Source organism: Canis lupus, chromosome 33 (genome assembly GCF_048164855.1).
Source record: "Canis lupus baileyi chromosome 33, mCanLup2.hap1, whole genome shotgun sequence".
NCBI classification, from domain to species: Eukaryota; Metazoa; Chordata; class Mammalia; order Carnivora; family Canidae; genus Canis; species Canis lupus.
In genome coordinates, this window is record NC_132870.1 from 30,859,340 (window position 1) to 30,931,428 (window position 72,089).

A 72,089-nucleotide genomic window follows, 5' to 3' on the forward strand; every position below is an offset into this window, starting at 1 on the left:
GAGAGGGGAGCTTTCCTGCTCTTCTCTCAGGGCTTAAGCTTTTGCTTCATATGAGAGAAGGGTCTGGGTGCAGGCAGGCTTTCACCCTTAAAGTTTCACCAAGGAGGGCTCTCTCAGCGATCCTGTTCACCCCAATCTTTCTTGTGAGTCAAGGCTCATGGAAAAGTGCTAGAGAATGAACCTGTACTCTCCTTGGGTCTGGAGCACCCAAGAATGCTAAATTGTTGATTTAGTACACTGGCCTTTATTGTTGATTTATAATTGGCCTTTAAGAATTTGTAAAAATTTTAGTTTTCTTCTTGTCCATTTTTATGATGGCAGATTCTTTCTTCCTCTTGTACTCTGCCAAACAAAGATGAAACAGTCCATGCATTCCATTTATCTTCAGAGGGGCTTATCATTCTTTCAAATTTAGTTTATCTGATTGTCTTTTGACTTTGTGACTTTAGCTCTCTGCTGGGTCCAGGAAGAGTTACGATTTTGTGGGTTATCTCTTTTATTTTCTTGTTAGAGAAGGAGTGATCTCTTTGGCTTTTTCAATCCTAAGGGAAATAGAACTTCATGCCCCATGATTTTTAGTAGTTGAGCATAGACTAGGGGTTAGCTTTTCTTAGCAAACATAAAGTACTAGTCTAAAAAATAGATTCTTAAAACTGCTCTTTTAGTATTGGTTTGTACTGACAGCTTGGAATTAAGGCCTAATTCTATGAGCGATGGAATGTAAAGCATATCCTTACAGGAATAAAAACAGTTCTGTTGTAATATTTTTCTTTAAATCAAAGACCCTATCTAGAACCCATGGTCACTTTTTTTTCAAGTCAAAGAAAATGAAACCTATTAATGTTAGGAAGGGTTTGATATATTGTCGCTGACATTTATTTAACACTTCCAGTTCATTTTAGTGGGATACAAAATTCTGGCAACTGGAGTAGCACTTACTGCTGAAGTGATATTTAGTGATGAACTGTGATGCTTATATGAGAGCAGGGACTTCTCCCAAATGTTTACATTTGGTTCCCTACTTCCCTCTGTGTAAGAGAACACTGTTCATTGTGGTAAGCTGAGAAATGACTGCCAAAAGATCCTCATGTCTGAAGCCCTAGAACCTGTAAATACTACTTTTTTTTGAAAATCATTTTTTGCAAATGTGATTAGTTAAGGATTTTTAGATGAGGAGATTATCTGGAATTTTCTAAGTGGGCCCTAAAAATGTCCTTCTGAGAGAGTTGGAGGGAGATTAGAGTAGTCTGAGCGAAGGTGACATGAAGGCTGCAGTTGATGTGGCATTGCAAAGGGATGCTGGCACTTCCAAAAGCCAGAAGCAAAGAGCAGATTGTCCCCGGGAACCTCCAGAGGAAGTGTGGCCCTGATGACACACCTTGAATTTGGCCCTGTGAAAGTGATGTCAGACTTTGGTTTCCAGAACAGTAAGAGAATAAATTTCTGTTGTTTTAAGTCACCAGGTTTGTAGTGATTTCTTGCAGCTACCATAAGAAACGAATACATTTATCTTGTTTTGAAAGATTTTAACGTGTTTCCTTCTATTTTTATTTGAAGAGTCATTTGATAAAAGTTAGTTGCAGGGAGGATGTACCTATTATGAGTTCATTCAAAGTTGTCACTGTTTTTGTAGCTTTAACTTAGCTTATTTGTTTAGTAATAAAGCAAAAAAGGAAAATTATACTCAGCCTGGGGTGGCATAACACACATTGCAAATTACTCATATGAAAGATTGATTGACAGATTTTTGGCTGTATCTCATTAATCCTAATTTGGATTCATACTAGTTGCGATATACCTGTATATTTGAGTCCCCAAACAAAAATGGCTTAAAGGGCTCCACCTACCCATTGTTGGTTTTCAAACAACCATACCTAATAGATATACCCAATAGATATTGGTATGAATGAAGAAATGACTATATAGAACCTAAAGAGGTCATTGCTAGTTTCATCCTAGATAGGTGTTAGTTGTGATAAATGCTTAGCTGTTTTTAGAATTTTAGAGAGAATGGAAAGATACTTGCTTTTATTATCTGTTTTAGAGTTAAAAAATTTTGCGTGCTCTCAAGCAAAATTTTTCCTGATAAACTAAAACACTTAAAAAACTCAGTTACCTATAGGATCCCTGTGGCCTGACCCTTGGCTACCTCTCCGCTACCCCTTCCAACTACTCTTGTCACACGTCACTGGGCTCCAGCCATCCCAGCCTTCTTTCTGATCTTTTTTCTTATTTTAGGGTGTTTGCTCTTATTTATCCCTTTGCCTTGATTCCAGATGTTATTTCTCCAGGTTTCTCATGGCTTGCCCTATCACATCCATTTGGCCTCAGGTCAGGTATCACTTTTTCAGAGAAGACTTCCATGATCCTTTAAGCCTGTGCTTCTCAACTGGAGGTGATCTTGTCCCTCATGGGACACTGGGCAATGTCTGGATACAATTTTGTCTCAATTGGGGAGGAGGGGTTATGCTACTATCATCTGATGGGTAGCGGCTAAGAATGCTGCTAAGTATCCCACAATGTGCATGATAGCCATCCATACAACAAAGACTTATCTGGCCTAAGAGGTCAAGAGTGCCAAGATTGGAAAACCTCCAAAAGAACCCCCCTCTCTAACACTTGTCACCTTCTTGCCAGCAATGTTTTACTTCCTCATCACACTTGTTGAGAGTCAAAGTGACTTTAAAATTTATCTATTTACTTATTTTACTATCTTTCCAGAAAATCAAGGCCTTTGTCTATCTTATTCACATAATATCCTCAATGCCTGTAACTGGCACCTGGTAGACTTCCAATTATTTATTGCCTAGATGAAAAATAATCACAAACCAACCACTCTCCCACCATATCCTCCTACATTATTGGTGTAGCTCAGCTAGTCATCTTTTTGTTTTGACTAAAGTTTTGGGATGATTTTACTTTTTAGCATGAACCCCCTTTCCCTATAATTTTACTATTTTCATTAATATCTGTATGTCATATTGTAAATAATTAAAAATCACAGAATATAAACTTAGAATATTTAGATTCCTGTGTGCCTTTCTCACTTATTGTTCTATGAGAACCTACTTGAAGAAGTTACTTTATTAACTCTCAGAGAAGTCACTTTATTTATGTGGTTTTGGGTTTCCAATCCTTCAAGGGAGGACAATAACAGGACCTCCTCAAAGAGTTACTTTGGAGACTAAATGGATAATGCTTAGGAAGCAGCTGACACAGGAAGCACACATATCCTTGCTGTTTCTTGTTATTACTGTTATTACTTTATTGTGGTCAAAGCATAAAATTATCATTCCAACCATTTTAAGTGTACAGTTTGATACTATTAAGTACAATCACACTGTTGTACAGATATTATAACTATTTTAAGTCTCTGGTCCTGCATTTTATTTCTTCCAACTTCTCTTGTCTGTGGCTCCTACTCTAGTCATTGTATTCAAAGAGAGATCCCACTGGTGTTGGATATTATTAGATGCCTATGATTCTTAGGTGGTATGCACAATACACTTTATGGATCAGGGCATCTGCAAGCTTAATGGTGCACATGTGTCTACTGTGTTCATCAAGCTTTATGCTGTGGATTCAACTCTCTGTAAGTGCTTTCCGAGTAACAATACAGGAACCTTAACATACATTTTATTCCTGACTGTGTGCCTAACAAGTATATCCACTGTTAAGTATGTGCGAAATTCTCGCCATCTTCAACTTGATGGTAACAAGTCACAGAAGATGAATATCTGGTTTTATAATCCTAAATAGAGGCTTAATAGCAAGTCATGAAAGTAAAGATTTGATTATAGAGATTAGAAGAATAGAAATTGGGTTTTATAGCAATTGAGTAACTATTAAGAATACTTCAAACACCTTGAAAGAATCCTTAAAATACCAGGGTTTAAAACAAGATCTAGATATGGGCTGCGGATTTTTCAAGGGAAAAAAAGAATCCTACTCACTTAATTAAGCAACTTTTAAAAATTGTCAGTACAATTGTTTAAATAGAGTCTCCCAGGGTTCTAAAAGAACAGATTACATGGGAAAATTAGTGCTGAGGGCTAAGAAGAAATGAAGGTGTTTCTGAACAGTCATGTTTGGATTAAATTCAAAATGCCAAATATAATCACTCCACAATTTTAGAAAGGTTGATGATCTATTAGTGACCTTTCTTGAAAGCTTTTCAAGAGGTTAGATTTATTGGGAAACATTAAGTGAAATTTTGCAATGCAAATTTTTCACAATCTTTATTCATGGAAATTTCTCCTGAGATAATTGAAGTAATTGAAAGGTTAGACATGTAGTTACCTGAACTACAGTTTAAAAAATGAGTGTGTGCAGTCCATTGTTACACATGCAGGTGTGTTAAAACCTCAGAACATGGGTGTGGCACATGGCAAAAAAAAAAAAGCACCTCACTAGGTAGAAACATGTCACTTCCAATAGTGAAGTATATAGTCTAGTAGGAAAGTATAGAAATCCAGTGGATACTTTGCCCAGTGATCCACAGAACACTAGTGGCCAATCAATCATGCCTGGAACCTAGGTCATCTGAGTCCAAGCCAGTGACATTTACCTCAGAATTCTCATTAAATACCAGGACCCTGGGAGCCCAGGCTTTAGGAAGTTGCTGTCTGTTCTCTACCAGGAGAATCAGCTGGCTGGCTTTAGCCTACAAAGGCTTCAGGGCAACTCCCAACCTTGTGATGGGGCACATACAGGAGAAAGTACTTTCATCTACCTGCTTGAGCTTTCTTGGGAGCATTTCCTTGATTCAGCTGCCTTGACCTTGAGAGAATTCCATGAGCTGAAAGCCTGTTAGTGTTTCCGTTTACTGAGTTGCTATTCGATTGTTGTGTAATCTAACCATTCCAAATCACCATCAACTGAAATTTGGCAAATGTGTTGACAACCCCAGATGAAATTTTTAAATTGAAAGCTGTTGGTGATTTTTGATTTAAGTGTAAAAACAACAATGCATGATTCTCATGATTCAGATCTTTGGCATGATTCTCAGATGATACTGTCAGTTATGGCCACATGGTGTAGCACTGCTTTCTAAAGGCCAATAAATGTCATGGGTTGAAGGTGGATTAGAGTCTGGGAGAAATCTTCCTAAATGCAGTGTGGTTTATATTTCAGTTCAACATTTCATAGGCAGAGCTGAGACTCCAGGGGTATAGTATTATGTGATGAGAAAATGATGATGAGTTTATTGTCAAACTAGGGGAAAATGAAATGATTTAAGAATGTGAAGTAGAGGGGCACCTGGGCGGCTCAGTCAGTTGAATGTCCTGCTTAAAATTCTCTTTCTTCCTCTGCCCCTCCCCCAGCACATACATGCTGTCTCTCTCTCTCTCAATAATGAAGTCTTTTAAAAAAAATTCTGAAGAATCAGTTAAAAATTAGTTATCACTCATGTAAAAGTGTCCATTTAAGAAAAGTCATTCATTTGGATTATAAAATTTCTTTTACTGATTCAATTAATTGATAGCTAGATGTCCACTGACCGTGTTGTTTTAAAACAAATACTTTTAAAATGTCAGTCAGATACATCTTTATATTTTAGACTCAATCTAGCCTCTCTTTAGTAAATAAAGCATAGTTAAGATTCCATCAAGGTGGTAAATGGAGAAGTTTATCTGTAGTCCATCTTATGTACCTATGTCTGCCAGTCTATTTCCTGGTTCCTGTTGCATCATGCCTTTGAGAGACCATATCTTTAGATTTCATTTCATGTCTGCCTTAGTGAGTGAGTGTTTTTTGGGACTATATATTCTTGAGTTGCCACTTTGTAATGAGGCTTTCTTTGGTCACTAAATTGTTTTCTAAAGCTGTTAAAGTCTGCAGATCTTAACTATAAAGCTGGCTGATGCAACTTAATTAAACTACAGCAAGTTAAATTTAGGTGCTAAAGCTGTGTTTTAAATTTATGGGTGTGCTTGTCTTTGTGTTTTTTGTTTTTTTAAAGGTGGTGGGTTACACCCCCCCCCCCCAATGACTGTCTGGCCATTTTTGATGAGTCAAAATTATTCCACACTGGTCCCTCTAGAGTAGTCTGATTTCTCTGCACACAATGAAAAGCGAATGTAATACTTAATTTGAGATATCTTCTTTCAATCAGCCCAAGACATTTCTGGTCTGTGTTTCTGCACAATAAAACTTACTTTAATACTATGTAAGTAAAAGACAATTATGCTTATTTCACAAAATTTGTATAGTCACATGTGTGGGACATTTGAAGTATCTGTTATTACACTCCTCCATTGATAGTAATAATGGATGATTGATTCTATAGGGAGTTTAAATCAACTTACTTTTCACTTACTTAACATAAAGAACATAAAGGAGATTCTCTGTTAATTCTATCTAGGGGAATTTATCATCACAAACTAGAGAAATTATGCGAGTTTTTGGTGTTTTTTACATACACCATGGTATGATGCAGGCACAAATGCAAACTCTGTAAGCTCCAAGTTATGGGGTGTGCAAGCCCGAGGCCCAGCAGATCTGAGTTTTAGCTTCCCTTTGCAGCAGATAAAAGTATTTGGAGTGGTGGTGTCTAGTCCTACACCCAAGTAGGACATGCAGGTGGTTATGGTACTCTTGCCAGATACAATCTTTGAGATGTAAACCCGGAACTAGATTTGGATATTGGCTGCTCCTGGACCACTGAAGGAATGATTCCAGTAGTAGTTGAGATTCTTCTCAATGGTAGCCAGAAATAATTTTCAGCACTGGGTGCAGGTTTATTTTGACTAGATGGCAAAATCAGATGGTCAACGGTGATGCTTACAGTGGTTCATCAAAGGTAACCTGAAGAGGAAGAACGTCCTGATTTAAAAAAAAAACTTTTTTAAGGTTTTATTTATTTATTCATGAGAAACAGAGAGGCAGAGACACAGGCAGAGGGAGAAGCAGGCTCCATGCAGGGAGCCCAGCGTGGGACTCGATCCCGGGACTCCAGGATCATGCCCTGGGCCAAAGGCAGACACCCAACCGCTGAGCCACCCAGGCGTCCCTGTCCTGATTTTTTAATGCTTTTCCTTTTCATAATTGCAAGATTGACCTTGTAGCAATGGCCACTTAAATGTTTGGAGCATGAGGACTGCTCTAGGGTCAGGTAGGCATGCTATCTGACCTTTTCTCCTAAACCTGAGCAAACTCCAATGTGGACCTACTTAAGAGGATATGTGACATTGTTAAGATATCTTTAGATACTTACCAAGGAATTGTTTCTTTCCCGGATACCAAGAGAAATGATCCAGATTTGCTTAAAGTCTCTAAAAACCCCCGCCTTTTTGACATATTTGGAAGATGAATTAATTTCTTTATGCCTCTTGAATGTTCTTTCATTTGTAATTGAGACAATCCTCGGGACCTCTCTGTCTTTCAGGTAGCATTAGATCTTGATTCTTTATTCTCTTGTGCTATAGAGCAGAAATGCATCCACATAAAGGAGTATTTTAGGTAGGGAAAGAAGCTAGTTCTTTCAGTCAATGGTGTATCTTTCTTGATGTTATCTTCTCTCATCTAATAACCAGATTTGGATTTAAGTGCAGGTTTCTCTTGGTACTTCTAAGTCTTTTCCATATGGACTACAATAACAACTCCAAGGCTCTAGAGCTTGTCAGATTTCCATCAGGGCTACAGAAGCAGTTTATAATTTTTATTTTTAATTATTACTATTATTTTTAATATAAACATTTTTTGAAGATTTATTTATTTAAGAGCTAGAGAGAGAGGGGGAGAGAATCTTCAAGCAGACCCCCTGCTGAGCGTGGAGCCTGACCAGGGGCTTGATCAGATGACCCATGAGATCATGACCTTAGCTGAAAACAAGAGTCTGGCACTTAACTGATTGAGCCACGCAGGAGCCTCAGTTTATAATTTTTAAAAATAAACTTTATTTTAGGATAGTTTTAAATTTATACAAAAATTGCAAAGATAGTAAAGAAAATTCTCATATAACTCATACCCTATTTGTCTATTAACATCTTACATTAATATGGCATATTCGTTCTAATTATTGAATCAGTATTAATACAAGTTGGAGCTAAACTCCATACTTTATTCAGATTTTCTGAATTCCTCCTAATTGTCCTTTTTCCAGGATCTCATCCAGGATACCACATTACATTTAGTCATCATGTCTTTTTAGATTCTTCTTGGCTGTGACAATTTTTCAGACTTTTCTTGTTTTTGATGACCATGGCAACTTTGGAGAATACTTAAGTACTACTGAGATATTTTGTAGAATGTTCCTCAACTGGGTTTTGTCTGATGCTTTCTTACAATTTGAATGGGACTGTGGGTTTTGGAATGGTGACTACAGAGGAAAAGTGTTATTTTCAATGCATGATATCAAGGGTATATATGACCAACATGACTTGCCACTGTTAATATTAACCTTGATCACCTGATTTAGTAGTGTTTGTCATGTTTCTTCACTGTATAGTACTCTTTGGGAGGAAGTCATTATACATACAGTCCATCTAGAAGAATTTATCACCACGAACTAAGAGAAATTACAAGGGTTTAGGGGCGAGTTGTATAGCTGAATCTGTATCACAATATGATGCAAGAATGGGGAGTTGTGCTCTACCTCTTTAAGGATATAGTATCTACATGTTATTTGGAATTGTTCTGTATTGGCACTTTGTTCATTCTCCCTATTTATTTACCTTTTGAATCAATCACTTATGTCAGTATAGACTCATGGATTTTTATTTTCAACTTTGGGTTATAATCCGGTACTACCTTATTTTGTGGCTTAAATTGTCCTAGTTTGGCCATTGGGAGTTCTTTCATCTGGCTCCTTTGTCCCTTTGATGTGTCCCTATCTCTGTGTTTTAACTTTTTTCTTGCACTATAAGATGCCTCAGGATCATATTGTATATTTTCTGCTCCAGTCCTAGAATTAACCATTTCTCCATGGAGCCTTGGTCAGAACAGTTTTTAAAGAACTGTGTTTTGCACTCTCTTTAAGTCTTCCCATGTGCTTGGTGTATGCATCTAGGTTAATGCTTTTTGCTTAGTTGATATTGAAATAGTTTTTTTTTTAAATATGGAGAAGTTCAAACATATATAAATAGGGTAATGAACCCTCATTTAGCCAATATCTAACTTCAACAATGTCACCTTGTGACCCGTCTTATTTTATCTATACCTTGATTCACTGCTTACATCGTATCATCTGATATGTAAATATTTCAGCAATATCTCTAGATAATAATAATATTAAAAATCTGGCATAGAGAAAAGAAAATAATAATTTTCTTGGTGGTAGGTTAAAAGTGATAACAATCATTTGACCCTCTTTGATCAAGTGGTGGCATCTATGACCCCTTTCTTTGTCTTGGCCAGTCACCATGGCCTCAATATGGCAGAATTGATACTGTCCATACCAGCCTCAGGGCCTTGGTCTTAAGAGCTTTCACTTTCTGTTTCTTGAAACACTTTCTCTGAGAGCCTTGAATTTCACATAAGAAATTCAACTACCTTGAGACAGCTGTGATGGAAAGGCATGTGTAAGTACTCCAGTCAACAGACCCAGCTGAGCCCAGCCTTCTAGCCCTCTCTGCCAAAGCACTAGATATGTGAGTAAAGCCATCTTGGACTATCCAGAGCAGCCCATCTGTCACCTCAGTTGACAACATGTAGAACAGACAAATCATCCAGTCCAGCCCTGCTGGATTTCCTAACTCAAAAAATTATGAGATATATTTAAATGGTAATTGCTTAATTCATGAAGTTTTGTGGTAGCAAAAGGTAACTATATATATAATTATATATTCATTATATTATATATAGCTATATAATAATATTATATATAATATATATAATATATTGTAATATAATTATTATATATAATATATAATAATATTGTATATATAATTTATATGATAACTTTCTTTAAAAATATTATCTATGTATATTTGATGTACAATGTTACATTAGTTTCAGGTGTGTAACATAGTGATTCCAGGATTCTATGCGTTATGCAATGCTTACCATGAGAAGTGTAGTTACCACCTGTTAGCATATAACATTATTACAATGTTATTGACTATATTTCTTGTGCTGTACTTTTCATCTCTGTGACTTAATTATTTTATAAGTGGAAGCTTGCACCTCTTTTTTTTCAAGGATAACAGATATGTTTGGTATCATATCTGATTATTCTTGTCCTTTACTTTTTTTAAAAATATTTTATTTATTTATTTATGAGAGACACACAGAGAGAGAAAGAGAGAGAGAGGCAAAGACACAGGCAGAGGGAGAACAGGCTCCACGTGGGACTCATCCCAGGTTTCCAGGATCAGGCCCTGGGCTGAAGGCAGCACTAAACCGCTGAGCCACCAGGGCTGCCCAAATTTGCACCTCTTAATCCTCTTCACCTATTTTGCACATTCACCTCTCTCCCTCTCTCTGGCAAGCATCAGTTTGTTCTCTGTATTTTGAGTCTATGAAACAGTAGGGTTTTCAAATTTGCATTCTTAATGTTTATGAGCATAATATTTCTTAAGAGTAGGACTTTTCCATCTTAAGGTCTTTCTGAAATTGTGTTGACCCATTTACAGTTTTGAGTATTTCTTATCTTTATTATTAAATAATTAATTTCTTTATATATTACATAATTTAAATTTTAATAATGACTGTCATAAAATTCCTGAGAATTTAGCAGTTGGCTTTCTCACATTGGCATGAACTGGCTCTAGCACATCACTGATTGACATTCACTTCTTGATCAGTTTTGCTGATTTTATCTGAACTTTCAGCCCTGGTGGAACAATTAAGTTATCTGGCTTTGGAGTCAGGATTGAGTTAAAATTTTGGCTTTGTGGCTTAGTGGTATAACTTAGTAGGTAAGTTAGTTAATGTCTAATCCTGTTGCCTCATATGCCAAATGGGGATAATGGTACCCACCCTAAAAAGTTGTTGTGGGGGATCAAATTATGGAAACATAATCATAGCCTTGTACATCAGTTGTAATATTACTAATATTACATCAGTTCTATTATTATTCTAATATTGGTTTTCTTCTGAAATAATGGGCTCATGTTGTCAATAGTGTCAAATTTACAATAATAAAAAGAAAGCCAGCTTTTCTTGGCAGGTGAGATTAAGACTGAGATTTTTCTCAGTCTCTGGCCCTTGGTTTGACCATATCAAGGTGGCAGGGGGCTGGGGGTGGGGGCTTAGTTTTAGTCCCTACACAGCAATATTGTGGTGGGTATGCAGGGAAATGATAGGAAGGTTTGTGCATACCTGGAAAAAGTTGTTATCAGAAAGAAGCACCAATGTTCCTAACATGAGAATTCTTGACATGCCCATTCTGTGAGGTGTTTGGGAATTACATGGTCTGCCTTTTGTAGACTAGCAAGCTGAAGATAAAAGAGGTTACAACTTGCCCCAGGATTATAGTGGCAAGGCAGGAAAAAGAAGGGCAGAAATACTCGGCACAGCTTTTTGTTAATGGATTCACTCCCATGCCCAGGCCATGTGGGTTCTTTAATTTTCCCAAAACCATACCCTTAAATGAGGCCTTTTTCAGGCAGACACTAATCCAGCCCTTAGGTGGAATAATTCCTCCTCAGCACCCTTCTTTGATGTGTAGCTGATATGGAACCGAGTGCCAACATATGTTTGTACAAATATATTGGCAATGTAAGCAGCCTACTGCTAATTACTACACTTTGAACCTCATGTGAAGCTTGAATGATGCCTCAAGGAATTTGAATCTAAGAAAATTATATATATATATGCCTATATATAAGCCCATATATATGTGTGTGTGTATATATATATATATGTGTGTTTTTTTCTAAATGTTTGCAAAAATGGGTTCACTTCTTTGTGGTTGAAACTGGAAGATATTCAAGAATTATCTTGTCTTCTCAAATCTTTGGGTGATAATGTTTTTACTTAAGGAATTCAGGTCAAATAGTTGCTGAAAGAGATTGAAGTTTTATAGACACTTTGAAAATGAAAAAGGATAGTTTAAATTAAAAAAAAACTAAGATTGCTTAATATATTAAAAAAGGAAATAAGAACTATATAATTTAAACAGGCTCTGTACAAAAAATAGAGAGTTATATAGACCAGAGGTCACCGGTTATAAATCATTTATAGTCAGAAAGTAAAGTTACTGGGTTAAAAACATCAAGAGTAAGGTCTACTGTGGGAACTTAGGAGTGGCCTGTCCTGCCTTAAGGTATCCAAATCCAAATCATTTTTGAGTACTGGCTTACTTAGCAGAGTTGAGAAGGCCAGATTAGGCCTTGGTACTCAATGTGGGGACTCTTTGATTTAATGTTAGTTAAAAAGATGGTGCAAAGGTAAAATGAGAGAGGGAAAGACAAATCAAGAAACAGACTCTTAACTGTTACTCTTAACTCTGCTGGTTACCAGAGGTGAGGGATGAGGGGTGGGTGAAATAGGTGATGGGGGTTAAGAAGTGCACTTATCATAATGAGCACTGGGTGTTGTATGGAAGTGTTGGCTCACTATATTGTACATCTGAAACTAATATTACACTGTATGTTAACTAATGAATTAATATTTTAAAAAAACTTGGTGCTTTTATCATTTTATTACATATTTCAAACTGAAGCATTCTTTTAAAATTTGAATTGTATGAATACATTTCTTAGATTATTTTTACTCATTTTGAGGGTTGATTTAATTAGCCATCAAATAGTATTTTAACTTTTAACAGTGGATATATAGACTTACTCTATTGATCAGCTTCTAAATGTCTCAAATTCCAAATGTAGAAATATTATAAGAATATTTTCTTTTTAAGATTATGAAATGTTTGCATTCCATGGAGATATGGAAAAAACGGTCAGAAACCGCACTGGATAGCAAAAGGCAGAAAGGCTAACTGTAGAGGTGGCTTAGTGTCTATTTCTGTGATGAACTGATTTTGTTGGTCAGTTGGTAAAATGGCGGAAAATTAAAATGTTTGATCATTGTGCCTAAGTGGAAGGAACTTGTAATGATTGTATTTTATTATTCTTAAAGCTAGAACTTTGGATTAAAATTTTAAAATTTCATTTAGCTTCAAGAAATATATCTAAATAGAAAATATAGAGGGAACCTCTGGATGGCTCAGTCAGTGGAGCATGGGATCATGATCTCAGGGTTGTGGGGTTAAACCCTACATTGGGTGTAGAGATTACTTAAATAGAAAATAGAGAAAAATAAAAGCAAAAAACCCCTCAAAAAGCAAAACACACAACAACAACAACAACAACAAAAGAAAAACAAAAGCTCTAATGAATCAGCTAAGCAACCCACTTAATAATTTGATAAAAATTGTGGTTTAGTTTCTTAGGAGACCTATATCAGTGAAAAAAAAGGATGAATTTGTGATTCGTATTTAGGTGTATTTATAGAGTTGTTTCTGAATTTCCCCTAGGGTACTTGAATGTAGATTTTTCCTCTTAAATGTCTTAAATAATTTCCTGAACCTTAGGTCGCTTTGTTAAATTTCCCTATTGTGGCAGGCAAGGATAGTTAAATAAATACAATTATGTATGTGAAATGTACTTGGTAAATCGAACACGTGTAAAATATTGTGAATGTTACCACCACCATCTATGAAATCTTTAAATATCCCATTCACCAACTCCCATCTCATTTTTCCAGCTCAATTGCTATGGTACACCCACTGCCACAATTCTTCAATGTCATTGAGACCTTCAGTCCATCGACCCTAAGTGCCCTATCCATCAGTCCCCCCGTCTTCATTTCCTTTCTTGTCCAGCATAATGTCATGGTCCATCATTATGATCACTCCCTTGCTAATGCCGTAAACTCCCTTGGCCCTCTTCTCCTCCTTCACATTTAACTGGCAAAAGCTCAATCCTGATTGAACCCAACCATCCCCTTCCTTGAAACTATTTGGGGAAAAATTTTCTCACAGTGAATCTGACTTGTATGTTTTTAAATTCTTGATCTCAAACTCCAAATGGGCTCAAACACAATCTAAGTTTTTAATTTTTTTTTTATTTTTTTACTTTTCTGTCTGTTGGTGGATCAAAATTTTAAACACTTTTGCTCTCATTGGAAAAAATAAAGTGGCTTATAATTTTTGGTAACAGATGTGATCTCCCGCCTCATACGTCTCACTTACTTAGTAATAGAAGCAAAAGTTGGGGAGATGACATTGTAGGGAAGGGGAAACTTAGTTATAAAATTTAATTAATGGAGTCTCAATTTCAGAAATTATTGCTTTGGACAGCATTTGGGTGCTTTGTCTTCCAAATTTCTGCTCTCTCAAATTTCTCTTCATGATGATTTTTGAACATATGGAATGACTTTCTTGATTTTATGATAAAGAGCAAGAAGACCCAGACTCACTTAATAAACTCTAGACATCTTTGTCTTTGCTGGGTAGGAGAAGTGTCTTATCTGCATTGACCTTTGGCCCTTTGCATTGGAGTCCATGGAAGCATGTCTGGTCTGCTGTGGCCTTTTGGAGGTCTTGTGCCTGCCTCTGTTTATGAAATCTGCAGTCTAAGCCAACAATCTGGTTGCACAGATATCATTCCTTTTGGTCTCCTTTTCACAGTGCCAGGTCTCCTCTGTTCAGCCAGCTATCTCAGCACCTTTCCATCCACACATATCCCATATAGCCTTCAAAAAACCAGTAGCAATATGTGTGCTGTTGCTTCCATGGCCATTGGTCATGGTGCTGAAACAAATAAGAGACTTCTGCTAGTCATTTGTGTCTCCTCCAGGCTCTGCCTGGAGAAGCAGGCTGTTAGTGCTCATGTTCTTGAGTGCTTCTCTATCTATCAGAGTGTTCCTACAGCCCACTATGGGGATCCAATCCTGACAATGGCAGGAAAGAGAAAGACCTTCCCCTACCTTTTCCTCTTCTGTCCACATTTCTCTTCAGGTTGGGTTGAGTGGGCTCTTCTTCCTTCCATTTGGCAGGGACTTTTCCTGTGCCCTCTCTTGGGTTTTCTCTACAGGTAATAAACTTGATGGTCAAATCTGCCAGACTGGCTTTTGATACATTATTGAGAGTCTAAGGAATTAGAAAATGCATTTCTCTTGACAAAACCTTCAAAGTGTTTCAAAACCTCAAAGTTTTTCAGATTGAGGTGTTGTTAGGGATTCAATGGAACACTGGTCGTTTTCTTCCTATTCCTGTTATCATCATCCTCTTCTCCACTCCCCCCACCCCCCGTGCCCCTTGGCACCTGCTCTTTAACTTCCCTATAAGTAGATGTCTCTGAGAAGAGGGAAGGTCATGTCCATGAAAATGCAAAAGAGAAAACCATGTTAATATGTATCAAAATCTGTTGTCCAAGTTACAGTAATAACTTGACATTTCTACTCCGTAAGATGACTATTTGATCTGTTGACTTGCTCCTCAGAGTTCTCATTACCCTTCCCCCTCTTTCCTACCCAGTTCCTAGCAGAACACCCTATCTCATATATCACTGAGAAAAATTATACTTATCAGAGAACTCTCTACTAAATGTAGAAATAGCTTGTATCTCTATCTTTCTTAGAGAAAAGGTGGAAGGGGAGTCAATTCTTCCACCAAAGGCCAGTCCGTCTAATTTTGCTTGGAATCCCATTCCCACTTGTCTTTTTAAATACTTCAGTCTCTCCTGTGTCTTTTATATTGTGAATACCTCTCTTTCCACTAGATTATTCTCATCATTATAAAAAAATGCTATCATATCCCTCTTCTTAAAGAAACAAACACGCCCCAACCCAGTAAACTCTCATCTCCCCTGACCTTTAGTCCGTTGCTTCATTTCTCTACGCCCTTCCTGGCCACATTATTTGAAGCGGGAGTCTACATATGCTGTTACCCTGTTTCACCTTATACTCAGTTTTCAAACCACTGAAATCTGGCTTGCATCTCTACCACTTCACTGAAATTGTTCATGTCCAATTTAGTGTTTATGTTTTATTTTCATTTTACTCCATTTCTCAGGTGCATTCAGCACAATTTAGTCCTTCTTTCTTTAGTGCTTCTTTCTTTTGCAAACATTTCTCTTTCTTAGCTTCCATGATATCACACATTGCTGACTTTCTTCCTGCCTCATTAGCAGCCCAGTCTCATTCTCCTTTACTTGCTCTTCCTCTTGACTCAACCTCTAAATGTTGGAGATCTACAGGGCTGATCCAGTCTTCATTCCTTTTTATGTTTTTCCCCAAGGTGATCTCCCCCAACTTCATGACTTTAAATACCATATATGCAGGAATTTTTCACATTTATATCTTCTCCTCAGACTTCTCATTTGAATTATATACTCAAATATTCAAACTATCTCCTCGAGATCTATTTCTGGAGGAATTACAGACATCTTCAACTTAACATGGCTAACACAGTTCTTGATTTCAGTCCCTTCTTTTCCTAATAATCATCTTTGGTCTTCCACATCTTAGTAGCAGTACCATCACCCTCTAGATCCTTAATCTAGGAATCTGGTAGTCTTTAGGGATTCCTCCAGCTTCTCAGTCTCTTGCAGATTTCCCTTTTATTGGTATATTTTTTAAACAGTGGTATTTTGCCTTTGCACCAATTCTTTTTATTTGCATGTTTCCTGCTAATCAGTTGGATCTGCTCCTATAGCTTCATTGTCATATACTGATGAATTTCTATATTGCATCTCTAATTTAGGATTTGTTTTTGAAATCAAGGCCCTTATATTTAAATACTTAGCCAATATACATCATTATGATGTTCCACAGTAAATTGCAAATTAATCTACCCAGAATGGAATTTGCTACAGTTCTGTCATCTATAATTCCTTCTAGATCCCCTTCTCAGTGAATGATACTAACACCCAATAAAGTCACAAGCTAGTGTCTTAGATACCATTCTTAAGTTGTCTCTTTATCATTCACATTTAATCCATCAGAAGGTTCTGTCTCCTTAGCTTCTAAAATATATTACAAACTTGTCCACTCATTTTCCCCTCTTTAGGGGACCACCTTGGAACAAATCTTGCCTGGACTATTGAACCAATCTCCTCATTTTCATTTTTTAAAAGATTTTATTTATTTATTTATTTATTTATTTATTTATTTATTTGAGAGAGAGAGAGAGAGAGAGAGAGAGAAGGTCCAAGTATGTTTGAGCAGGGGGAGGGACAGAGGAGGAGGGAGAGGGATAAGCAGTCTCCACACTGAGCTCAGCCCCATGTGAGGTTCAGGCTGGATCCCCGGACCCTGAGATTGGTGAACTGAGCTGAAACTAAGAGTCAGATGCTGAACTGACTGAGCCACCCAGGCGCCCCTCCTCATTTTCATTTTTGCTCATTTCCATTCCTTTAAGAAACCAGAGTGATTTCTAAGAGAGAATATAGTATCACACCGTTCTCCTGTTTTTAACTATTTATTTTTATACTATACTTCACAAATCCTTATTTCATTTATTCATTAGTTTATCTGCGTATGATTATAATCTTCCACTGTAATTTATGCTCCATGTGAGCAAGACCAAATCTACTTCTTTTTGTTTCTCAAGCACCTTGAACAGTGATTGATAATAGTAGACATGATGAAAAACAACAAAGGGACCTATTTATCAACATAGATGTCTGAACATCAGGAATTCCAAAGTAAAGAGGTTCAAGGTTTTCACTAAAATGACACTTTAGCTAATTTAGATTAAGAAGTCTTAGTAAATAAGCCTCTGTATGGAACTCCTCTTTTCAGCTGCATTTTCAAGGAATAGCGAATCTAGGTATGTGAATGAGTGTCTATTCCCTATTGCTCTAAACGTAGCCTATGCCTTGCTCAAGTAAGCTCAGGATCACAGCCATGTCATTTGGGAAAACAGCATGTTTATAAAATTCCAACCAGATCAGACATAAGTTGTAGAAATTTATGAAGTGAGTTTTGTCTTTCTGACATACTTGCCTGGGACATGATACTACAGTATTTGTAAAACAAAAGAGGAGACATCTATTTCACAAAATAGGGTATGACCAAGTCTCTTGGTAAGAAAACCATTAAATTTACTTATTCATTCACTTGTTTACTTATTTTCAGACTACTAGTTATTAGTGAAATAAGCCAACTTCCTCCTCCTCCATAAAACACCCCAAACCAAAAATTCATATATTGCAGTATTATTTAAATGCTGATAGGAAAAGTGACACTGTTTTTTGAAGTAATATTTCCTGATATCTCTTACCCATGGTTTGACTCTCAGTATTATCTTCTCTGGAGAAAAAGCTGCCTCTGTCTTTTTTACACATCATCAATTTGAATATGTTTCAAAATAATTGCTGATGCAAAGGATTGACAGGGTGGGGGGACAGGTTAAGAATAAGACAATCATAGTATAAAGAGATTTGAAATAAATCTATAGAGCAGCTTCAAAAATATATTCTACCTGTAGCAAGGGTGGGAGCAAAGTGAGAGGAAGGGGTTGAGAAGTCTCAGGACATAAAGGTTGAGCCCATCTTCATTCAAATTTCTCCTGTAACCACCCAAGTGCTTTCTTGGGAATACCACAATAACCTGGCAAGAATGCACACACTCACGGTTAGTGGAGGTAGTACTTAACTGGAAAAATGTGAGAATTATGTGTATGTAGGCAATTATAAACACTAGGGAAAACAGTGTTAGTCATTTAGCCTCAGAATCTTACATTTGGTGTACACAGATGAAGTGAACTTGAAGTGACTTACCAAATCTAAGCATTTCATTTTTGGTTTTCATTATGGTTGTGTCATGAATTTAGTGGTTAACTGTGTAGTTAATTCATATGGGCTACAGAGGGATCCCACTCTCTAGATGAAATCCCCTATAAAATGAGTCTTACTAACCTATAAAAGGAAGAGTTGCATATAACATTAATTTTTTATGAATCGAGTCACATCCTAGATGTAACAATAGAACACTTTATTGAATTGAGTCACATCCTAGATATAACAATAGAACACTTTATTGAAATATATCTGAAAGAAAAAGAGAGAAGGAAGAAAGAAAATATTGGATACCTGAAGAATCCTCTTAATGTAATACCAATATCTGCTTCATCAACTTACTCTCTGCATTTGTGTTAGGAAGTAGGTAGTTGTGGTACAAAAGAATGCAAGACTTAGTTAGCCCCAAGAGATCTGGGTTCCAATTCTTGTCCCAATTGTCACTAGTTGTATGACTTTAAGCAAACATAACATTGCAGGATAGCTTTCCCATAGTTGAGGGAGTCATACTAGACAATGTCCAAAAATTTCTCCAGCTCTTGAATATTATGTTTTATTTTTCAAATTTGGATATCCATTGATTGCATGATGTTTTTACAGTTGCATGCCTATGATATATAAGTAAGGCAACTGAATGCAAAATAAATGCTAATCCCCAGGAGCAATTTAAAGCTACTTGAAAATTGTGGTGCATTGATTACCATCTTATTAACGTGAATGAGATAATAAAAATTCCAGAATCTCCTGACTAACCATTCTGCTTTTGGAGAATCTGGTCCTAGTTATGGTATCGATTTCATGGCCATAGCTTTAGTTTTAATGATGAGATAAGAAATGGTTTCAAAAGACAGGGAACCCTTCTGATGCGGTTGAAGGGATACTAAATGTGTAAAGATGCATCTCAATTTTTGGGCCTATATTTTAATAGCTGTATGACACTGCTTGGGTTACTTAATTTCTCTGATGTTTAGCTTTTTTTTTTTTTTTTTTTTGGTCTTTAAGATGGAAATAATATCTCTTTTGCATGCATTGTAAAATAACTGTGGGCAAAGATAATTATGTATATAAGAATTGCTTTTGTGAACTGCAAAATACAAAACATTTTAGACTGTGGTTTAATTTTTCTTCTGTGGCAGGGATTAATTATTTCACACTGTTAGTATCGGGAGGTAGGCAATAATATTTTATAAATGTCTGAGATAGAGACTCTGCTGTACTCGTAGGAACTCACATAATAGCCTCATCATTTTGACCTCAGAGCAAAGAGTGGTACCACCCTGCTTACTGCAGTATTTGGCTGCAGGGGAGGGATATGTCTGAGGAATACTGCAGGGCACTCTACTCTCTTCACAGAAGTGATCTAATTGCTCAGATGAGGACTACGGCAGATATAGTACCATGGACCATCTGACCTGGGGCTTTCATTTCTTTGGGTCTAATCTTTTTTTACCTTGGCTCTGTCTCTTACTGGCCATGTGACCTTGTATGTGTCACCTTGCCTGAGTCTCGGCGTTCCTACGCATCACTTTGCTCTCCTTCAAGAATGGTAGTTGTTATATTTGCTACTCTTAACTCTATTATTCTCTAGAGGCAGATATTTGCAGGTATATAAATCTTCTGATACAGAGTGTATTGAAAGCTCCATGGTTGATATCATGTGTATTAAAAGTTCCTTGGTTGACTCTTTGCCCCTTTCTCTAATGCCATTGGATGTTGTTATTTAGTAGATTTTACTGAGAATTGCAGACCCAAAATGTTGTGTCCTAAATAAAACTGAAAATTCTTTCTTGGATAGGAAAAGGTTTATAGATCAGTAGTTTAATACTGATGTGGTGAGTCTGTTCCACAAAGTGCTCAGGGACCCAGCTGATTCTATCTTGTTGCTCCTTTGCATGCATGTAGGTCTATTATCAAGCATATTTTGTGGCTCAAGATAGCCACTCCAGGGTGCCTGGGTGTCTCAGTTGGTTAGCCATCTGCTTTTGGCTCAGGTCATGGTCCCAGGATCCCGGGATCAAGTCCGGTGTTGGGCTTTCTGCTCAGTAGGGAGTCTGCTTCTCCCTCTGCCTCTGTCCCATTTGTGATTTCTCTTTCTCTCTCTCTCTCTCTCTGTCTCTTAAATAAATACTAAATACATGAAAAAAATTTTTTTTTAAAAATAGCCACTCCACCTCCAGTCATCTTGTGCACATTCTAGTTACCAGGAAGGAGGAAGGGGCAACAAAGTTATAGAGTCTGTATTATGTGCCATTTAAAGAAGGTCTTCAAAATGGTGTATGGCATTTGTCCATTGGATGAAAATGTAGCTGCCAAATATAACTAGAAACAAGGGAGGCTATGAAAATTAGTCTTGCCATGTCCACGAAGAAGAGTACAGACTTCGGGGATAATCTAGCTCCTCTGGGACAAGGACAAGTATACAGGCATTTTAAAACATGTCCCAGAATATAGAGACAAGCAGCAAAAAGGAAAGGGGGGCGTATGTGGTAATAACATTAGGCTGAGTTTGATGAATGTTACGAAGATTTGTTTTTGTCCTCATTGCATGTAATTACCAACTACAAGTCATACCTACGCTGAAGACTAACTTGCATGCCTGAGGCTTTTAGTTGGTTAGTTGGTTGGTTTGGTTTGGTTTTGGGGGTTTGTTCTAACACCAAGAAAAGTTTAGGAATCCCAATATCATGTCAGCTAATCCAAGTTATTAGTTTATTTCTGTTAGTTTTTGGATGTCTTATTCACCAACTTATATAAAACCTGAGTTTATACAAAACCTGAGCTTTTGTTCTTAAGCTATTTTTGAGAAGGAAACAATCTTCCAGAGAAAGTATCAATGTCTTCAGTAGCAAGGTTATTCTGCTTTCTGTAAAGCATATAAATTATCTTTAAAAAATACATTACTTGTATGCTGTAAAAGCTATCTTTTTTTCCACAGGAAAGCCTTGTGTTTAAAAAGGATCTAATAACTTGGTTTAGGGTGTCAATCAATAAAGCACATGAATAACCAGTGAAAAGTGGTCACTATGCTACCCAAGGGGAAGTCATCCAAGAATGAAATCAGTACAACAGCTGAATTGCATCCTTCATCAAACACATGTAAAACAGATCAGAAAGCCATCAATTCCCACTGCTGGCATGGGTGGTCTTTCTACTGCATGTGTAATTTCCAATTTAACAAAGGTTAATACACTTTTTAAATTTGCAATGTCAAAATAGTAAATCCTACGTGGATAAACTAGGTGGCAGTTTTACAGTTTATAATGAATATTTGGTTAAAATAGTGAAGTCATTTTAATTACATTTACAGAGTTTTTCTTTTTCTTTTTTCTTTTTTTTTTAAGCCAGTGATACATATTTTGGCTAATAGTTTTTATAAGCCAGGAATAAAGTACCTAATATCAGACATGATGGTCCTTGGGGTCAGTATGGCCTGGTATGGTAGGGAGAAGGCAACGAAATACTGTTCAGTAAGCTTTCTAATTAGTGCATGCTTACTTTTGCTACCTACATTTTAATCATTTGCAATTTCTGTCCCATTGTTTATTCCTTGGGATAACTTATTTTTAGATACCAGTTTGAATATTTAATCTGTTCTTGGTTTTTATTTTGAATGTCCCCTTAAATTTTTAGTACACAATATTATTAATATGAAATTTACTTATTCCTGAGATGAAATGTGTTTGTAACTTTGGCTTTCTGTAATTGACTCTCTCCTACCCACCCTTTTCTTTAATTAAAAAATTCTTGGGGGATCCCTGGGTGGCACAGTGGTTTGGCACCTGCCTTTGGCCCAGGGCGCGATCCTGGGGACCCGGGATCGAGTCCCACGTTGGGCTCCCGGTGCATGGAGCCTGCTTCTCCCTCTGCTTGTGTCTCTGCCTCTCTCTCTCTGTGACTATCATAAATAAATAAAAATTAAAAAAAAATTCTCTATAGGAGCAAGTCATGAAAGGCTGAAGAAGTTAAATTTGTTTCTTTTTTTATCTGCAGTAAATTCATTTTAGCAATTGTGTTCATCAATACTGAAAGTTGTCGCTATTGTCTTTTTTTGTTTCTTGTTTTTGTTTTTGTTTTTGAGAGAGAGAGAGAGAGAAAGAGAGAGAGAGAGAGAGAGAAGCAGAGACACAGAGAGAGGGAGAAGCAGGTTCCATGCAGGGAGCCTGATGTGAGACTCCATCCTGGGACCCCAGGATCATGCCCTGGCCCGAAGGCAGGCGCTAAACTGCTGAGCCACCCAGGGATCCCCCAAGTTGTCTCCATTGTTAAAAAAATAGAAAGCCACATGAGCCAAATGAGTCCCCTCAGTTTATTCCGTTTATTTCAGTAATCACACATTGAAAGGCTACTTGGTTCCAGGTGCTTCTTCAAGATTGGAAAATACAAAGGCAAGTGAAGCACAGTTCCTTATCCTGAGAATTTTAGAATCTAGACTGGAATTTGAACCTTCTAATTTCAACTACTTTAAGAAAACTAAAATAAAATATCAATCATCCTGAGAAATCTAAATTAGGGGTTTAAGATAAGAAATGGATGATTTAACCTTAATGGAAACAGTACAGAGGTATGCTTTTATATACCTATATCCTTGTCCTGACTTTACATGTGGGTTTTTAATCTCTCTCTATACTACTAATGTTCTAGTGATGCTTTGAAAATAAGAAGACCCCTCTATCCCAAATGCATTACAAAGACCATTTGTGTAGAACTTGGAGCTTATGAAAATCTAGTTTTGTTTTCTTTACCCAAAGAGCCTTTCTATTTTATAGCATTTTGACTATAAGAAGAGTGTTAAAGTCAGAAGAGTTATTCAGATCTCTTGATTTGAGCAGTGGTGCATTTTCTTCCAAAGTTGAGTTACAAAGAAAATGGCCAATGATCAAGGATAGATATTGATCTCATATACCGCAACCTCTATGAATCTATTATCTTTCAAATATCAGCTTAGTGTTTAATCTCAAAGCCTTATTTCCTTAGGCGTCTACAGCATATAAAACACAGAGCCTCTGAGAAAGAGAAACTTCCAACCTCAATCATATCAGTAAAGTAATTTATCACAAAGTAATAAAGTTGCTTTGGCATAACCTTTAGTAGACTTACTATGTAAGTAGGAGATGCTTAATGTTACCTCAATGCAAAATAAAAAAGGAACAAATGAAGTTTTGTATCAAAACAAAGAGCCTGAGAGGCATGAGGCACAGGAGTGTAAAATCCTCCACAGCCTGCCTAATGATTTTTCTTTTTTAATGTTTCTTTTCTTCTTTTCTAGTCAGCAGTCAGTGTCATCTTCCTTCCTTCCTTCCTTCCTTCCTTCCTTCCTTCCTTCCTTCCTTCCTTCCTTCCTTCTTTTCTTTTCTTTCTTTCTTTTTTTCTTCTTTCCCTCACCCCTTCTTCTCCTTTGCTTGCCTCTCAGTTTCTTGCCCCCTTTCCCTCACTTTTTGAAAATGGCAAGTTGTACCCCACCTTTTCCTGGTGGGACTTCTCTGATCTCTGATGGTTCTGTTAGGAAAGAGACCAGTGATTCCATGGGGGACAGCACATAAATGGGCTCTTTTCTTTCTTTTTAAAAATATTGTTAATTTATTTATTCATGAGAGACACACAGAGAGGCAGAGACATAGGCAGAGAGAGAAGCAGGCTCCCTGAGGGGAGCCAGATGTGAAACTGGATCAGGGCCCCGGGATCACAACCTGAGCCAAAGGCAGATGCTCAACCACTGAACAACCCAGGTGCCCCTTAGCTCTGGCACCCTTGATCCTGATCATCCTTGTATTATTTGGTAATGCTGCTCTCTGTTTCATTTAGAATTGGCCCTGCCAATCTCCCGGTCACATATATTAGCTAATATACCAATGTTCACTCCTCATTTGCTCTCCATCTTTCAAAAATGTGTGGATTTCCTCATCTACTGCTTCCCCCCCCGCTTCTTACATTCTCATTCCTGTACCTTTTTATAAAAAATATTTTTAGTCTTTACTATTTTATGTCTTTGGGCAGGCCTGTAGAAGGAGACTGTGGCTGGAGAGGGCATGTCCTCCTGGCCCTGGGGTTGGTAACTGAGCTCCATGTGACAGGAGTTCTGGGGCTGTTGGACTAGGACTTTGGATTGGACTGAAACTTTATCCCATAGGCTTCCATCTACTTGCTTTCCTTATGTTATTTAGCATTCTTTAGATAATTTACTCTTTGTACTAGTTTCCTATTGTTGCTGTAAAACAAAAACAAAAACAAAAACATTCCACAGATGTACTGGCATAAAACACTACAAATTTATTATTTTACAGTTCTAGAGGTTAGAAGTCTAAAATGGGTTAGCAAAGCTGTGTTTCTTCTGGGTACTCTAGGAGAGAATTCATTTCCTTGCCTTTTCTAGCTTCTAGAGACTGGCAGCTTCCCTTGGCTCATGGCCCCATACCACTGGCACCTCTAATTCTATCTCCTTCTCTGACTCTGACCTTCTATCTCTTTCTTCCATCTTTAAGGACTCTTGTGATTATACTGGACCCACCTGCCTAGTCCAGGATAATTTCCCTGTCTCAAGGCCCTTAATCACATCTACAAAGTTCTTTTCCAGGTTTTAGGGATTATAATATAGACTTCTTTGGGGGTTGTTATTCTCCACATAACTACAAATATGTATCTTTTAAAACGTCTTCCTCTCCTTCTTCTTCTCCTCCTCCTCCTCCTTTTTTTTTTTTTTTTAGGTTAACATAAGAAATGTTTATTTGTTGTTGTTGTTGTTGTTTATTTGTTTCATATGTGGAATGGCTCCCAGATTCATTACCAGCCTCATTGCCACCCTCTATATTTATTCCTTATTGGCAATGTCTTTTTTAAATGTCCAGAACTGAATTATAAATATGATCAGACTCAGGAAGATTCAGTGACGATGACATTTTCCTGCTTCTGGGCACTCTACTTCTATTAATGCAGCTCAAGATTTCATTATTTTCTTGGGGAACGTTGTTGACTAATATTGATCTTTTTGCCAACTAAAATCCCTTAATCTTTTTCATGTAAACTACTTGTAAGTGAGGTTTTTCCCATTCTGTATTTCTACAGGATTCTCAAATTGCAAAATAAAAACAAAAATAACAAAGATGTATTCAGGTCCTCTTAGGTGCCAGAAACTGGATACTGTTATACTTAGGTAAGCCAAGGGGCAGCTGCTTAGATGTCATCAGAGTCCTCCAGCTTGCTTTCAGATTTAAATAAAATTGCCATGGACCCTATGTCAAGAATGGAGGGAATTACATCAGCCCTCAAATACGTTCAAGATTTTTTGGGGAAGTTTATGTTGTGATTGGTTACCTCTGCTAATCATCTAAAATTTCAGAACACTCAACTCCCAACCTATATCCTTCCTTAGATGCTGCTGCCACTTTTCTGTACTCTCTCATCCTTTTCTGGATACCTCAATTCCTGAACTTCCCCAAAGTTCCACAGACCCAAGTTTGTGCATGTAGACTTTTACTGAAGACCTGGGGTTATGAAGGGAGATAATATGCAACCTAGAAAATAATCAACAATAAATATTAGATCTCAAAGTCCTTTTATAATTCCTGCCTCTGAGAGCTCCTCACAGGTCTGGTTCTTGGCATAGAGCCTGGCTTTATATCACACTGCTTGTCTTCTCACTTTTTCCCTCCTTTCAGCCTGTCAGGCCTGATCCCTCTTCCCTCTTCTCTTGTATTTCTTGCTTCAGAGCCCTCATTTGAGACTATCTATCTATCTATCTATCTATCTATCTATCTATCTATCTATGTATCTATCATCTCTCATCTATCATCTATCATTATTTATTTATTGAAAAAAGAACCTATCAAGGTATTTGACAGAACAAAAAATAACTTCTCTACCTAATGAAGAATATCTTACAAGAATTTTAGCATTGGGTAAATATTCATCTTCGTTATGTGTAATCTCTGAAAAATTCAACCCCAATCCCATAAAACTATTTATATTATGAAAATAAAATACTTGTATATTGAGAAACCATTTCATTTTAAGACAGTTGTAACTATAAATTATCACTTGCAAAATGATGATTACTACTCATTATTTTGAATTTCAAGCCCCACAAGTAATCTAGGAACCCTGTGAAGTTTTACTTCTGGTAGTGAACATCCTGCAGATACACACATGCGAGTCTGGCTGCCTGAGAACTGTGAGATTCAAACCTGAATACCATGAATCTAAAGGTGTCTCTCACAAAAAGTGTTTCTTCCCCCTTTTTCTAAGAAAAGGAAAGACTATATTTTATTTAGCCCGTTTTATGGGTTTATGTCCTCAAAAAATAGATGAAGTCCTAATCCCCAGTACCCCAGGATGTCACCTAATTTGGAAATAGGCCTTTTCACAATGAGCTTATTATGGTAGGTCCTAATTCAATATAACTGGTGTCCTTATAGAAGGGGGCAATTTGGATACAGTCATAATACCGGGAGAGTGCCATGTGAGGCAAAGGTCTGGTGACATGTCTATAAGCCAAACAACACCAAGGGTGCCAGCAAACCACTGTAAGCCAAGAGAAAGCCTTGGAGCAGATTCTCCTTTACAACCCTCAGAAAGAATAGCCCCACTAATGCCTTGATTTCAGAAAGCTAGCCTCCAGAACTGTGAGGCAATAGATTTCTAAAGCTGCCTCATTTGTAGTACCATGTTATGGCAGCCCTAGCAAACTAGTAAAGTGCATTTGACGAGAACAAAGACTTTGTTAACCATTTCTGAACTCCTTGGTTTTATTTCTAACCTAAAACATTGCGGGAAGATGCTTCATTTTGGTGAGAAAAATTTCTTACTATAGGTAAACTGTTTCAACGTGAATTAACATGAACTGAAATTCCTTATAATTCATCAAATAATCTATCTGAAAATGATGCTTCTAAGTGGGGAGATTAAGTAGGTGTTTACTTTTGGGTCTTGTATTTCTTCTTGGAAGGACTGTCTGCTTGTGGTTCAACCAAATGCTTGCAAGTACTGGCCAGATCCAGAAAGTGGACATGAGTGCATTGGGAAGATCAGAGCAGCACCAATACTGCCACTCCATTTAACTAATTCATCCTTAAACACAAACAAAAGTGAACAAAAGCTCTCTTGAATCTGCATTTTCCCTCTCAGCTACACTGTATAAACAAACTTTTAAAAAGAACTATCTAGGAGCATCAGTGTGGCTCAGTCATTTGAGAGTCAGACTCTTGTTTCAGCTTGGGTCGTGATCTCAGGGTCAAAAGATTCAGCCCCATGTCGGGCTCTGAGCTCACTGGGGAGTCCGCTGGAGATTCTCTCTCTCCCTCTGCCCCTCCCCACTAAAATATATATATATTTTAATTTAAACTATCTATCCACTCTGTGTCCACTTTCTCATCTTCTTTTTATTCTTTGACTTTTTGAACCTGGCTTTACACGTTGTCATCTTGGAACTGCTCTTGCCGAGGGCCCAGTGTCAGCAACATTTCTCCTCATCTTAGTTGCCCTGTAAGTCAGCACTGTTGACCATTTCCTCCTTGTTGATACCCATGTCTGTCTTCTACCATACCCTGCTCTCCTGGTTTTCACCATACTTCCCTGGTGGTGCCTTCCGTCTTTGCTGGCTCTTCCTCCTTTTTCTGCTCAGTATACATTGCTTTGACCTAGAACTTATTTTCTTACTAGTTTGTACACTCTCTACAGGTTATTTCATTCAGTCTCATAGTTTGAAGTATTCTATATATGAATGAATCCCAAACTGATGTCTTCAACTCTGACCTGCCTTCTGAATTCCAGACATTTATATCTAACTATATGCCTCCTTGACATCTCCATTTGTACATCTCCTTGTATCTTCAACTAACATACTCCACACTGAATTGTTGATTCTTATGCAGCCAAGTCTATGATTCTTCCAACTCTTCATTATCTCAATAAAATCTACCCAAAGTCTGGGTAGTCTCTTTTACCTTACTCACATCCACTTCCTCTATCATTAAACTGCTACTCTAGCCCAGGTCATGATCATCGACTGTTAAGTGAATTTAATAGCCTCTGACCAATCTCTCTTCTGCCCATTCTGCCTTCCCCATCCAACATTAATTCTTCACACAGCATCTAGAAATATCTTGATATATGAAAGTCAGATCATTCCATTCCCCTGCTTAAAACTCTTCTGTGACTTTCTGTTGTACTTGGAATACAATCCAAACAATCACATGCCCTTCAGAATCTACATGCCCTTTCCCTGCCTCCCACCCCGTGGAACACTATCCCTCACTCACTGCCTTCCATCACACTGTCCTCTTGAATTTCTCGAACAGACCAGATTTTGTCTGTGTCAGGATATATTCCATCTCCCTTCTGCTTGAAATGCTAAGCTAATAGAATGATGTGAAGAAAGAAAAATAGTTAAGGCATATTTTGGTGTTAAGTCACTTAATATAAGCTGTTTGTGGCAGGGAAACTGAGGTGCCCCTCTAGTCCAGGCACCCAGGGTTCCAGAAGGCTGAGCCTTCCAAGTGGAGGGTTTCTTACCTATATCTGTGTGTGGACCAGAACTGTGGCAGGTGGGTGGTCTTTTGCATTTCAAAGTCCTCACAAGGGCAGTTTCAGGCAGGAGATTGTTCTTTGGGAAGAGAATATGGTCAGAATGATTTCTTCTACAATCATTAATTCCTTTAAGTTTTGTATCATTTTGAGGGGAATTGATTTGGTAACATACAGGTAAAAAGATGTGCAAGAGCTGCTTTCTTTGCGTGCAAAATAATAAGTGAAAATTAACTGATAAATTGATGTTCCTGGGATCATCCTTTCCTTTTTTAAAAATACCTGTGAAAACTATAAACCTATATTTTCCAATATCATTGCTTTTATTTTAGAAACATATACTCATTTCCCAAATTTTAATTATTCACATTCCAGTTTCAAGATTTTTGTAATCTCTCTATATCATTTGTGTTAATGTGTGTGTGTGTGTGCATTTTTAACTCTTTCTTAAGAATAATCTCTGAGAAATCAAAACTTTACGTTCTAGTTGGCATACTTCAATTTTTTTTGCATACTTCTATTTGTAACAAAACAAGTGAATAATTAGTAAAATTAAAAGTGTTCATATATCTACCATATAAAATAATTGTGAATCATCAATATGTAAGTGCACTTTTAGGAAAAGCTATTATCTATTATCACTAAAGTCATCTTTATCTATCCAACATAGTTTGACACCATATTTGCCTCATTTTGTTGTGTTTTATTTAGGCTAAGAATGAAAAGAATTTGTATTTCCTGAGCATGAACCAGTTGATGACATCAAGTTTGTTATGGGACACATGTAATTAGGCTGTAATTGAAATTTTGCTTCATATAATAGAAAAGATGTAAAAATCCACCTATGAATAATGCAGGAATGTAGTTACCGAGGTACATCTGTCTCTATACATTTATGCTTTAAAAAAATATTTTTGAAAAAAATATTTATGTTTTGAGCCTTTCTCTTATTGATGTCCATTTGTGAAAAGGACTGGTCAATCCCACTTAGCATTAACCCTTTGCACATGGAGACTACTGTTGGAGAGAGTCCAGCTTCAGGTTTACAAATAATGAACTAGTGGAGTAGAGCACATACCCACAGATCAACCCAGTTCCACATATAATGGAATATACTCATTCATTGTATGACATACATAAATGTCCATATAAAATAGGAAATTTGCTTTTCAATAGAGTGCTGGGTGGCTTGTTCTCTGTTATTCTTGGTTCTCTTTTTCATGAACCATACCTATACTACCCAGGCAATATATTTAGGTTGGGACCTTGGGAATAAGACAGATCAGAGTTAACTGGACTACATGGGAATCAAATTGAAGACCAACTTTGACCTCATTAGCACAATGATACAGTCAGCTAAGATTATCAGATTCAACACTCATGGAGACAAAGGACAAAATCATTTGAAAGGGAAGTTGGATGTGTGGTTAATACATGATTCAGCTTTATAAAGCAAGAAGATTAAAAAGGGAGTTGTAAAAACCCCAGAGAGCCCATCATAAAGTTGGATTTTTTGCTCTGCATATTTGTCTCTGTTTCCCAACTCACAGTCAGTGGTAGGAAAATGCTTAGGAAAGAGGACTAATTCATCAGGATGTCAGTAGATACAGTCAGGCAGAAGGACACAGTAAGCCATTAGAATGTAATCACTCTGCAAGTATCACTGAAACTGTGCTGATTGTACTAGTACCACTCACATATTGACAATGGACATTCAGGGGTCCAGTGTAACTGTTGGAACCAACAGGCTGACATTTTCTGGGTTTCGTAACTGGATATCATAGCTACTATTTCCGATGGATGTTTAACTTAAGCAACATGTCTGTGTTCAATGAGAATGTTAGGGTTAGGATTTCCAAAGCAACAGACTCCAAGGGCAGTGAAGGCAGTCTTTATTAAGGAACAGGATACAGTGTGTAGAAGAAGTCTGTGAAGTGTATCTGTCTGGCCACTTTTGTAGACTCAGGAAATAGCATTAGTGCAGGATCATCAAAGGACAATTCTCCATATATCTGACCACATCTGAAAACCTGTTTATCCTCTCTAAAGACAGGGAACTTAAGTAAAGTTTTTTTTTCCCCCTTCTTCTCTGTTGTTTCCCACCCTTTTTCCCCTTAAAGACATTTTCTTCCTCTTGTTTTCCACACATAATTTTATTGTGGAACGCTCTCTAATTTATCTTGACCTTGATCTTCCTTGTTTGGTAACTAGGAGTTTGTATTAATGATATGCTGTGGGTACCAGGCATTCACATTCCCAGTCTAGGCTAGGCTTCTGAGTGGGCGATCCATCTGGCGTGATTTCAGGAGCATCAGGCAGCCCCTTCAGCCCTCAAATACCCTTGGGTGTGCGCCTAAAATTAGATGATTAGAGACGCATTAGTTTATTTCTCTATTTAGTTATTATTCACTGAGCAGCTACTGCATGCTAAGCACCATGTGAGATACTGAAATGACGCGAAAGCAGACAAAGCATGGTGTCTGTTTCAGGCACTTGCAGTTTACTGCAGGACCCTTATAATACTTGTAACACTTATCTTTTGGACTTTGAAGCCCCTATTCAAAAGCAAAATCTCTGGGACTAAATACCCAGACTTGAGCTACTAATTCTTTAGGGGGATTTAACTTCAAGCTGAGAGGAAGACTGTAGAAACAGCTTTTGGCTTAGTCACTTGGGAGGCAGGACCCAACATGAGAGAGGAAATGCCATTTTGCTTACAGCATTGATTTGAAGAGGTGCAAAGGTGGTGAGGGTGTCCTGGGGGTACACTGATCCTTGTACCAAGAGATGAGGGAGCTAAAGCCTCCATTTCTTTGCCCCATTGTTACTGTTTTCTGGAGAGTGCAGAAAATAGATATCTAAGTTTCTGAAAATTCGCCTTAGTGGCCCTGTTTTATGTTGCTAACATTGAGTTCATCTTTCAGATAATTTGCTATTGCTTTTCATTTTCTAAAGTATGTTTTTCTAAACCAACTGTCTTCTTTGACTGTTTACATATTATTAATGCATATTTTCAAAAGCTGTATGATATTATTTTCCCAAAGGTGTAAGATTGTTATACTAAAAGGATTTGAGTTAGGGTTTGGAAAATTTTATTTATTTTTAATTTTTTTTTAATTTTAAAGATTTTATTTATTTATTCATTCATGACACACACACACACACACACGAGAGAGAGAGAGGCAGAGACACAGGCAGAGGGAGAAGCAGGCTCCATGCAGGGAGCCCGGCACGGGACTTGATCTCGGGTCTCCAGGATCACGCCCTGGGCCGAAGGCGGTGCTAAACTGCTGAGCCACCCGGGCTTCCCAGGGTTTGGAAAAATTTAACTTTTCACTATTTTGATCCTAGGAAATGTTGTGTCTCTCCTTGAATATTTACTTCTTTTTATACCAGTATCTAAATAATTGAAAAAATAGGGAACCATATGTTGTATGCTGAAGTAAGTGACTTTATTTTGGTATAAGAGCAATAGATTCTTTGATCACTTTTGTAAAAGCATAACTGTTTGAAATTATATGTTTTTCTGATTAAGATTAAATCATCTTAATGAGATATTATCTTATTATATCATTTTGGAGCTGAGTACAATTTTTACTGTGTGCTAGTAGTTGAAATAGTTATTTCTCCTGATCTAAGGGCAAGTAATCTTAATAAGGTCACCCTGATATTATGGTCACAGTAAAGCTCAACAGCAAGCCTCTACAATATTCAAAAGCAAGGCCTTCATCTCCATTCAACTCATTCCACAAAACCTCTCATCCGGTGTTCTCTGGCTTGACTGGGATTCGCCCTCTCTCTTTTCTCCCACATCTAATCAATTACTAGGTTTTGTCAGTTGTACCATAAAATTGTTTCTCATGCTCACCAGTGCATTTCCATCATCTCTGACACTGTCTTAATTTAGTTCCTTATTTCTTCTCAACCAGAAAATCGCAAACCCTCCTACTACTTCCTCAGCCCTCAATGCACCTCTCTGAGACTGACCTGTCTAGGGTTCAGCATTCATTGGGACTTTTCCTGTCTTTTCCTGCTTTCAAGAACTCTCTCTATTGCCAAAGGAATCAGGTCCAAGATCCTAGGCTTGCATTTATGGCCTTCTGCAATCCAGCCGTGACTTATCTTTCCAATGTTAGCTTCCTCTACAAGCTTCTATTCCCACATTCCTGTACATCATTCCCCCCTCATGCCCTTTATCTTGCCCTCTGGGAATTTATTCACATGATTCCTTCTACCTGACTGTCCTCTCTTATACTCTGACCTTCAAAAAGTCCTGACCCATTCCTCATGAATGCCACCTTCCAAGAACTTTTCCCAGCCTCCAATCTCCCCTTTCTCTCTGCTATTGCTACATAAATCATGAGAGTAGTTAAATTTACTCATGTTAGTTATAAGTGTTCATACATGTATTAATCTGGTGAAGGTATGTAATGCTGTGGTAACAACAACAACAAAAACAAACACCAAAATGTTAGTGGCTAAGCCGTGCTCTATGTGGCAGCTCAATTTTCCAGGCTGCTTTGACACCTCTATCTCAGCAAATGCTTTCACAGTTGCCACAGCAGGAGAAGAAAATATGGGAGTCATCTATTATCTCTTAGTCACTTCTGTCTGGAATTGATACAGTGACTCAATTGAGAAAATTACTCCTCATATTTCATTGGCCAAAGCAAGCTACCTTTAAGTTGACAGAGAAAGGTAAAAATCCTGAATGTGCAGAAGAGAGATGGGAACCAGAAATATTGGTGAGCACTATTAATTTCTTTCTTGGCATTGTATATATCTTTTATTTCCTTTTCTTCTCTCATTGCATTAGCTAGGGCTTCTAGTACAATGTTGACTAGGAGTGGTGAGAGGGAACATCCTTGTCGCATTCCTGATCTTTGAGGGAAAGCATCTAGGTTCTCACAATTGAGTAAAATGTTAGCTGTAGGTTTTTTTTAATGGATGTTCTTTATCAAGTTGAGGAGATCCCCCTCTATTCCTATTTTGTTGAGCATTTTTTATCATGAATGAGTGTTGGGTTTTATTAGTTGTTTTTTTTTTATTTTATTTATTTTTTTATTAGTTGTTTTTATTGCATTATTAATATGATCATATGGTGTTTCTTAGTTTATTGATGTGATGGATTGCTTTAATTGATAATTGAATGTCTGAGCCATCATTGCATACTTGGAATAAATCTTACTTGGTCATGATATATAGTTCTTTTTATACATGGTTTAATTCAATTTGCTAATATTTTTTGAGGATTTTTGCATTTACATTCATGAGAGAGATTGGTCTATAGTTTTTCTTTCTTGCAATATCTTTCTCTGGTTTTGGTATTAGGGTAATTGTGACCTCAGAATGAGTTTGGAAGTGTCCTCTCTGCTTTTATTTTCTGGAAGAGGTTACAAGAATTGGTATAATTTCTTCCTTAGATATTTGGTAGAATTCACTAGTGAAACCATCTGGGCCTGGTGCTTTCTCTTTTGGAAGGTTATTAATTACAGATTCAACTTAAAAAAAGATTTATGTATTTATTTATGTATTTTGACAGAGAGAGTAAGATAGAGAATGCACGTGCCAATTTTGGGAGGGTAAGAGAGTGAGGGAGAGAAGTGGTCTCCCTGCTGAGGGTAGAACCCATCTCAGGGCTTGATCTCATAACCCTGAGATCATCACCTGAGCTGAAATTGAGAGTTGGAGGCTTAGCTGACTGAGCCACCCAGGCACTCCACAGATTCAACTTTTCAAATAGATATTGGCCTATTCAAATTATCTATTTTTCTTTGTGTGGGTTTTGGTAGATTGTGTCTTTCAATGAATCGATCCATGTCACCTAAATTATCACATTTGTGAACACAAAATTGTTCATAATATTACTTTATTATTCTTTTAATGTTCATGGGCTCAGTAGTGATGGCCTCTCTTACACTTCTGATATTAGTAATTTGTGTCTCCTACCTTTTTCTTAGTTAGTTAGCTTAGGTAGAGGCTTATCAATTTTTGTGAATCTTTTTAAAGGACTAACTTTTGGTTTCATTGATTATTCTGTTCCTGGTTTGAATTTTATTAATTTCTGTTCTAATTTTTATTATTTCTTTTCTTCTGCTTCCTTTGGATTTATTTTGCAGTTCTTTTTCTAGTGTCCTAAATTGGAAGCTTAAGTTGTTGATTTTAGATCTTTCTTCTTTTCTAATAGCACTATTAATTTCTCATAAAGTACGTGAAAGTTATTCATGAGAAAGTTAATTCATAAATTAACAAATAGTTGGCATGCATGCCTTGTTCTTCCTTGTATTCTTCTAGATCACAAGGAAGTGTCAATAAATCAGTGTTTTCCAACCTTCAGTCATTTGTATTGCATCTTCACATTTCGCTATTTTCTTGTGCTATTTGTGATAATAATTAATATTTTTTAGGCAGCATCATTTTTAAATTAAATTAAAATCCTTATAATTGAATTTTTAAATTATAAGTAAAGCCTAGAATCTCTTACCATAAATAGAGATTGTTTTGAAAAATAAATATTGAACAATTAAAATGAGAATATTGGTTGAAGACCAACTAAAGTCATTATAAGTACTAGCAGTCTTAGTAGTATGCTTTTGGAAACACTGAACCACATATTAATGAAAGAGGATGCAAATATATCCCTCAGTTCTTTTCAGGGGTTAAGAATTTTTTACTTTATGTTCTTAGGATAGCATCTCACAACTGAGGATAACCATTAACAGAATGTTGAGTTTGTGAAGGAAAAAAAGCATTTGATTTGTAGTTAGAAAACATGAATTTATGTGCCCTGTATTTCTGCTTTGTTGCTGTATGATGCAGAGAGTCACACAGAAATCCTTGTTGGTAGAATCAATGATATCCACTTGATTGTGTTTTAGATATAAGTGAGATGAATTATGATTGTGCTTTCATATGTCTTGTCCTATGGGAATATGATAATGATTCTTAACAGATATGCCTGTATCTACCCCCAAATAATACAGGATTCAAGGTGTACCAGAGGTTAGTTATTTGGTTTTTAAGCAAGGTCTGTGCAATTTTTCTTTTGAAATGAATATTTGTCCAGAGATAGTTAGTTATGAATTGCCAAAGAAGATTCATATAGAAAAAATTTTTTAAAAATATTTATTTATTTATTTGAGGGAGAGGGAGAGAGAGAGAGAAAGAGAGTGTATGTGAGTGGGGGGAGGGGCAGAGGGAGAAAGAGAATCTTAAGCAGGCTCCTCCCCTAGCATGGAGCCAGATGTGGGGCTCCATCTCACAACCCTGAGATCATGACCTGAGTCAAAGCCAGAAGGCAGATACTTAACTGGCTGAGCCATCAGTTGCTCCAGAAAAAATTTTAATCAAAATTACTGGAGAAAGAATTCGGTGAAAAGATGATAACTTGGAATATATTTCTTCCTAAGATTTCTATAAAGGTGAAAAAGCCATTCTTTAATTTCTGGGTGTCCATAGTTAGAGAATGGCAGTAAATTATAAGGCACGTTGATATGGCCTTACCCACTCCTTTTTCTATTTCTCAAGTTTCTGTCATTTCTTTTTTTGCTAAAATTTTCTAAGCCATTATTTCAGAATTATATCCAAACCTGATGACAAAACATTGTTTGGTACCATGTAAGCAAAAATCATTAAATGATTAAATGTTCATCCATTAGCTGGATGTTTGGTTTCTGAGCCATTATACTAGTAGTTGGAATAAAAACCAAGGTAAATTAGCAAATAGTTTAGGAGCCAAAAGAAACATATCTTAAGATAAAATTCCTTAAAACATTTTATAAGGATCAGTTTTTTTTAAAGATTTTATTTATTCATGAGAGAGAGAGAGAGAGAGAGGCAGAGACATAAGCTGAGAGAGAAGCAGGCTCCCGCGGGAGCCTGATGTGGAATTTGAATCCAAGACCCCAGGATCATGACTTGAGCCAAAGGCAGATCTCAACCACTGAGCCACCCAGATCCCTAGGATCAAATTTTTTAAAAAGGTACATTTAAGAAGTTATTTAATATATAAGCATTAGAAGATTTTGTTGTCATTGGTATAATGGGGTCAGTCTTTGGACTGGATGACAGTCATAATTTTTGAGGTCACAATACTTTCTGTATCGTGAAAAATAAATAAATAAATAAATAAATAAATAAATAAATAAATTTAATATTTTACAGAGCCTAATTTAATGATACATAATCTTGACATCAATAATAGACATAATCTCATCTACATGGATAATCAAAAGTCTGAAAACTATACTTTTACTGAATATGTACCTTTTGGGCAAGACTAATAATGAAGAATGGGAATCAGCTCCTGTGATATTTATGCAACTGCTAACCTCTGACTGAAGTCAGTGGGAGCTTGCTTACGTAAGGGCTGCAAGCCTTAGCCTCCAGAGATTAAAAGAGAAAAAAAAATCCTTAAACTCTTTCAACATTAATATTGCCTGTAAGGAATCCAGCCATGATTTAAGCCAGGGAGCTTTTTGAGCCTAGCAAGTAGAAGGGTAAACAATAAACACCAGTTATTTTAAGCACGATCTAATCAGAGTTCAATGAGAAGCAATATTATATTTGATCTTTAAGGTATTAATACTTGTATATCACTATTAGACATTTTTATGTAGCCCATTATCCAAACAATGGCTTAAGTATGTGGTATTTAATAAATCAAGGTTCCACGGCCATGGGGCTGAGAGGGAGTGGGAATGAAGCATCTTCTCTTCTTCTTTTTTTTTTTTTTCCTCAGGTGCAATTCTCTGTTATATAAGAGAAGTGTGGCCTTCCTTCTCATAGCACTAAAAGTGAGATAATCCCTTTGTAAGAAATCAGTAAGTACGGTCTGCTTAATCTAGTCCCAGTGTGAAACTGTTGACATTTGTTCTTTTTTCTATCATTATGTGACTGGGCCTGTTTTGTGCTGGATTAGGCACAAATCTCCTATGCAGCACATTTGGCATGTTACTAGTAGTTTAACTTCATTAATAATGTATGAAGAAAATGTAATCCACGACAAGGAAGGAAAGAGAAGTATTTTTTTTTTTTTTTGCTTCTCCCAAATCCTTTGGAATGAGTAATTATTCAACATTATATGTTTGATGTTATATTTTACAATTGAACTTCCATGGTGATATTTTAAAAAGAAACTTTGGCAAATGCTTACAAAAAACATACCTTTTAAAATTTTAAATACGATTTACTGATGGCCAGAACTTGTTAAACATAGTAGGAAATTAAATATTTATTCAGCTTATTTCATTTTCAGGGTCATAAACGCTCTTTCTGAGTCATCCCCAATAACAAGAATTTCCACCAGCAGAGCCATTAACAGGCATCATGATAGGAGAGTGCTAAATTAAGATGAGATTGTATAAACAAATCAGAACATAGGCAGACTTGCACAGGAGTGCAAATGATCATTTCTGATTGAAATGTTTATAGCTAAATGAGTTTGGCTGCATCAAACATCAATGTGCCAAAAGATAAACCCCTTGCTGCTGCTGCTGCTGCTGCTGCTGCTTTCTTATGTTTTCTAAGCTGCTTTACAGATGAAAATGGAACTATATTTGGAACACTGTTTTCTATTTTTCCATACTATTGATATTTGTGGAAAGTCACAAAATGGCCTGAGGAAGCTAAGCTCACCCCAAGCAGTGGTCACTTACAAGTACTTTTGTACTCTGTACTCCTGTCACATTTGGGCGATCAGAGCAACAGCTGGGGAGACTTTTTCAACAAAGATGAGTGTCAGATAATCCTGATGAGATTCCACATCCAACATCTTTTGTAATTATGTCACATTCAGCTGTAATGGAATAATTCAAGCTGAAAGGACAAGCTTTGATCCTTTCTTAAACCTTTCCCTGTGGACTGGCTATCTAAAAGATTTAAAGATATTTCTGTTACAAGATCTAGTGTTTCCTCAGAGAAGTCATGCTTCTGAAACATCGTGATCTACAAGAACAATATCAAGTTTGCCAAACACATTTCTGAAAGCGTCATTTTTTGGGAGGAGGGGTATGTTGAATGAAGATGTCAATAATAAGCTGTTCTTCAATTTTCATCTAGACTATCAAGATTCATTGTCTTATTCTGTCATCCAAACGGGCAGATAGAGAAGTGACTTAAAATATATTTGGAGATGTGTCATTTAAAGCATCTGTGTGCAAATTCATGCATGTGCTTATTAAATTGTGTTTTAAGACAAACAGGCCTAGCAAAATGCTAGCTATGTTTTAGAATTGAAAAATAAAAAGTTATCACAACACTAAGACGTTCAAATCCCAAACATCTCACAGGAAATCTTTGTGTGTGCAAAATCATTAAAACTTGCATTTATTGCACTTCTACATTATACTAATGAAATTGAAAAAAAAAAAGAAATTGACAGTGTAGACTTTCAAATTCTAACTAAACACAGGATTTTTGATTAATAATAAAGATTTGTCATGTTAAAAATCACTTATTTTTGCTCATAATGATCCTGTTTCCGATTTATCAATTTAATTATTTTTTTCTTTTATTCTTGCACTGCAATAATTTTTTCTCCACATTTCTCTGTTTCTTTTCTCCTTTCTAGTCCCACTTATTTTTTTCTGAGCCTATGTTACTGACAATAGGAAAAGAATGTGACAGAGAAGAAAACGTGGCCCTGACATTAATTTTGACTTGAAGAAAATTATTGCTGAATGGAAAATCAGTGTTAGAAAACCAGCTTTCTTTGAATATGATTTTATTTTTTTACTGTTTTTTTTTTAAGATTTTATTTATTTATTCATGAGAGAGAGAGAGAGAGAGAGAGAGAAGCAGAGACACAGGCAGAGGGAGAAGCAGGCTCCATGCTCCTCCTGCAGGGAGCCTGATGCAAGACTAGATCTCAGGTCTCCAAGATCATGCCCTGGGCTGAAGGCAGGTGCTAAACCACTGAGCCACCCAGGGATTCCCTGAATATGATTTTAAAGAGCGGATCTATAAAACTCTCAAAGCATGAAGCTTTGACTGCTGTTCTGGCTTATTGAACCAAGAAGAGATGATCGATGCATAGTGCTCCCAAATGGAAATCAAAGTCTGATTTGGAAGAAACACCAACAGGCAAGTCTGCAGGACCAAAGGGTATAAAAATTAAAACAAAATTTGCTTAAACTAATGAAGTAAACTTTAATTCATATAGTACAGGTATTCTGCTATATCACCTTTTCCCACAGAGCATTTCCTCTGTGATCCCTTTAGCTCACCTATTGATAGTGTTTCCTATATAAAATTCTGTGTATGAAGAATAATTACAGATACTCTTTTGTTTCATTTAGGTCTCTAACTGTATCTTTGATTTAATGTTAATATTCCCATTTTCCCCATTTTGTAGATAAGGAAACTGAGGCTCAGAGTAGCTAACTGACTCATGCAGGTATGAGGCAAAACTAAGAAAACCGGAGCTTCTATCTATAAGTTCAGTACTTTTTCTGCCGTCCTGTGGTTTCCCTTTTCTGATTTAGCTGATGGTTATTGTGGTAGAGAGAAATGAATAAATATTATAGCTGCTTGAGACTACATTTTTAATCTTACATGTTGGTTTTAATTGTAACTTCATAATGTGTTTTTTTTCCCCCTTGAGATCTAAATTTCTTTTTAAGAACATGTTTCCATTTCTTCTAAAAGAGGTTGGCTGAAGAGAATAAAATTATATGGAATCTGACTCACCAAAATGTAGAAAGGAACAGACTGGATCTTTCCATTCTTGCCTTGAGATTTAAAGTTTAGGTTCTGTCTCTATGGATAGATGCTCCAAGAGTTTGGGATATTTATTTAATTTGAGGGAAACTCAATTTTCTCCCCTCCTTTTTTTTTTTTTTTTGTCATAGCTGAATGAATCATTTCTGGCAAAACAACAAATTGAGTTTTAAACAAGTGAGAAGTCGAGAATATTGAAAACTTGAACACTAACAGTGTTCTCCTGAAGAGATGGTCCTTGCTGGTGAATATAACAAAGGCTAGTAAATATTTTCCCAATAGATAAGAAGTTTCCCAACAGATAAGCTGAAAGACCTTTAATCTCTACCCAATGTCCACTTCACCATACATAACTTATCAGCCCTTTTTCTTTTTCAGAGAATAGGTGTTTTATCATGTCATCACCAACATTCTATATTTTCATATTAGAATTGAAGACATAAGTTACATTCCCAGTGAATTCACTAAGTGAGCTTTCCTGCAAATTTTTGGTCTCTAATATTATTTAATTCCATGGAGAAAAAATCCAATAATGCACAACCTATATTGTGCTTTTAGGTTTTTATAAGAAATTAGCAAGTGCATGAATTAAACTTACTTTCATTGGCATTATTCATCTAGTACTTTCCTGACATTTTTCCAAGTCAGTATCCTCAAAGGTGTTTTAGGGGGAAAAATCCCCAGCATTTTATGCCTTTAAAACAAATTATTGGCCAGAAAACTAAAATTTTCTGCTTATTGCAGTTGATCAGATTTTAATGCTTTGTGCATGAAGCAGGAAACACCTACTTTCTTCGCTTAGTCACCATATAAATCCAAGGATGTTCTCTAGAGGACACAGTTGTGGTTTTGAGGGCAATTTCAACATAGGTAATGGTACTACTGCATGAGTTTTACTTTATAAATGTGGCTCCAGCTAAATCATTGTCTTATGTTGCAACAACCTTTCATTTAAGAACCATATATCTAAACATCAGTTTCATTCATAAGAGACAAAATGGTTCATCTCCCACTTATGGAGACTCTAGAAAAATAGTCTCTCTTTGTGTACACACACATGCTTTATTTTAAGGAGTACGCTAAAAAACATTTTTTATTTTTTCCAAATGCAATAAAAATAGAATGAATACTATTATAACTCCCAGTGTACTTATTACTCAACTTTAATAATTATCATGATAATTTTGCTTCATCTATATCCTCCACACCACTGGATTAAGACATAATAAATTCAAACATAATATATTCCACTTGTAAATGTTCTTATATATAGCTCTAAAAGTAATAATTCTCCCTCAACCATGTTTAAAAAAATCCATTGACATGTAGAATAATTAACTATAAGTCTTCAAACAGCATCAAATTTAAAACTTATATTTTTCACATTTATTAAGCAGTCACTATGTTCTTGGATATTTATTTTTTTCATCTAAATTAATAATAAAGGCAAAATAATTGCCTTTCTCAAACTCACAAAGTTAGCATAGAAGAGTGGTTAAGAATATGAATCTGGAAAATTAGGGGTCAAGTCCCTGCTTTGTCATTTATTAGCTCTGTGGGGCTCATTAATAAGCCTCAATTTCTTTATTCATAAAAACGGGAAGGATGCTACTTACATTATAGCATTATGAATGTCAAATAACTTATAGAATGCTAACCTTAGTGCCTGATACATCATAAGCACTTATTAAAGAAGAGCTATTTAAAAAAAAATCAGAGTTGGAATTTGAACCCAGGTCTGTCCAATCCCAAAGCCCATGAACTTTCCACGGGGCCATGCTTAGCTAGTGTGGTGACAACATTGGCAGCACACCAGCCTGGACACTCTTTAAAGAGTATTTAATGTGTACTTATTATGAGTCTGCTCCTTGATCGCCCCATACTTTCCATCATCATTGGCAAGCTAGTGACTGGAATTCTCTACTTGTGGCAATCACTGGTCACAGAACACAGTTGAGCCCCAACAGGTGGCTGTGAAGGTGAGTGGAGCCAGCATGGGCATGTGGTATGGCAGAGCCGAAGAAGTGGTGGCAGGTGAGGTGATGGTGGACAACAAGCCCTCAGAAATGCTACCTCCAGCCCTCATGCAGAGTGGGTTGCCACAGCCAGAAGTCTCCAGTTATAATCTTCTTAAGGAGAATTGTTATCCTGGGCCACTGCCGTGACTTAGATGCCACAAGAGTGAGGCCACTTTTTGTACTGATTTATGCTTATAATTGCTGTGCTTGTGCTTTTTTGGCCTCAATTTTTTTTATGTCAAGAAATATGCCAGTCTAGATTTTGTCAAACCAGAGAATACAAATCAAGTTTTGAGAATGACTGGATACTAAAATGTTATGGATTAATAAAAAGCAGAAATGCAGCTCTGTCTCAAAGCCAGAAGATTTAGAAAATTAGGCCAAAGAGTATACAACTAATATTTAGTAAGTACCTAGAAGGGTCAGTACTGAGGAAAAGAAAAGCGATTGCTTTTTTCCTCTAGTCTTGCTTTGGTAAGGAGTAATAATAGCTGAAGCAGAGGACTTGTGTCAAATCTCTGCTATTATTATTGCTTAATGCCTTCATGCTTTAAATTTCTCCATGATTACACAAGCCTGTTGTCTTCTATTTACCTTAGAAATGAGAAATGAAGCTTAATTCCTCCTTTCATTAATTCAATAAACATTTACTGAGCTCTTTCTATAAGCCATGCACTTTCCTCGGCATTGGGTCCACAATGACGAACTGCCCTCATGGAACTTACATTCTAGTGGAGAGACAGAAGATAAACAAGAAAAAAATGTGAAAAAATAATTGCAAAAAACAATTTTTGTTTTTTTTTTGCAGAGTGGGCAAGTGGATTGGAAATGCGCAGGGCAGTTATGCAGACGTAGATAAGGCAGAGAGGGAAGGTAGGGAATGTGTTCCTGAGAAGGTAATTTAGGAATAAAGATCTGAAGGAATTGAAGGCAAGGCCCAAGCAGATACCTGGGTATGACTGTTTCTAGGCAAAGGGGACAGCCATGGTAAGGACCCTCAGGCAGATTGTGGCTGGTATTTTGGAGAATGCTAAGGAGGCCTCTGTGTGCTGAATGAGAGCAGTAGGAAAGGAAGCAAGGGAGAAAATCTGAGTATAATAGTATCGCATAAGGTAAGGTCTTGTGGGCCAGAGTGAAACCTCTGGCTGTCTGGCCTAGTGAGTTGGAAAGTGATTGCAGTGAACAGAGCAGAGGCTCGATCCCACTGGGGCTGTCTTTGAATCACTCTTGCTGCTGTGTGCGTAAGAGAGGATTAATTAGGACAATGCATGACACATAGTAAGGAACATTAAGTATAAATGGTTATAGCTGATTTTACAAGTTCTTTGGTCTTTATTGTTTGTGCCTGTTGAATGAGTGGACAAGGAGACACAGTAAATGTGAACAATCACTCATTTTACTGAAATGATTACATAAAAATGATTAAATCTACTAGATATATCTTCTTTTATTTATGACCTGATGATCTATAGAGTCAGCGCAAGAGGAAATTCTTTGTAGCTGTGGTGGACCTCTTGAGAAACTTTAGGATTAAAATTCTTAGTTTGGAAGCTTAAGTGTCTCAGCTTTAAGTTGGCCATAAGTACTTAAAAAACTAGCATGAACTGTGGCCCGAAAGACCAGACTCTAGTATATCTTTAGAATGTAAACAAATCTATCCATCACATGAAACATATTCCTGATGAATAAAACAACATAGAAATGTACTTATACCAATTTTCCACAAGGAATGATATCCTTTTAAATTAAAACATTAGAGTCTTGATTTCTCGATTCTGCTCTATAGAAATACTTTTTTTTTTTTTTTTGTAGCAGGAGCAAAAGTTAAAACAACATTTCCTTTAGTGAGTGCTGTTTTTAAAAGTTCTGGAGTGGATAGAGATGAAATAGTTTGAATACATACTGATCAAAATTTAGAGTGTAATTTTAAAGAAAAAAGGAATATTTTGGGGTAACAATGTAAGGAACCAGTGTTTTCTGACATCTTAATTAAATTTTATTGAAGTTTTAAATTTACTTTTTAACATGAAGAGATTTATAAAAGTTTTGGAACTGATTTTTTTCAATAGAAATATAACCATGTATCTATCCTTATATGTCAGACTTTATTTTTTTTTGGTAACAAATGTTATTTTAGGAAAAGGTGGATATGAGTCATCAGAAATAATAGTTTTCTAAGAGAATATTCCCTGTAGATCTTTACTACATTATCCATTTTGTCTGGCATTTGAAGATGTCTGTGAAATTCAAGGATTTTACTTAGAGACTCATTGACAATATTTACTACCTTGATACTACCTACACCTACTGAAACTTCAAATGTCAGTTGCTTTTTAGTATAGCCCAAATATGATCAACTCGAATTTCCTAGATTTCACTTAAAGAAATGAAATTGAGAGAATGTGTATGTAGAAAGAATTAGAACTTGAAAACTATTAATTTAGCTAACATTTAAAAAAATATACTACTTGGTAGCATTAGCCAGTTGTTATTTTTGGAATAAAATTTTAATCCTTTTTAAACGATTTTATTTATTTATTCATGAGAGTCACCCAAAGAGAGGCAGAGACATAGGCAGAGAGAGAAGCAGGCTCCCTGTAGAGAGCCTAATGCAGGACTCGATCCCAGGACCCCGGGATCATGACCTGATCCAAAGGCAGAAACTCAACCACTGAGCCACCCAGGCATCCCTTTAATCCTTCTAAAATAGATATTTTTTTTTCCTTGAAATGCAAAAGATACTTTGTGAAAGTAAACCCATTTATAGCCACTGATGAAAGAATTAGTTTCTTATTTCTTCTAACTTGCAACAACTTAAAAAGAGCAAGTAATAGATACAGTATTAAAAAAAACAACTCCTTAGTGAAGGAGGGAAAGTAGAACCTTAAAGATGCAATTAAAAATAGTATCAAATAAATTCTTTGTAAAGGATTTAAATTATTATGGAACTTGCTGAGGAACGTTGACCCAGAAACTCAAAACCCAGTAGGGATTAGCCCAACTGCATCAGTACTTCTTGATGTCTGGATTGCATAGGGAATTTCCTGAATAACTTGATAACTTGATAAATAACTTGGCCTACCACCAGGGCTCCAAGTGAGTTGGTTTCTGATAGGGCCTGTGCAGGAATCATATTTAAGAAACATCACAGAGGATTTGAAAGAGGTGGTCCTAGGACCACCCTGTTATGCTCTCCTGCTTCAATTGTTTTGTTTATTTTTATTTTTATTTTTATTTTTTCCATGCTGGTACTCATCCACATCTTGTCCTTGGAGTTGTAATTTAAGGTTTGTCCTCTTTTTATGGCATTTATAATGAATTGGTTCCCTTGATTCTTAGTAGATATCTTTTCATTTTAGTTTCTGAGGTGATAAAAAGCTGTGATCCGTGATCTCCCTAAACTTCTACCTCCCTTTGCCTTTGAATCGCATTACATCTTGTTCTCTCTGTCTCCTTCCCATCTTAGAGAAGGACACGCCCGACTTCTAAGATTGCACTGCTGTTTATGTTCTTAGATTCACTTGCTCAATGTCTGGCTCTCTCCTTATCTTCCAAGCTCCATGAGAACACAGCTTGTGTCTTCTTGATCCTCTTTTCTTCAGGGTTGAGCACAGGGCTTGGTGCATTGCCAACACTCAGTAAATGTCTGTGAACAAAAACGATGAGATATCTCTTCTCATTCCTTTCCCAAGAATGTATTTCATGTCTTTTTACCTCCACTCCTCCATTCTGCTCTCCCCAAACTCCGACATCATTCTCTTTCTTATGGCTGGTTTCCTTAGACTACAATCATACTCACAGCTTTCTTAAAATTGAAACCCAAAGCTTTCAGTTTTCTGCACTATGTGTTGGTTTGCTAAGTATTCACACTGAGGAAAAGTTGAGTTGTGTTTTCTCTTTAACTAGACATTTGGGAGTCCACACCAAGATGGAAGGGATAAGAGGTATATGGAACAACTTATCCAATGAAGTTTTTTTGATTTGTTAATCTGTCAGATTGTCCAGGCTGAGCTACTCTGCTAGGGCAATATTCTATTCTATTCAAATCAGTGGTAGTGGAACTCCAGCACATGCTAGTGCCTCTTTCTTCAGAACACCGAATGAGATGCTGTTGGAGAGACATGGAATCAGCTATAAAATACAATTAAAATAGCAAGAAGAATGATAGGGTATGCACAATTAACTTAGTCAAAACCACACAATTATGTGGACAAAATTAAGACTTTAAAAAGGACATAAATGATGGTCTTCATAGACAGATATTTCATGCTTCTGGTTGGGATGACAATATTGTGAAAACGTCACATACTTTTTTTTAAAATTTTTATTTATTTATGATAGTCACACAGAGAGAGAGAGGCAGAGACACAGGCAGAGGGAGAAGCAGGCTCCATGCACCGGGAGCCCGATGTGGAATTCGATCCCGGGTCTCCAGGATCGCGCCCTGGGCCAAAGGCAGGCGCCAAACCGCTGCACCACCCAGGGATCCGTACTTTTTAAATTAATCTATACCTTTAAATTAAGTGATAAAAATCATGCAGTCACAATGCCAGTTGTATTTTCTGTCTACCATGAAGAATCATTGTTTGCAAATAGTCAAATTAAATTTAAGAATAAAGAGTATGTGTGTGTAAGGATGAAACTTGCTTACGCTATCTGATGTTGAGAAATGGGCCCAAGAACAGAAAGGTGACCGACAGAATGGAATAGCAAGCATAGAGACAGACTCATGTGTGAATGTACATTTATACCTAATTTACAGTGAAGATGTCACTGCAAGTCAAGGGGAAAAGGATGGGTGATTTGAAAAATGTTCTTGGCAACCTGGGTTACCATATGCATAAAAATAAATTGGATTGCTAACACAGCATTTAAAAGTAACCTTTAGATATGAAAGGTAAAGCTGGTAAAACAAAGTTAGCAGGAAAAAGTATAAGAAAATGCCTTTGAGATCTAGGGATGAGAAATTACTTGTTAAATACAATTTTAAGAGAACAAATTGATGAAATATTGCAGTTGCTCACTTTACAATACTAAGCAACTATGTGAAACAATAGACTAGATCTATACCCACCAACACTGATGATTCTTAAAATCAAAGTTCTCAGTGTAAATAGTAAGAGACACAAAACAAGATACAGTTTTGCAAGAAAACACACAATGCAAAATATTAAAAACAGTAGAAGGCCTGTGGGAGATGTTTTAATATTTAAAAATAATTATGTACCATATTGGATTTTGGGAATCAAAGACAGCAGCAAATATTCCTCAATATTTGGTTATTTATATGATACACAATTATCAAAATAATATTTGAGGGGAAAACTATTGTTCTTAATAGCTATAAAATGGATTATGAAAGAAATCAGCTAGAAGGCTCTGGTGATAACATAGACATGAGCTTCCAAATACCTGTGTTGAATGGTGGCAAGGGAAAGGCATGGTAAAACAAAATCAGCAGGTTATCGTATTTGGATGGACATTTGAAAGAAGGAAATAAAAAAGTTTAAAAGCTAAAAGGAGTTTCTATTTCTGGTAATAGGATCACTAGGTCCCTAACTAAAAATGTTGGATAAATTCTAAAGAAATTATTAAAATATAAGTTGGCAAGATATTAAGACCTTATCAGTTTAAAAAGTACAATTCTTCTATCCTGCTGTGACCATCAAACCACTGATCCTGCTAACATTCAAATGTCCCTCACCTCTATGATATTCTTCTCTGCCTTAATCACTTAAATTTTATGGGGGATTGATATAAATTTTATTCATCATCTTTTTTTGATTTTTTTTATTTATTTATGATAGTCACAGAGAGAGAGAGAGAGAGAGAGGCAGAGACATAGGCAGAGGGAGAAGCAGGCTCCATGCACCCGGAGCCTGATGTGGGATTTGATCCCGGGTCTCCAGGATCGCGCCCTGGGCCAAAGGCAGGTGCCAAACCGCTGCGCCACCCAGGGATCCCTTCTTCATCATCTTGATCTCCTCCTCCTCCTCCTGCTTCTTCTTCTGCTTCTTCTCTTGCTTCTTCTTCTTCTAAAGATTCACTTATTTTAGAGAAAGAGAGAGAAATTGAGAGAGAGAGAGAGAGAGAGAGAGAGAGCACTTGCACGAGCAGGAGGAGGGGCAGAGAGGGAGAGGGAAGAGGGAGAAAGTCTCTAACAGACTTCCCACTGAGCATGGAGCCCAACTTGAGGCTCGATCTTAGGACCCTGAGATCAAGTCAAAAGTGAGTAGTTTAACTGACTGAGCCACTCAGGGGTCCCCAAATCATTCTCTTCTATATTACCTTGACAATTTTGTCCTCTTGAGCTTCACTGTAATTGGCTAGGCACAACTATAGCTAAAGCCAAATTTCTGCTTCTTTCCATTTATACTTGTCCTGTTAAACATGGTTCATGCAGAACATGGAGCACACAACCAAACTAAAGGCTATCACTTGGAACTTAATGGTACCAAGCAAATATACTTTCTGTAGCTGGTCCATTCACTCATCCACTTGCCTAGATGACTATTTCATACTTTTCTTCAATTTTCAAAATTCTAATGTCTCTTCCCCCATCCTCAATCTTAGCAGATAGCCTTCTTCTTCTTTTTTTTTTTTTTTAAAGGGGAGAACTTCCAGAGATTGCCAACACCATGCTTAATATCTGCGTATTATTCCCATATTTTGCCTTCCCACCTGGATGAAATAGCCATGTTCTTATCCAAAGCCAAAGCCTCCACCTGTACAGGAGAGACTATTTCTTCTTATCTATTCTGTGACTACCCCAGGAAATCTCTCATCTGCCTCTTAAAACATCAAACTTGTGTTCTTAAAACATCAAATTTGTGAATTATTCACCTCAGCACTCAAATGTTATTTTTCCTATCTGAAAAACAACAACTAAAATTGACTGACCCAGTTGCTTTCCCATCTACCACCATTTCTTTGCCCTCTTTTCAACAAAGCTCCTTGAAGGAGTTGTCTACACTTAATCTTCAATCTATTCCTATTCTCTCTTAATCCAGTCTAATTAATCAGGCTTTTACTCACTTCATTAAGGTGACCAATGACCTTCACTTTTCTAAATCAAAAGGTCAATTCTTTGTCTTCATCTTCTTCGACTTATAAGTAATATTTACATGGTTGATTATTTCCTTCTTTTTGTTATATATTTGCCTTTGACTTCCAGGACACCACATTCTCTCCATTTTCCTCCGGTTTTACTGGTCCCTCATGCTCTGTCTTCTTCATGGATTCCTCCTTTTCTTCCTTACATTTTAAAGTTGGAGAGTGCCTTTAAACTTTATTTTTAATTTTCTCCTCTCTTTACACTGACTCCTTCAGTGATTCATGTTCTCCCCTTATTTTAAGGCTCTAAATACCATCTGTATGTTAAGGACTCCAGAATTTATATCTTCAGCTCAATCTCTCTACAATTGACAACTCAACATTTTTGCTCAGACATCTAACAGACATTTCAAAATCAGTATGTCTAAAACAGCACTTTTGAAACACTATACCATCAAACAAACAAGCAATGACAAAACAAAACCACCTTGGCTGATGACAACTCTATCTCTCAGTTGCTCAGGCCATAAGATTTGGAGTAAGCCTTGACTATTCTCTGACTCTCTGATCCCACCTACTTAATGGTTCATTAAGTTATATTGGCCCTATCTCTCTATCCAAAGTCTATTTTCTTTCTATCATCTCTACTGGTGTTATCCTAGTTTCTTAATGGGATTAGAGTAATAGACTCCTGGCTGACCTTCCTGCTTTTACACTATCCTCTTTATAGACTGTGTTTGACAAAGATATATATATATATATATGTGTGTATATATATATATACACATATATATATTTAATATATTTATATTTATATTTAATATATTAAATATATATTTAAATATTTTATTTATTTATTCATGAGAGAGAGAGAGACAGAGAGAGGCAGAGACACAGGCAGAGGGAGAAGCAGGTTCCACATAGGGAGCCCAATGCGCACTCGATCCCTGGACTCCAGGATCACGCCCTGAGCCAAAGGCAGGTGCTCAACCACTGAGCCACCCAGGCGTCCTGAGAAAGAGATACTTTAAACCATGTGGCAAATCATATCTCACTTCTGCCCAAAATTATACACTAGCTTTTAATTTCACTTAGGATAGAACCAAAGTTCTTATAGATTTTGTTCCCTGACTGCCACTGTTACCTTCCTAACCTCCTTTTTATTTCTAACTATTCTCTTAGCTTTATTGAGAAAATAAATAGAAAACAACCATAAGCTACTCAGTTTAATGAAACCAGGAAAATTCTGTCTAGATTGGTCAATAACTGAGAAAAGAAGGCAACAGAAATGAAAAGGGGACACCACTATGGTCACTGTAGATATAAATCCATAGGAGGATATTGTAAACAATTTTATATGTAAAAAAAGAAAATTTATCAAAATTGACTAAATCTTAGACAAATCTAATTTACCAAAATTAATTTAAGGAAAAATATGAATAGTTGTTTATCCAGAGATAAGTTAAAGAGTAGTCAATTTTTTTTTTTCTTATAAAACACTTGTGGATCGAAGGAGATATTTCTGTAATGCACTATCCTGGTAAAGTACTAATGGTTGTAGTTATTACTGTAATTTTTGAGATGTAGATCTATGGGTGGTTATTGAAATTGTATTAGTTGGTGAATTTTCCAAAAAATAAACATATATGAATAAAAATTGTAGACCTTTCAGTTGAAAGTAACTCAGAAATTGTCATCCATCTATTTTATTTTATAGTTCAAAGAATCTAAGAGCCAGGAAAGAACTCTCCAACTTTACCTGGCAAGTTACTGTCACTGCTGGGACTAGAACAGTTTTTTTCCTATTAGTCTACTGATCTTCCTGAAGAATTTTGAATATGGGTAAAAATAAATTGCAACACACGCACACAAACTAAGATCAAGCACTCCCATGGAAATATGGCTGTTGTAAAATAATGGAATTCTTTTTTTAAAAGATTTTATTAATTTATTCATGACAGACACAGAGAGAGAGGCAGAACCATAGGCAGAGGGAGAAGCAGGCTCCTCGCAGGGAGCCCGGTGTGGGACTCGATCCTGGAACTGGGATCACGCCCTGAGCCAAAGGCAGACGCTCAACCACTGAGCCACCCACATGTCTCAAAATAATGGAATTCTATATGCTTTCTTTTATTTGTAAGTCTTATTATAAAATAGTTTTTCTATTTTTCTACCTATATTAATGCTGGACTAGGTGATAATGGAGTTGAGAGTTTATTTTCCAACCATGCAATTTAAGCTCTGTATTGAACTTGTGAAGGCATATTTATATAATTTGGGAGACCCAGGACAAAATGAAAATGTGGGGCTCCTGATGGGGAGAAAATGTGGGGCAGAAAAATAAATTTTTCCTTCCCATAGACCCTTGTCTCAGTTTATGGTGGACAGCTGATCTCCTATGGATTGCAACTGCTACTTTGAGATGTACTTGGTACTTGGCTTAGGAGTGGGTAAGAGACTCTTGCCAAATTACCTACCAAATATTCTGTGTTGCCTCCAGCTCAGGGTAGAGGGAGTCACTATCTTGACCTGCTCTAAAATGCCATGGGGTATATGTCCAACACTACCCCTTCTGCACCTGCATTCAGGCCCTTTGGAGGCTGGAGGGTAGGGGAAAATAGATTATGAGCTCTTCCTCCCTCAGGGTTAGGGTATTCATATCATAGGATGGAGCAGGGAAAAGAAGGCTGGGCAGAGCCTAGGTGGCCAAGAATTCATCCTAGGTTAGTAGGAAGGCAGACAGGTAATAGGAGATGCACCCCTCCTGGGTGCTCCAAGTCCCTGGATGCATGCTCAATTTTGTCATCAGATTTCATTTACAAAACGCAAATTCAAATGACTCAGTAGATGAACTTAGCCTATTTAGCTTCTTTAAGCCTTGTTTTTCCTTAGACTGTCATTTTAAGAAAGAGGCTGCAGTCTTAAGTTCCAAGTACAAAACTTTTCTAAGTGTGATAGCCCTGACTATCTTGGTTGCATGCCCATTAAGCCAGTCCTGCTTTGGTGCCATAATTCCTGTTTAATCAAAATACACTCCATTTAATGGTTCCTTTGACCTCTCTCACTGGGACTTCTGACTCCTCTGTCTTCTGTCCGGTTGGTACCTCTTCTAGGCTGCCAAGTTTTAGCCAGAGGTTCCAAGATTTGTGAGAAACTTGAAGAAGAATTGGACTCTGATATTCAGAACCCATTTTGTTATAAGTTATTATAATTATAATTATATACATTATAATTAATGTTTTTGCTCTTTTGTGCACATAACACTTAAGAGTGTGGAATTTGAAGACAACCAGGCCTGAGTTTGAGTCCTGTGTCTGCTCTCACTTGATAGGTGAACTTGGACAAGTTATTTAACCTCTGTAAGCCTTGTTTGTCTTAGATCATTCATTTGGAAGGTGTGTGATTAAGAGTGTGGAATTTAAAGCCAGACTGCATAGGTTTTAAATTAGCTGTATGATCATAGGAAAGTCTTTACCTTCTCTGTACCATGGAAATGGGAATAATAATATTACTACCCCATAAAGTTGTTTTGAGGTTTCAGTGAACTAGTTTATGGAAACTGCTTAGAAGAGTGTCTGGCACATACTAAAGGCTGAATAAATAGTGGCTACTAATATTAATTCATTCACTGAAAAAGTATTTATACATCAATTACACTGTTCCAGGCATAATATTTCTTACCTCATGAGGAATATTATACATAAATACCCATAAATGAGATAACACTTGTTAAGTCTTAACACTGTGACTGTCACATTGTATGACCTTAATAAATGTTATGGTATCCCAATAATCATAAATACTGATAATTGTTAGGAGCTTAGGTAGAAGGACAGTGCCATAGAGCTCTGTGAGTGTAACTGGGTGATAGTTTATGGGGAACTGAAAGCTGCACCGTAGAAAAGATGTTCAAAGAGCATCTTAGTCCTATCTCTCTGATGCATTCCATTCTTCCATTCCTGGTACATGCTCCATTTTGCATGGAGCATTTTGTACAGAGCCTAGATGACAGCTTGGTTTGCCTGCATCATCTGATCTAGATAAAACTGAATCATGCCCCCAACCTCACTGATGACCTGTATAAGCCATCAGTCTTTTCAACATTTCTCAAAAATTCCCACTCAAAGTTTTACACTTTCATAATCCTGTTTTCTTGTGAGCTATCGTCATCCAGAAATATTTCTAACAAGGCAAGAAACTACAGACTTCTCAAGTTCCCCAATAGAATATTCTTCTATTAGTGAAAAGTGCAGAATTTACTGAATATTTTGTAGAAAAGTAGGGGAAGGGCTCATTACATGACATATTTTAGAACAATTATAAAGCCCCATATTAGTGTTTTAGGCACTTTCAGGTTCAGTCTTTTAGGAATACAATGGGAGTCCCAGACATCATCAGTATTTAAAGGTCATAGGATTAAAACCTATACATATACATGTTAATGCATATCTATTGCTGACATTTGTGTAGTGTTTAAAAGGTTTCAGAGTATTGTATTCAAATTCTAGTTCTTTTAGCAGCATACACTACTTAAAAAAGCCTTGTCAGACCTGGACTTAGATCTTCAGCAACACTGTACTCAGTCTCCCACTGAAACAAAACAAAACAAAGTAAGAACGGGCGGGATATGGCAATAGAGAGAAGTAGCTGGAAAGTGGGTCTCTGGATGATATCCAAGATCTAGTGCCTTTTTTGGGTCACTTTTCTCCTGAAGCCATGCAAACAACCATAATAGAAAAAGTTAATCAAAATGATGAATGGATGAAGAGGGTGAGTCATGTACCAAGAATAAAAGTGCTGAGTTGTTGATGAGGTACAGAAATAATTAGTAACACATTTAAAATTGCTGACACTTCCTAACCATTTTCAGCTGGTTCTTTGGTGTGCATTGTAGGGAACTTGATAATTGAAACTCATTTCATATTAAGTATTGCCGAGAGTGTTCTTTTGCCTGGTCTAGTTCTTTCCGTTTTTCTTCAAACTCCTTTGATAGATAAGAAGAAATGGGGGAGGGTTAGAAGTATACAAAGCTAGACCCTTTACCAATACAGGAAAGAGAGAAAAATAAGCAACTTAATTTTCAATGATACATACTTATATGTAATGCAGACCAAACTTCTTGCTTGAAAATGATAAAGATGGTTGTGCTTCATAGGCTTATAGCTCATGTTCTTCTCTTGGCAAAAGAGCAAGACTGACAAAACTAAAGGTCAGGACAGCCTAGAGGATCTACTACTGTGTGAGCCAGACTGATGCCATTTTGGACAAATCTACCATGACACAGCTCTGTGACCTGAAGCCTTGCTGAGCAAAAACATCCACTCTTACTCTCTTTTTTCCTGTCTAACCACACCCTTGAGTAATGTTCTTGAGCTTCTCTGGAGATAAAATAATTCTCAAACATTTCCTCCTGGTTGGTCCCAAAGCATGTACTTCCTAGTATCAGAGGGTATTAAAGCAGGTGTTACATGGGTGTTTTGAGTATAGGGATCTACTTGTCTTGCAGCCTCCCAAGACTCATTTCTCCCAAAGTTCCCTTAATAAACCATTTCTTATCAAGCTGGCCTTGCTGACCTTTTCCTTCAGTCTTATGGTTCTTTGGACCTATGGAGTCATTTTTGCAAATACCTCCCTTTCATGGAACAACTAGACTGATCTTAAAGTAAAAAATTATATAATACCAAAGAACAATTGTACAAAATCTGCTAAAACAAAAGTAGTTAATTTCTAATTTATTTTATTTTTTATTTTTTGTTAATTTCTAATTTAAAAGCTACAGACCATGCTCCAGATCTGAGGTCCTAAATATGACTCAATAAGTATATAAACAATAAGAGTTAAAATAGAAGATCTGCAATGAAATTTGTCATAGCCCATTTACATGGTCTAGAAGAGTGTGGACCCAGCAATATCATTGTCACTAATCTGTGACATTGTCTTAATGAGTTGAGAGGAGATAGACAGACTCATGAATTTAGGCCTCCAAATAAAACTTTTAAAAGTTTAGGCCTCCAAATAAAACTTTTAAAAGTCTATTGGAAAATAAAATACTGATTTCTCCTTAGTGAATGTAGTAACTGGATAATCTTTACTACTCAAGAGACAAAAAAACAAAAACAAAAACAAATAAAAAAAAAGAGAAAAAGAAAAAAGAAAAAAGCCACTCCTTTTTACTATTGCCTATAGTCCTCTGTATTGTTGAGCCATATTGGTATTCAAACTCAGTAAATCAACCCCCCTCTTTTTTTCAGTTATTTGACATCTTCTGCAGTTTAGTTGATTTAGATTTTTGCATGCAAAATCAGAGGTTTAGCAGATATTCCTTTCACAGATAAATTCAGTGTTATATGAGAATTCCAATGGGTTCTTAAAACCCACTGTTAATATTGGGTTGATGGAGGTCTTACACAAGTAAAGAAGAACTATCCCCAATTTGACATACTGACTTCTGGGTTTGTCAGTTGGGCCTCTGAAATGGATATTTGTTGATTTTGGTATTTCATATCCCTTTACCTCAGCTCCTGTAACATCTCGTTATTTATTTAGAGATCAACTTTTCCCCCAGTTTTAATCAACCCAGTTGGAATTGATTCCATCACTGATTCTACATGTGTGGTTTGTGAGTTCATGCTTGACTAGAGTTTCCTCCTTCCCTGACCACAGTGATTATCATGAACACATGACCCAGTCTGAGACAATAAGACAGAATTTTGGATATGATTGTGGAAAATTTCCTCCTGCTGGACTTAAATCTGAGGGGATGGAGACAACACAAAAAAGGAAGAGCTGAATAATATAGACAAATTTTGTACTGATGACATTGCTTGAGATCTGAATCCAGATGTACCTCAAACTAGTCAAACCTCTAGAATTTTCAGTTACAGTAGCTGTAACTGAACTCAAGGGGTTCACTGTTTGTAATGCAGTAAATTGAATACAACCCAAGGAAGTATTGAAAACAAAGAACTTTTTATTATTTGTCACAAGAAAGGAGATAGCTCTCAAAGCACTATCTCTCTATGAGGTTAGTACAGGAAACTTTTATTCAGTGTATTAGGGGCAAGGCTGGGAGTTTGCACATACATTAAGGAACTTAGATGTATTCTATTACTTAGGCACTTTGGCTGATTTTATGGACTAATATATGATCTATTCTGGAAAAGGTTCTGTGTGCACTTGAAAAGAATATGTATTCTCTAGGATGGAATGTTCTCAATATATCTGTAAAGTCCATTTGTCCCAGTGTGTCATTTGAAGCCATGGTTTCCTTGTGGATTTTCTGTTTTGATTATCTGTCCATTGATATGAGTGGGGTGTTAAAGTCCCCTACTATTATTGTATTATTATCAATTGGTTTGTTTATGTTTATTATTAACTATTTTATATATTTGGGTGCTCCTATGTTGGGTGCATAATATTTACAATTGTTATATCTTCTTGTTGGATTGTACCCTTTATTATTGTCTAATGTCCTTCTTTGTTTCTTTTACAGTCTTTGTTGTAAAGTCTATTTTGTCCAATTTAAGCATTTTACTCACACTTTCTTTTGACATCCTTTTACATGATAGATGTTTCTCCATCCTCTCATTTCAATCTGTATGTGTCTTTGGGTTTAAAATCAGTGTCTTGTAGGCACCATATAGATGAGTCTTGTTGGTTTGTTTGCTTATTTTTTTCTACTCTGTCAGTCTATGTCTTTTGAGTGTTTAGTCCATTTACATTCAAAATAACTATTAATAGATATGTATTTATTACCATTTTATTACTTGTTTTGTGGTTGTTTCTGAAGATTTTCGCTAATCCTTTCTTGTCTTTCTTTCATGTTTTGTTGATTTTCTTTAGTGATATATTTAGATTTCTCTTTATTCTTTACTTATCTATTAGTGGCTTTTGATATATGGTCACCATTAGGTTTGTATATAACCTTCTGCTTATAGTTGTCTGGATTAAGTTGATGGTCATTGAAGTTTGAACCCATTGTTTTCTCCTCTCCTCCCTGTGTTTTAGGTATGTTATTACATTTTACATCTGTATGTGTGTGTGTGTGTGTGTGTGTGTGTGTGTGAGTTCCTTAACTGATTTTTTTTAACAGAAATATTCATTTTTACTGCTTTTGTGTTTCTTACCTATTACTTTTGGTCTCTCCTTTCCATTCAAAGAGTTCCCTTTAACATTTCTTCAGAGCTGGTTTAGTGATCATGAACTCCTTAAGTCTTTGTTTGTCTGGGAAACTATCTCTCCTTCTCTTTTGAATGATAGCTTTGCTGGATAGAATCTTCTTGGTTGAAGATTTTCTTCAGTCAGCACTCTGAATATAACCACTCCCTTCTGGCTTTCAAAGTTTCTGTTGAAAAATCTACTGCTAGACTTATGGGTTTTCCCTCATAAGTTACTGACTTGTTTTGTCTTGCTAGTTGAAAAATTGTTCTTTATCACTATATTTTGCCAACTTAATTACAATATGGCTTGTTGTGGGTCTGCTTTTGTTGATTTTGATGGGAGTTCTCTGTGCCTCCTGGATCTGGATATCTGTTTCCTTCCCCAGATTAGGAAAGTTTTCAGCTATTATTTCTTCAAATAAATTTTCTTTTCTTCTCCTCCTCCTCCTCCTCCTCCTCCTCCTCCTCCTCCTCCTCCTCCTCCTTCTTCTTCTTCTTCTTCTTCTTCTTCTTCTTCTTCTTCTTCTTCTTCTTCTTCTTCTTCAACTTATACAATGTGAATGTTATTACATTTGATGGAGTCACTGAGTTCACTAAGTCTATTCTCATTTTCCATAATTCTTTTTTCGCTTTAGTTCAGCTTGACTACTTTTCATTACTCTCTCTTTTAGGTCACTAATTCATTACTCTGCTTATTTATCCTGCTGTTCATTTCATCAAGCACATTTCTCAGTTTTTTATTGCACTCTTTATTTCTGCTATGTTATTCCTTTATCTCCATGTTAAGGGTCTCACTCATGTCTTCCACTCTTTTCTCAAGTCCAATGACTATCTTTATGATCATAGCTTTAAATTCTCTATCATGTATGTCACTTATATCAGGTATGTTACTTACAGCTTAGATCTCTGGCTGTGGGCTTGTCCTGTTCTTTCATTTGATATAAATTTTTCTGTCTTCTCATTTTATTTGCCTTTCTGTGTCTGTTTCTATGTGTTAGGAACATCAGCTATGTGTTCTGCTCTTGAAAATAGTGGTTTTATGAAGAAGAGGTCCTGGAGTGCCTTGCAGTGCAATGTTCCCTGTTTATCAGAACTTGGCACTTCAGGAGAGTATCCTATGTGTGTTGCCCACACTTTGCTGTTCTGAGTTGCTTTTATTTTCAGTCCAGTCATCCGCACTCCTTCTCTGCCTCCTGTGGGCTGTACTTGCTCTTGATGGTATTAGTGGGAATGAGACAGGCCATATCTGAGAGGAGGTGCCCATTAGGTAAATTGGGAGTGGAGTGGAGGCACTGGCAAAATATGTGCTGGCCATTAGTCTTATGTTAGATCCTCCAAAGTGCTGAGGCAGCTAGAGGTGGGAGGCTGGGTTTGGTGTGCAGTGATGGGTAAGTGTGGCTGGGTCCAGCTTGTGACAGTGTCTAGCAGCATGCAGCTGGGCATAGTGTGCTGGCAGCTGTGCACCTGGTGGCTGGGTGCAGTGCGTTCTCACAAAATTTGCCCTGAATCTAGGGCTGAGGCTAGCAGGCTTAGAGTGGGCATGGCAAACTGCTAGCAGGTTAGGTAGCGAGTGTCTGTGTAGCATCCCAAACTGCAGATGGCACTAGGTTTATGCCGGGGGGGTTGAGGAGATAAATGGTGGTCGCCAATTCCCTCGCTTTCAGAGAAGCCCCCCAACATACTGTAAAATCAGTATGAACAGATCTGTCTCCCACTGGCCTCTGGAATTGTGTAAACTGCTCTTTTTATGTTGCCTCTCCATGCAGCCTGCTGTCTCTTTAAGGGCAGCAACCCAGCTATCACTCGCCCTCCCAGCTTGCCCACTGCTGAGTCAGCTGACTTTAAATTGCCAGGCTTCATGTCCCACTGGTTTTAGAAACTCAAGGAATCCAGCCCCTCTGGTTTTTAAAGTCAAACATTGTGGGGATTAGTCTTCCCTGTGTGAGCCCCCTGGTTTAAGGATCCATTTCTCTGCCCTCTTGGCCCATGTAGCTCCAGCTCCCTCCCTCCTCTGGGCAGCCTCCTCCACATTTCTGACCTTCCTAAACTTTCATCTGCAGCTTCTTCTCCATATTTAATTGTGATGTTAGTTCTGCCAGTCTTCAGATCACTCTCTGGTTTATTGACTTCGATGTGATTGAGATCTAGCTGTAAACATGGGACAGGGGGGTTCAGCATCCTCTTACTCTACCACCCTCCCAAGCTGGATCTCCCAGTATCTCAATGGGCCCTTATTTGGGAATAGTTTATTTTTTATTTTTATTTTTATTTTACAGAGCTAATCCACTTAAAAAGAGGTCATTCGGGTAGGCCCTAATCCAAAATGAGTGGCTTCTTTATAAATAGGGGAAATTTGGAGACAGACACACATATAGGTAGGAGGCTATGCGAACAGGCACAGGGAGAAAGAAGATGGCCATCTACAAGCCAAGGAGAGAGGCCTGGAACAAATCTTCCCTCACAGCATTTAGAAGGAGCCAATCCTGCTTACACTTGGTTTCTGACTTCTAGCCTCCAGAAATGAGAGACAATACATTTCTGTTGTTTAAACTACCTAGTTTGTGATACTTTGTTATAGCAGGCCCAGTAAAACTAATACAAAGGGTAGAGGGACTCACTTGAAACCTGAGTAAGATAAATTTTTAAAATACAATTTTATTTACTTTAATTTGACATAACTTTTTACCACAAGCGGTTGCTATTTGTAGAGCTAGAAATGGATTAAAAAAGCACTTGGGAAAAATCAAGAATGGCAGAGTTATCAACTAAATACAGGAAGAAATGCAATTGATTTAATATTCAAATCTGATTTCAGGAAGGATTATTTCTGGCAAGAAAAACAATAGCATATTTTTAACATATGTGACAATTTCTGTTTTTAGACTTTGATGAGATTAGAAAATTAATGTGATATGATACCACATTTCATGCTTTTCAAAAAATATTTCAGAACATATATGTTTTATAAATACTTCAATTAAAAAACAACCAAAAAATTAAAAAAAAAAAAAACCCAAGAACTTTCAGCCTAACCCCTGTGTCTGCACATCATCTTTGCTTACTTCCTTTAAAATGTGTCATGAAATAATTGGTGAAATTAATAAAGTGTTCATGTATTGCAATTGTTTAAACATCTTAATTTGTTTTGTGGAATTACATGGATAAAATGCTAAAATTTCTACTTATAGTCAAAATTCTTAAAGTTTAAATTCTAGGCTTCCAACTAAAGATTTGGAGTCAGAGATAGGCTAGTTATATGAAAGAAAACAGAATCTAGTGATGGGATATCACATACATGGAAATATATCTATGTATACCAAACATATGGTATATATAGATCATTACATACATGGAGTGTGCATGTATGATATATGTATGATATATATATAGATCTCCACAAAAATGCACAGATACACATACACATACATAATGAGGGTATTTCAAAGGTTAAAGACAAAGAAAAGTTTCATCACATATTACATATGGTACCTCCAAACTAAGTGGGTAAATTTTTAAGTAGGTCAATCCATGATAATGGTATACAAATATAAATATCTCCTTTCAGGTTATCAAATAAAATGATAGTCAATTCTAGACTGTTTTCCTGAAACTGGCACATTTTACAGTGTCTGTCTTGGTGTTGGATGAGAGAGCAAAGAGAATGTTGTCTTACAGAAAAGTTACATTTCTAGTTCATGACAGATACAGAGATAAAAAAATATATATATATTATCCTTTTGCCCTCCCTCTTCAAATAGCAAAATCCACCTTAAGTAAAAATTGATTTTTTAAAAATAAAAGAAGTTATTGTTTGCCCTTTCTAGTTGAACTACAGGATATTACTATGGTCTCAATTTATGCTGCATAAAATGTATGTGAATATTTCACAAAAAATTGTTGTGGAAATTCTTAGGTAAAAGAAGTTTGGGCCATAAATAATGAAATAGTCTTCATTTTGCATTTGCAGTTTAGATAGAAAGGCTTTCGGCATTATGTGATTAGTGTTCTCAATCATCCATTCTATTTCATGGATTGAGGTTTGCCATTTTCAAACCTTTTACATTATTTTCAAAGGTTTGTCCTAGAATAAGGGTGAATAGAGAAAGCAGAATTGCCCAGCTTAGAAGCATACAGGGCATTAAACAAGTTTTATGTTTTATGTTTATATTTTGAACATTGCTGTGTACTTTATTCTTTGCCTTATCTTGGCCTGATGACTTAATGTTTTAAATCTATTTTTTTTAAAGAAAAAAATAACAACATCCTTTCTCACCTCTCATACTTTTGTTTTACCCAGAGGCTGTATAACATCATAAAGTATATAGGCTGCTTGAATTGAATTGAATTGGTAAACACACATACAATAACAGCAACACTACTTAAGGAAAAGTATTGCTTTACTAGAAGTTTCTGAGCCTTACTAAAGAAAGGAAAATATTTCTATAAAATGTTAGATACCACTACAGTTTTTTCCATCAGAATTCCATTTCATTTTAGTACATGGTGAGTGTGTATGTGTGTGTGTGTATGTGTGTGGTGGATGTGTGCACCCACTGTAAACTTGGGTTAGAGAAGCAGACATCAAAAGGTCAAGTAATTGCCAGTAATTTTTCATTCTGTGTAATGATTACATTTTCTCAAAGATACTATATTGCTCTTAGATCTATTGATTTTGAATATTTCCCTGACTATTGTCCCCCAATTAATCAAAGATATGGAGAATTCTGATTCTCTTATGTTCCTTCTTTTCATTTTTGAGAATTCTACTGCGAGAAAGGACATTTATCTTATCCAGCTGCAAACTTAAGTAAGCTCTCCATTTCTCTAGGTCACTGATGGCAAATGTTAAACAAATTTACATTTGGGATTTTCTATTCATTTCCCACCCGGTTGACACTGAGCCAATGATAACCACTCATTAACTGTGCAGCTCTCGATCATTTGTGTGACCCAGACTGTGTTTCCAGTTCGTTGATGACTTTATCATGCAGAGCTGAAGCAAAAGCCTTGCTAAAGTCATAGGAGATGTTATCTGTTGCTTTCCACAAAGTGTTCTTTGAAAAGTGTGAAAAAGTTTTCACTGTAGTCAATGTAGATGTTAAACAAAATTATTATTGAGCACAAATTGCTATAAGATGGAACTTGAGGACTGTGTAAAAACAACACTTGGAGGTGCATTTTCTCTTTCTGGTTGCTTCGGCTCATTCTGCAGCAGTATCTGGTATAGGAAACTTCTCCGGTTAAGAGTTTTTTCTCAAACTCTCAGAAGCATATAGATCAAATTTTAGCAATTATAAATTATTTTGCATTTACCAAACTATGATAAATTGCTGAACTGATTAAAATGAAGGGTTAACTTCTGCTCCAACAGACAGTTTCCATAGGTCAACCCAAAAATACTGACTGGTTGTCAGGATAGCTGGTTCCTATTGTCAGTTATCATCCAAAGCTAGTTACATGTTTTGGACACAATCCTTTACCTCTGTCTCAATTTCATCACCTATAAAGTGATGATACCACCAATATTACCTAATGCAAAGAGTTTTTCCATTATCAAATGAGAAAATATATATATACATTGTTTGAATATTCTGAAACATCTAACTACATAAATAGATAAGGTATCGTAAGTAATTTAAAAGAATAATTAATTAAACAATGTATTTCTCAAAGATAAAAACTTCTAGATTCTGTAAATTATAGTTTCTACTTTATAGGTGAGGTCATGGCTTAAAAAATAAATGCTAATGTATTGTGTGATGTATTGACAATAAATGATTTTTTCCCCTTGATATGAATAGGATCATTGAGAAATGAAAGCAATTATTTTAATAATTCAAGATAAAAACTGCCTCCATCCAAATTCTCCAAATTTCTTTTTGTACATTTGAAATTATCTTGGAGGATCAAATAACTGATATTTTGATGTTACACATAAAAAATAGAATAATAAAGTCAAATTGTACTTCTATTAAGACTATGTGTGAAATTTAATGTTTATGTATTATTAGATTATACTCTGAAAAAATTTTAAACTCGTATTATTTTTTTGTTCAAGTTAATGTAGCCACATCCAGAGAATACATTTCCTTTGAAGTGATTAGGAAACATAAGAGAATATTCTTGTTCTCATTTATTTCCCAGCAACACCTTGCAATAAATTACTTTTAGAAGAGGTAGAAAGTAAATGAGTGGTGGTGGAATTAAATTTTTACTTTCTTATGACCTTTCCTCCCATTTACTTTATATCTCATATCGTGTAAACAAGCTGAAAAGTGATAGGGATTACTTTGGGGAGGAGGGGAGGAGATGTAGGTATGGGAATTGATTGGGCAGCTGGTAGGATTTTAACAATTTCACCCATAAAGTGTTTTACCCACTTTGCAATGAAAATCAGACTTGCCTAGAACTCTCAGAAATCTTCATATGTGAAAGAAGCACCAACTTGGGATTTTTTTTTTCCCTCACTATTGATGAGTCTTACATTTTGCTTGAATTTTGGTTTTATTTTTTAGTGAAAACTTATTGCTTTTTTTCATTCAATAAAGTTTTTCTAAAGCTACCACCATCTCCATTCATGTATCTGGAAATGAAAATGTTGTAAGACCAGCAATGGCCACTATTAAATTTATTTTAGAGGGGAAGTTGAAATAATATCTTGGGATTCATAATTAGTTTTGAAATAATTCCTTCCTGTGAGTACTGTTGGTTTTCTCTAAATGTTCATTTTAAACATGTTATTGCAGTGATACCATTGGATAGTCAGGAATTTTATAAATGATATAAATAATTTTGCAGACTTTCTATTAAATTATTTATCTTCTATTATAGAGAAATACTTCATAGCTGATTATTCCAAATCCAAGAATTTAGCAAACAGAGTAATATATATAACAATGAAACTCTACAATGTGTCCCTTGTAGCACATGTTGGCTTGGTGGCACATGTTACTCATGGTTCTTCTTTGAATCTTTTTGGTGGGACTTTCATATAGTAGCATTACATATGGCAGAACCAAAAGTAAGATGAACAAGCACCTTATTCCTGATCTATGAAATTGATTTCTTATCCTAAGTGGCCTTGTAGATAAATATGTTTACAATGATTATAAACATCAAATAATCTGAAGTAATTTTAAAGATTTCAAAATTTCCTGAGCATATTCTGATAGTCTATATTAGCTCTCGGTGCTATAGACATTTATGTAACCAGTTAAACATGTATTTAAATCTGGGACTTTATAATTTAAAGACTCCTAACTCTGGGAAATGAACTAGGGGTGATAGAAGGGGAGGTGGGCAGGGGGTGGGGGTGACTGGGTGATGGGCACTGAGGGGGACACTTGATGGGATGAGCACTGGGTGTTACTCTATATGTTGGCAAATTGAACACCAATAAAAAATAAATTTATAAAAAAAATAAAAAATTTATAAAAAAATAAATATAAAAAAATAAAAATAAAAAATTAAGGAGACAGGTGACAGAAAATTATAGCATTGACAATGAATCTATTTTCCTCATAGGTGTGTCAGGGTAAAAGTGTGTGTGTGTGTGTGTGTGTGTGTGTTTGAGAGTGGAAAACATTGTGGGCATGTGGGAAGATGGGTCAGTGCCATACTCACAGATGCACCCCCTGTCATACCAGTGAGTTTCTACCGTTACAAAGCAAATGGAAGCAAAACTAGGATCATGGATGATAACTCTAGTCATTTAAAAAAGTATTTTTTCCTTAATTACTGACTGAATAATTAGAAGGAAAATACATCTTCTCTGGCATCCTCCCAGATGCTAAGGCTGGTTTTAAGTAGGGTATAGAGCGCTGAATGCGGAATCTCAGGACCATCACAGTGGACCAGCTTCACCCTTGCATCTTGGCTTCAGTGCTCATATTCCCACATATCACCAAACAATGAAAACTGGGATTGTCACTTGGAGAGCCTACACATAGCCTCCCCCTGTGACTTAGCTTCCTCAGGCATGGAAATTCCAAGGTGGTTAAGTTTCTTACATCATTACCTGTGGCTTCAAGTGCAAAATTTCCAAATAACAAGGAGAAAGCTGCATCTCCTTTTCTGACTTAGTCTTGGAAGTCATGTGGTGTCATTTCCACTGCATTCATTTGGTTGCACTCACAAGCCCACTTAGATTCAAGAGGAGGGAACCTAGATTTCACTCCTTAAGGAGTCACATTGTATATGACTAAGTGGTATGGGAAATAATGTTATGACCATCTTTGGAAAACACAATCTATTGCAAAGCTTATGTAACATTTTCTCTTCCTTATATGCACTTACTTCTGGGTAATCTCTTTCTGTCCCATAAATCTAATGGATGATTCCTCAATTTACATCTCCACTGCTGATTTCTACCCTTAGCTCTACATGTGAATATTTGATTCTTTACTTGACATCTCCCTAGCTTCTATCTACCAGGTGCCAGGAGCATCCTTTGGTACCCCACCGCTAAGTAACCATAATCAGAAATGTTTCTAGATACTGCCAAAGTCCCTTTATGGACAGAATTGTCCTCAGTTGAAAACCATTGGTTTAAAGTGATTTTGATTGGTTGGTAATTATGTTCTACTTATTAATGTTAAAAAGTTTTAATAGTAGTTCACTTGCCCACTTAAAGTTTGTTTCTTTGGTTTCAAATCCATAAACATGGTTTAATGGAGAGCGCATTTCAGAGTCCTAACAGGACTGTTAACTGTTGTTTGTAGAAATGATGGTCGCTGGCATAATTTTCTTGGCTGGTGGGAATGAAGCCACTGGGTAAGAGAAAGAAATATATATGCATTGTTATAATTAGTGTATCTGTTCTAGGCTGCATATCAATTTACAGAGCTCTGACCCATGTGTATTGAAAACAAAAGAAAGACTTACTTTAGAAATAAGAATTCAGCACTGAATTGTAGGATATTTTTGTCAAGGTGAATTAATCTTTCTTTCACATTAATCCTTTTGTTGCAATCCATTCTGATTGAACTTTCATAGAGAATGTCCTACATGTTTGTATTATCTATACTCTCTCCTTTTATTGTAAAATCCATAAAGTGAAAGGAATCAGTTTTTATGCTGTCTTTCAAAACACCCGGCACTATGCTTCTGAATTATTTTTGTTGCTTCTCCCTATGATAATGATGACACTACATAACTGCATGTCAGATATAAATAGTGAAATGACAGTTATATTCTGCATACAATAGAATGGGTCATTGGCTGCTTTGGCTTCCCTGGAGTCCTCTGGAGTCATACAAAGTATGCACAGATTGGGCCCTCTGAAGCTACTTGCAGAGTTCCTATAAAGAGTTGATGTATTTTTCCAAAAAATGGAGGCAAAAGGAAATCCTTGGTATTCACGAGAAATGTGCCATCCTCCTTCCATGTCAAAGGAGAAACAGAATTGAGTGTTTAGATCTGGTGATCTTTTTCTCATAGTTCATTGAGGTACAGTTCCCATTTCTTTCTGAAGCTAAAATTAAAAGAGCAAATGTCTATTGTGTACGTTACATACAAATATGAATATGTATATTTCTGATATACATAATATATACAGCTGGTATACAAAATATATATGTAGCTGACACATATTATTATTATTTTTTGACATTTTATTTATTTTATTCACAAGAGACACACAGAGAGAGGCAGAGACATAGGCAGAGGGAGAGGACTCTATCCCAGGACTCTGGGATCACGCCTTGAGCCAAAGACAGATGCTCAACAACTGAGCCACCCAGGTGCCCCTAGTTTTATGTGTTTGTATTTTTTCCTTATTAGCTGAGTGTGACTTTAGTCAAGTTACTTAATCTTTTTTATATCTCAATTTCCTTATCTGTAAAATAGGGATAATAATGGGGCTACCTTATTTAGTAGTTTTGAGTATGACATGAATATAATATAGAAATACTTAAAATATTGAACTGAGTATATACACTCAATAAACCTAGTTATTGTTGATAGTATACCCTCTTTCTCTCTCACACACATTTTTTAAATCCATAAACAAGCATTAATTGATAATACTTAGGTGGCAAGATTATACGAGGTAGGCATTAGGCAAGCTAGTCTTGTTTCTGCTCTCTTGAAGCATACATTGCATGAGGAAGACAGACAAAAACAATTCCACAGATAATAAAAATAACCACAACTCATCATAAAGTCAAGATGGAAACCAATAGGTTGGGAATAAGAAGGAGGGTGTGGATGGGTGGTGCCCTTCTAAAGGAACTGAGGGAATATTCTCCTGCCAGAGAAAGTGGCATCAGAGCTCCGAATGGAGGGAGGAGGGATTTGGCCTTGTGACTCTGAGGAAGACTCCAGGTAAGGTAAATTTGCCTGCCTAAAAGCAGGTGGCCTGTCTTCCATTGTCTTGATTCTCCATATTCCTTTTGCCAATACACTAGGAAATGGGGCTTAGAAATGTATGTTGCTGCTCTTTTGTCGATTGGCTTTATTAGAGACTCAACAGAGTGGTGAATACCTCCAGACTGCAGACTTTAGATTTTGAGTTAGTTTGAGTTAGGGCTCCTGGAAGTCACTTGGGATATGGAAATGAAATAAGGTATTTGTTATAACAAAACTAGTAATTTAGAAATATGCTAAACTTGATAAAATTTCCTCCTTGCTGGCTGCTGCAGCTGTCTGGGTCTCTGGAGGCACATCTTACTGAAGCATGGTTTTAAATTTTAAACCAAGAAAAGCAAAACTTCAGTGTCTATGAGTTTTCACAAGAAAAGGTTAACTTAAAAAAATGAAGATAAAAGTAATGTACATGCAAAAAGTATAGAAAGTTACGAGAACTAAAACTTACCCTTCCTTTTTCAGGCCATCACTTTTGTCCTCACTAATTTCCTCAAAGATAACCATTTACCTTCTTATATATTTTTAGGAAAATATAATTGCATCTAATAATACAGGTATTGTATATGTGCATGTGTGTATTTCAAAGTCCTCCCAAATAAGACTGTATTTATAAACAATTATGTATACTTTACTTTTTCATTTAACCAAATGGCTTAGAGACTTGTCTGTTTGAGTGCATAGAAATGAACTTTTTTTTAATGGCTCCATAATGTCTTATTTTATGGGGATATCATAATCTTTTTGTATTTTCTGTTTTACCATACTCTTATTAATAAGCTTCTGGATTATACTCCTGCTGATTTTTACTGTACATAATTCTGTATAGGACATTTTAATCATTAATGGGAACATTATTTTTCAGTAGAGTCAATTCCTAATAGTAGGACTGTTGGGTCAAAGGATGTTTATTCATTATTGATTTTGATCACCATTATTAAATTGCACTAAAAAAATGTATACCAACTAAAAACTCCCATCAAAAAAATCAGAATTCCTAAAACCTGTCTCTATAGTTGCATTGACACTGGATATTATTAAACTTTAAAAAAATTTTGTCAATTGGATAAAAGAAAAGTTATATGTGATTTGCATTTTTAATATTATGAGTCGGATCGAGTATCTTTTTGCACATTATTGACCATTTTGTTTCTGTATTTGTGAATTGACTATATTGCTCATTTATCTTTCTTTCTTTTTGTCCTTTTATTAAAAAAAATTATTTATTTATTCATGAGAGACACAGACAGAGACATAGGCAGAGGGAGAAGCAGGCTCTCTGCCGAGAGCCTGATGCCGGACCCGATCCCAGGACCCCGGGATCATGACCTTTGCCAAAGGCAGATGCTCAACTGCTGAGCCACTCAGGTGCCCCTCTTTCTGTCTTTTTCATTGCTAATTTGTACAAACTATTATATAAGTCAGAAAATTAGCTCTTTGACTATATAAAAATATGGTACACACTTTTTTTCTTTCTTTTTGCCATTGATCTTTTAACTTTCTTTATACTTTTTGTCATTTTCCTTAACAGTTTCTCAGTTCTGTGTCATGTTTAGGAAGGCCTTTAATTACAAAATTAAAGAAATATTTCCCCATGTTTTTTCGTAATACTTTTATGGTTTCATTTTATAATTGGAAATCTTTGATCCATCTGGAAATTATTTTGACATAAGGAGTCATTCTCTTTTCAAAATGATGAGGCAGTTGTCACACACTGTTTATTGAATAATATAGAAATGACTCATTATTATTCTAGTAAAGTGTATTGGCTTGGATTTTTTTTTTTTTTTTTGGCTTGGATTTTGGAATCAGGAATAACTCAATCCAAACCTCGGTGTTACTGTCCTTGCCTCATCTTCACTATAGGGTTGATAGTACAGGGTCACATTGTCTTCTCTGAAACCCTTGCTGCCAGATTGGTTCACTAGAGTTCAGCACATTCAGATCTCTACCTGCATCCCCAGGGTTGAACTTCTGTATTGGGATCTGACATGGTGCCAAGATGTGGGATTGTTATCTCATCCTGCCGGCATCCACTGAGACACCCATATTTTATCAGGTTTCAGGTTGCTGATTGCCTCAGATCCCTTTTCAAACACAATGGCCTTGTCTTCTCAGATACTCTCAGCTCTCACTCTTTTAGTTGCTTTTGAATGCCTCTTCTTGAGAGGATAGATGGCTCTGCTCTCCTGAGTCTGTCTGGGTGGGACCATGGGGAGTTTTCAAAAGCTATCTCAGGCTCCTTTCTTCTAAAACTTCTGTGCAACTGTCTTCTCTGGTGTCCTCTGTGCCAGGGCTGGAAGCTGGGAATTCTCTGTGAGGCTCTTGGGCTGCCTGCTCTACCTACAAACCCTACCCCCTATCTTCCCAATCCCCCTCAACCCATCTGGAGGCTCCAGAATTATCAGCCTTCCTCTGTTCAGACACCCAGGGCAGTCCAAACACTATTGTTTCCAGCAGCCTGCATCTCCTCTCCCATTCCCACTACAAACTTCATCTATCTGGGGGTGGTGGGAGGAAAAACTGTTTCTGACTTCAAGTACTTATCATTCCAGATCTTTTTGTCCCAAGCTTGGATAGCTCAGTCTTTGAAACTCCAAAGCCAAGGATTTGAGTCTTTTGTTCTCTTCTCCAAGATATCAACTCTGCCCTAAGGCAATGGATACTCAAAGTCTTTGAATAGGGAAGGGACACAGATTAAGAAAGAATTACTGAAGAGAAAGCACTTTAGTTAACATATTAGACTACTAAAAAAAAAAAAAAAAAAAACATATTAGACTACTATACCTCTGTAACCATTGTATTTAATGCTATAGAAAAAACCAGCTATCAAGACTTTGAAATAAAAGATTAAACAAAGTAAAATGTATTGCCTCTCCAGGTTTAACAAAACAATTTTTAGGGGCTTTGTAATTACAAACATAGAAAATGTCAACATGGGAATTTTGCTAGACTGGATGGACCTTAGTCCATACACATAATTAGTGTATGTTATATACACTGCGAAGCATGCTTCATCATTAGCTGTTTTCAACCTATCTCCCCTCCCAAAGAATTATAAATTCATAAATCACACCTGACCCACAGAAAATCTCTATCAATTCTAATAGAAAAGCCCCTGGATATCCCATTTGCATGATTTAGTCTCTCTTTGCCAAAAAAATTGTATATAAAAATGTTAACATCTGGATCTAAATTTCTATTACATTAAAGCAAATAGTCTCTGAGCTAATAAAATCACTCCCTTCTCCATAATTTTGTAAAATTCTGGAACTCTCCCAACATTTAAAATATCATGGTTTCTCATAGTCTAAATTTTTTATTGGGAGGAAGCAATTGAAGGGCTGCCTTAATTACTCAGATTTATTTTTCCTTTTGTATTTTGAAGATTCTAGATTCTGGCAGTAATGAATTTCATATGAAGCAACATTTTACTGGTTACCAAAATAATTTGCAAGAATAAACTAGGGCCAGTCAAATGAATAAAATATTTAAAAATATTTTATAGTGCATCAAGGATATTCATTTAGAATTATTCTGCACTAAGAAATTGATAATTTTTGACTGAAAATATCACA